Source organism: Centruroides sculpturatus, unplaced genomic scaffold, assembly GCF_000671375.1.
Source record: "Centruroides sculpturatus isolate CEXI.00-Female unplaced genomic scaffold, Cexi_2.0 scaffold1233, whole genome shotgun sequence".
Lineage (NCBI taxonomy): Eukaryota > Metazoa > Arthropoda > Arachnida > Scorpiones > Buthidae > Centruroides > Centruroides sculpturatus.
The window spans coordinates 50,673-122,761 of record NW_019385603.1 but is presented as its reverse complement, the minus strand read 5'-3'; the positions used below and the strand labels follow the sequence as shown (position 1 = coordinate 122,761).

Sequence of the window (72,089 nt, the reverse complement as noted above, 5' to 3'; positions counted from 1 at the left end):
ACTGGAAAAACTATAATCAAATGACAGTTATTAGGCTATTTAGGTTCATTTCTCGAGAATATTTAGAAATTGCATTTTCAATCAGAAAGATGCAGATGCTCTAACAAAACCAGACAATCTGCCGAGTTATCAGACTATAAAAGGCTAAGTTAATAATAAGATATGAAATAATTTGTCTAGAGGTAGGAAGTTAGGCTATCATGCAATATTTTTAATAATTATAATTAATTTTTAATTTATATTTTGATAATCTTTTAAAACCAGACATTCTGGTAGTGAAAGTTCAACAAATAAATCCATTCAATTTGTCTTAATCTAACAATCGTTCCTTTTGTCTAAGTAACATGTCTGGGTTTACCAGAAAGACACCTTATGGCCCGGGTTGGTGTACCTAACTGGATCACTTCGATGGATGAGTTCATAGAGTTTTACCACTACCATTTGACTGTCCCAGTAAAGAAGTATTCGTTGATGTCCAGTTGACACTTGCTGCCAAAGTTCAGATGTAAACATGAACTTGAAACTTTACAAAGGAAAACTCTAAAAACTTGTCTATAAAAACTGTAAAAACTGCCCATTTAGTCTAGTCCTCTTATCTTTTTTTAAGGGATTTGGTGGTCCAATCTGGAGCTGAGTCAGTAGCTCACATCCAAATTTGCCTCAGCCAGGATGGCTGACCATCTTGGTGACAATATGTCACGATAAGCTGACCCCCTCCAGAAAAATGGAACCTTCCAAGCAGAAGACAAAATCACTTTGTCTCTGACATACCATTAGGCCTACTTGACACTGGTTTTAATTAAAGTATCTAGTTAGTGGAGTTGTTTATTTATATGTAGATGCTCTATCAATAATTGAAAATGGGAAGAGAAAAATTGAATATAGTAAACCACTAACTCAAATTAATAGGGAATGAAAGTTTTTCAAATTTACAAAAGTCCAAGTTAGTAGGGTATTTTACTCTGAAGACACGGAAAGCAAGGTGGATATACAGTACAGTAATTTACTATAATCAGCTGTATACAGAAACTTTAAGTTTGATTACCTCAGCTTTAGTAGATTATATTGATGAATTTATTATTACAGAAAATGAGCTCAAATTTTAAAACATTTTTCCATGTTCTCAAAAATTTTAACTTACTGTACAATTTTTTCAAGAAAATTTATCTGAATCAAGCAAAGTTGGACTGATGGGATTTACTATATTTTTAAGTTCAGAATCGCTAATTTGCAGCAGCATGCTGTCCATGGAAGCTGTGGAAGGGCTGCTTTCCTTGTATTTTCTAAAATATAAATACATATTGTGTGATTATTTTCATATTTTAATGTACTTTGAATTAATTAAAATTAGTATTTTATTATAACTGCATTATGCATCTTATTACAAATTTCTATACATGTGAAAAACAATGATAAGATTGCTATTGTATATTCTAATATAAATTCATATATGGATATTCACAATGGAAGCTCTATATTGCTGAATACAGGACAGCTTCCATGGTGAAAATATTTGAATGGTGTAAAGCAGCTAGATTATATGCATTTGCACATGTGCTATAAAGAGCACCAACTTCACGCAGTTCAGCTGGTGGATACTACACACCAAACTATTCTATAACACTTCCAATGATTCTATCCAGGGCCAGCACAGCTTCCCTATTATCAAATGTCACCACATGCCACTGCTAATTTGCTTTAATATAATTCATAATAATATAATAAAGTTATTCTACTTTTATGTAATAAATTAATCTGATATGCTTGCAAGATTATACATTTTTAACTTACCAATATCTGCAATTACAGCAGTTTTAGTGTTTGCAGGTAATCTTTGAGTATGAAATGATATTAAATTCCTTCTTTCTTCACTCTAGTTAGATAAAATAATATATTCAATTCAATTCAATTCTTTATTGTATAAACCTTAGTTCATTACAAGGGGATTAAGTATTATATAAAACTGAGGTTAGTATTGTATTGTATGCTACTTGTATAATAGCATAGTGCAATACAATAAAACACTAACACTATTATATAAATCTGAAATTAGTAAAATTTAACAAATTAATGAAATATCTTAGTACAAAATAACACAGTACACATTTAAAAAATAAATTTAATTTAAATAATTATTTCTGAATACATAAATTACACTGAATTAAAACAAATACAGCACATTTTAAATCATGATAGTTTTATAATTTTTTAAAATCATTTGAGGGTTAGATTTACCTTAGGTAGCCAACATGCCCTCACTCCAGCAGTTCATGGTCCAGACAGACTCCTCCCAGAGGGGAGCCACTGGCAGGCCACTGAGTGCCAAACATCACTAGTTATTGATTCATGATAGTTCTTGAACAAAATAAATAAAAAAAAGAAAGGAAACGTCTACTAAAAATGTAGCTAATCTAATGGAAATGAAATGAACTTAACTAAAGTGCCACCATTTTGGCTACTTAAGGTAAATTTGACCCATTTGTGAAAGGTTTTATTAAATGACTTTTGTAGAATAATTCTTTAAATTTTACTTTTATAAAATTAAAAGTAACATTAAATTAACATAAAATAACTAGCATTAATATAACTAAATAACATTCATAAACTCTTTCCAAAGTTTATTTTTTATTGTGATTGAATATTCAGAAGACTTCAAAAGGTTTTTTGTATTTAGTCTTCAATATTGTATATTTTAATATTTATTTTATAAAGAAACATTTAATGTCACAGGAACTTTTAACCAATTTGCATAAGTATAGTAATAGAAAATCCCATAAAGAAAGGCTAACTACTACTGTTAATTGTGTTCTGGTGATTGTGAATTGTGAGACTTCAAACAGGGTTTTTGTATTTAGTCTTTAAAATTGTATTTTTTTTAATGTATCTTATTTTAATTGTATCTTATCCTGGATTTTTTAATGTTTATTTTATAGATGTGAGAATTTGGACTTCAACATAAACAATTTAACGTCGTAACATCAACTTTGTCAAGTAGCTGTCAACTTTCACACCTAGGAGTATATCCTCTTTTAACTTGGGTGTCTGAGTACTTTACTTGCGTCAGGCTGTCTCTCTGTCTCCATCCAGAACCCGATCACTTACTCAAGCGGCCATTTGCATGACCTACTTTTTAACCCAAACTAAACTTGCCGTTGCGGCTTCTGTGTCAACGAAGACATGGTGGTGTCAGTCATGACAAGGCATCAAAGAGATGCCAACCCTCCAGTCACATAAAGATTATTATTTATTTATTATTATTTTTTAAATTTCTATTTTCTATTCCAAAAAATGTAAGCAATGTGTTTGTGCCATATGATTCTTTTCCATGTAAAATACAAAGATTTTATGAAGAAACTTACAATGATAAAACCTTAACCAAATTTCTGAAACATAAATTAGAATATAAACTACTGCATTTTATAGAATATAAGATGAATCCCCATTTCAGCACAGGATATTTAAGGAAAGTATTGTCTATTTAATTTAAACCATCTCACGGCTTTGGCATTTTGGTCCCAAATGTTTTTACTGTATTCTGGTTAAAAAAAACAATAAAAATATGAATAGAAAGCACACTTTTATTAATCAGAGAAAAAGGAATTTAAAAGAAGTCATTTATAATTAAAATATTCTACACAAATGCATGAAAAAGCTGCTTAGATATAACAAATAATAATAATACAGTGTGGAACCTGGTTAACTTGAATCAACCAGGGGAAAAAATTTAGACTTTGAGTTTAAAAGTTTCAAGGAATTTGTTAACCAGTTTGATTTAACATGTTTGGGGATGACTGGAGAAAGAAAATGACTGAGTAAATGCAACTTCAAGTTTAACTTTTTAGCCATCTTGGTGTATAAAACTTCCAACTCACTTATAAAGCATTTCCTACAATATACAGATTACTTACAAATGATAAAGTTGCCTTAAACAAATTATGAGCCCTTGGGATATACATCATTCCTTTAGTGGATTCAAGATTTAACAGACCTTCAATGTATGTAGGAACCTACAGATACCTGGATACAAGAATTAAAGAACATAAGTACGATACATCCACACATAATTACGTAACAGCATTGGCCCAATATACGTCTGAGTCCAGGGAGTTCCCATTTGAATAAAGCAAGGCTAGTGAGTCTAATATTTGATAGAGAAAAATTACAAATAATTGGGGCCATAAAAATATATAAAACCTAAACTAAATGGAAGTAGCATCAACTAATGATTACATCTCCTTAACCCTAAGCAAGTAAGGTGTTATTGTGTGCTTACAAGTATTAAAAAGTTCCAGTTTATTTCTTAACTTTATAATTTCCATATAAGACAGAAATTTTTTCAGCCTTTTTTCTTATATGCTAAAAAATACAGTAAACAAAGTGTGAGAATTTATGCAAATGAATGCTATTCAGTTTCTGTTGTTTAAATTTTAATTATTTGAAAAACAATTTTTTATCTTAAAAAAAGTGGAGTCTTAAAAATAGAAAACCTCATTTATTGACATTTTTTATGTTTTGGAATATTAAATTAAATATCTTTGATATTGATTTAATAAGTTAGTGAAATTTTTGGTTATTTTTTTCCCATCTTGGGTTTACATGTTTTGAAAATGAGTAAAAAGGTACAACTTTATTTTATAAAAAATTTATTCAAACTGGAACTTCTCAGCAACTCTAGAGATATAAATTTTGGAGAGTTTGAAAAGTCACAATTAAATTTACAACATATTAAATTGAATTTAAGATTTTGGATTATGTTGTTAAAAGCTCCTAGTGGTGACTTACAGAGGCAAATTTATAATTTTCAAATATTACAAGTAAGAAATAAAAATTGTGATTATAACTAGGCAGTAGACATTAAAAGATTGTAAGATAATTTAAGGTTGACTTATGTATTTGATGCTCAGCAGTATGATTTAGTTAAAGAATTTATGCCTAGGATTATACAAACTTATAATGCTTTCTTTTAATGATATGAAACCGTGCTTTGCAATTTGTTTCTTGTTATTATAATGCATTACTTCAAGAGGATGATAATGTCATCTCTCAACTGGAATATAAGAGATTACATCATCATCCTCTCCTTTGTCTCCATCAGTATATTTAGCATATGAAATTAATCATCATATAAAATCCCTGTTCTTCAGTTAAAAACACTTTAAGAATATGATACAACATGAACTCTGAAGCATGTACAAAAATGATGATATATGTAATACAAATTAGTATACACCTGTATTATGCCATTAAAGCTGATAAACTAATTTGGGGTTTTAAGCTTATTCCCAACATAAATGATAACCTTAGCTAGAACATTTTAGAAAATGCATAATGTTAATCAATTTGATTGATTCACCCAATAATATTGTTAAAACATGCAATTGATATGCATGTTCATATGGTACCATTGTGATATGCCTGGCATGTACTGTACACTGGCTAGTGGCAATCCTAGTTAATGCTTTATGCTATAAAGAATGTTTTTGTTTATGAATGTATATTTAAGTTTAAATTTTCATATTTAAATTAATGCCATAATATTATAGATTTATATTAACTTTTACAATTGTTTTTAAAATTCTTTTAAACTAAAAGAAAAGTAGTTTCTTACCATAGTCATATCCTTCTTCACATCAAAAATATGACACCATCCTTCATTACTTATTGTGACTAAGAAATTCTTAAAATAAATATTTCATACAATTAGTTAATTAATGTAAAGTAATTAATTAGATTATATTTAAATACAAAATATGAAGTTAGTCATCATCTTTTGATTCTTTTCCATTCATTGAAAGCTATAACTAATACTTTAGTTATAATTTTCAATTAATTATATTCAATATCAGAAAAATGTTTGTTCAGTATTGAACATTTAATATATAGAAACATTTATTTAGTATTGAATATAAGTTATCTTTAGCTAAGTAGTTAGTTATAACATTTGATTAATAAAATTTGAATTACTTTCACTGTTAGTATAAAAATATAACTGAATATAGGTTTAAGTAATCAGTTTAATTATTGAAAACTACTATTATTAGCATTATTTCATTGTGTGACTCCATAAATTTGGTCAATTATTTATTTACTAGAGTTATACAATCACTATATACCAAGAAACCCAGCAGAGAATGAACAGTATGTAAGCATGTACATAGAAACAAACATTTCCTGTGGTCTTAACCTTTCAGCAGTGGGTTAGTCAGGTATAGTGCTATCCCTATGTAATGGAGAATAAACATGGGAAATTTTTAAAATATTTTTCCATGCATTTTTTCTCATTACTGTTTCAGAAAAAGATTTTGTAAACAGTTATGTCTAGTAAAGAAAAGTCTTTTTTATTGTTACATAATTCCTTTTTTATGTGAATTTTTTTCTGTGGTAATTTTTGGCTAGTTATTGGTTCTATCTTCAAAATACAGTAGACCCCCCTATAACACGGGTTCATATAACACGGCAAAAAAATTATATTTATATTTATATTTGTGATGTCTCCATAGTTATATTTATATTTATGATGTCTCCAAAGTTCAGCAAATTTTTCGCAGAAAAATAACTTGTCAGGAAACATGCTCCCTCCATTCGATGAACCACTCCGCGACAAAAACAAGCTTAAGCAATGGCGTCGTTGAACAGCGCGCACTTGATAAATAATCCTACAATTTTTTGTTTATAGCATAGTTTATATGGATTATTCCCAAAAAATTATATGCGTTTTGGAAATGTTGAGTCAAATTAGTCTAGAATCGATTAATTTTATGGAAGAAAACCTTTCAAACAGCTGTAGCCGCTAAACTGCACATGTGCTGGGCTGTAATTGACTCATGTATTTAAGTGACTCATACAACACAAAATTCATATAACACGGAACATATCTACCGTGTTATAGGGGAGGTCTACTGTACTATTCTAACCTGAAGATGGTCAATCAGCAGTGACCATCTTCAGGTTAGAATAGTATTTTGAATATAGAACCAATAACCAATTGGAATAAAATGTCTTAACATCAAAATAATTTTTCTATCACATTCTACTTTCAACACTGAAACATTTCATTTAAAGTTTGTTCTATGTTAACAGGACTATTCTAACCTCAAGCTGGTGGCAACTGCTTGATGTTTTGGTATGTAGTGAGTGTATTTGTATCATCTAGTTTTAGTGGCTATTTTTAAACTTATTCACTAGAATTACTTTATATGATTTAATCATAAAATAACTATAGTAGAACATTTGGTATTCTTTAACGATAGTATACCTGACATGAGAAAATAATGTTAATCAGAAGTTCTTTGTGAATAATATCAATCACTGAAACATTAAAATCAAACTGTGGTAATATTTATGCCATAAAATAAATCTAATATTGCAATATATCCTAATTGCTTTCAGCTGTAATTGCTGAATATATAAGTATGTCATCTCTTAATTTTGGGCAAATAATCTGTAAATGAACTTTGATCTTTGGAATAATAATTCAATGATTTAAAATCTATATATATAAAAATGAATGTGTGTGTGTGTGTGTGTGTCCTTCATGCATTACCACACCATTTATCCGATTGCCGTGAAACTTTGGGAAGTTGTTTATTATACTCTGGCGAAGGTTTGTGGCATAGTACGATTGCCATAAAACTTTGGAAAGTTTTTTTAATTTTTTAATACACTCCCGCGAAGTACATTTATCCTACGATAGATGGTGTGCATTTACACAAGCATTTGCGCACAGTGTGTTCGATCGATTTCAAATTGTGAAGACCATTTCCCCCCTTCAAAAAATATCTCTATATATGCATTTGTGAACTGTTATTTACGATATTTATAATAATTTTTGTTTAATCATTTTATTTCGACTTTTTTTGCTAATTATGTATTCGCTCGAACTTCGTTAAAACCTTAACTGTACCCCGAACAACAACCGAAGTTGTAGGAAGAAATTCGCGTATTTTACCGATCTAGGTATCCCCCCTTTTCCAAATTTTAATATCGACTCAAAATAATTTAAAAAGACAAATTACAATAAAACGGTTTATTATCCAACTATCAGAAATTTCACAACATGCCAAGGAAGAGAGGAAGGAGCAATTAAATAATTAAAATTATAAAGGATTAAAAAATATATATAAAAATGGGGAATATCGCACTTCTGACAATCGCAGCGAGTGTGTGGGCTAAATTTGGAGAATCCGTGCTTCTCGCATGGACAACTGTATGTGGCCGGCTCACGCGTCGAAAAACCTTCCGATTTATTCGTGTACACACCAGAGGGAAAAACAAAAAATATCGTGTATCCACAAACACTCCAATAAATAAATAGAATTGAAACGACACTTTGAAATGTTTTCCCGATGAAAATGAATAATAATAATAAGTTTCAATAAAAATAATAAAATGTAAATTGAATTTTATCATAACGAGTTTGCTTGAATTTCCTTTCTTCTGAGATCGCAGCAATGCGCGACGGGTAAGCAAGTATTCTATATAATGAAGTAAAAAGTTGATAATGTCCTAGAGAATAACTCTGTCATAATTAAACATTTTAGAGATTGTTTATAAATACATGAAATTAAAGAATGTCTTTCTCTACTAATGAAAACTGGATATGTATAACTGTAAAATAACTACTTACTGTTTTATTTTAAGTTTTGTTGTTTTGATAATCACATACCTAAAGACTTTATAAATGTTAATAAATACATAAAACAATAGACCTTACATTGCTTTTTACTCAGGATGACTTATGCAAATTTTATCAAGTAACTGAATGAAAAGTTGTAATGTTCAATATCACAAACAAGTCACACCATTAAATTCTACAGGCACTTTCTAACCAAGACTATTGAAATAATGAAATGGAGACATCATCATCAAAGAGCAACATTTATTTAAAAAAATTCCATGTTTAAAATTGTTCACAATATGCATTTCAGTAGGTATTAGGTCCAAACCCTCTTCAGCTATTATTAGTTAAATACATATATTGTTTAATACATATTGAAGTATTAACACCTTTAAAAACATGTTGGTATAACAATTTACATTATTTTCTTTCATTATTTAGATAGTCCTGGTTAGAAAGTGGCTGTAAAACTGTGGCTTGATGTATTAGTCATATTGGGCATTACAACTTTTCGTTTAGTTTCTTGATAAAACATTATAAATGTAAATTAAAATAAATAAATAAATTTTTCAACATTTATTTAATTTAGTATTATAAAAATATAGTATAAGAAACTTAATTAGAAAAAATTTCTGCTCACTTTTCCTTCATTAAGAATATCACCGACAACAGTTGTTGTAATCTGTAAACATTGAAAATAAATATACTTATATTATTGCTATTATTTATTTATAAATTAATTTAAACAAAAATTAAATTCCTATATATTTTTTCCTTTCTCATAAACTATAATATAAGTATGAAATTCTTAGTTAAAAACGTTTTATTTTACAGGATTTGTAAGAAAAACATTTACAAAATTTTAAAATTCTTTTGAAGCTTTATTTTGATTTTTCTGCATCTCTTTCATTATTTGCAGTTGGAGAACAAGATTATTTCAGGACATCAATGTTCTCCCTAGAAAAAATTCAGATGGTCAATCTACATTGATGTTAGCTGACTGCTACTGCAAAGTTTCTTACAAACCTCAGTTAATATAATACTCAATTGCATAACAGTCTACAGTACAGTACAGTTATCTTTAAAAAATAATAATTGTAAATAAAATAAAAAATATTTTCAGCACATTATAAAAAATACTTAGTTGACTGATCAACCAGCTAAAATTGGTTTGGCACTGAGACATTTACTTTAGGTTTGGTGAGATATGGCATGGATGATTGAAATGATGCCTCCCCACAAGGACTTTTATAAGAAACTGACCCCTATTTAGGTTATAGATACACAAACAGAACCAGAAAAACTCCATATGGCCAGTCTATTGATGAGGGAAAAACCTGTGACCACCTACCAATGTTCAGTACAGTAGAGCATCGATTATCTGAATCAATTGGGGACTGGGGTTGTTCGGAAAATCGATTTTTCGGATAACTGATTATGTACAAAAAAATATATTAAACTATCCCATGTTGAAATTCATTCCAATTCTGGCATGTCCATAAGTATTCTCTCATGGTTGTGCCAGTGCTGCCAGCTAAAACACACACAACAACAAAAATAATATTGGAGTAGCCCAAGACATAGCCAAAGATTGCAGCGCCACAGCACTAGCGGAAATTTAAATTTGCTGACTGGAAAGCTTTTGGTTAATTGACATTTTGGTTGATCAATATTCAAATAATCAATGTTCTACTGTAGTTTTATCCACTCATTCACTGGTGGACCTGACACTGAGACATGAAACTTCACTTTTCTAAAATGCATTTTGACCTTATCAAGCTGTTCTTCAGATAGTTTTTGGTAGTAACTTTTTCTTTACAATTTTATATTTCTACATAAAGAGTAATTTTAAAAAATCTATATGACTGAAGTTTCAATTTTAAAGTCCTCAAAAACCTTTTATTCTGATTGTTAAAAATTTGTAATAACTGAAAATTTTTATTAAAGTAACAAAAATCTCAAAACTAGAAGAAATTACAATAGAAAATAGTATTATAAGAACAAAAGTATATTACAAAAGAATGCATAAAATAAACTTCAAGTAATCAATGTCAAACATTTTATCATTGGAATAATGTTTTCTTTCAACCAATTAATCAGATATCAGTTTTCTCTTTTACTACAGAAAATTATTAATAAAGTGATTATTTACTACAAGATGACACTGATTGCAGCATCCCTGGAAGTAAATTTGGAAGTTAACACTTTTATCTTAAAAATAAGCAACATATCGAAAATAAAAAATCAATTAAAAAATTGTAGAGCATGACTGATTTAGTAAAAAAGGATACCCTGCACTTCAATAGTGTGAATAGAAAGCTTGAAATGCTAATGTGAACGTTAAGCATAGAAAATAAAATGTGTATTTCTTATATATTCATTCATGTGTTCTCACTCATTTCTCTTGTGTTTATTTATAACAGGTGTATCTATTTTCTTGTGTACTGTATTTTGTATGTTGCACGTTACTCACACATGTCAAGCTTTACTATGCACCATGCATGTAAAATATACATTACAAAATTCTAAAATCATATGATAAATAATCAATACATTTGTGAATCAAATAATCAAGTATAAGAAGGGTAGTATTGCAAAGTAAATACTTCTAACTATATTTTATGTATGACATATCTGAAATTATTTAAAATTATTAATTCATATTTAAACTTACCATGCCCAAGTCATGACTTGTAGCCCAAGGTGTAGGTTGTTGATACCGAAATACTGCAAGTTCACCATTTATATTACCAACTACTAATTCATTGTTCTAATAAAACAAAATAATTTTATTTTTATACTATAAATATCATATTATTCTATTTTCACACAAAATTTTCATTTAAAAAGAAAATTATCAAATTTAACCAGAACTTTTCAAGAAAAGAATAATAAATTATGTGACATGATTTTTAAAGCTTTTTTATTTATTAACACATCTTCATTCTGTGCAAATGCATTGGATTCATTATTTCATTTTATGCCTTCATCACAAAAAGATCTATCCGTCTTTCAGATTAATTCTAGATTTCGATAACATTCTAAACTTCAGTACTACATCTGTTATAAAGTGTTAAGAACACAGAAATCAAACAGATAGAAATTATCAGAAGCTTGTTTAGACTATAATCATAACATGGAATAATTTGCTATTCGAAATCATACTGTTTTTTTATAGAACTGATAACAGCTAATGTTTTAATCAGGTTAACTGGTTGTCTTCAGATGAGGAGAGTGAAATGGAATCTGGAAAGTAATTCCACTTTCCAGTGGACAGTGTTCTTTAAACTTCATCCAGTGTTAAAGGCACATTGATTAATTCAGCCAAGTAACTACGATGGCTAGTTCACCCTTATGAAAATTTTGTCATTCCACTAAAGGATTGTTTGAGTAATTTATTTAAATACATATCCATTTATTACAATAAAAAAGAAAAATTGTTTCAGCATCCAATGCAAAGATATTAGTATATCAAACATTGTAAAGCCATATAAATATATAGAAATATAACTAAACATTCATCTTAAATAAAGATATTATCCAAAAAGAAAAATATTTGTGAATAATAGAGTCAATATTGCAACACTTAATCCTGACCACTTAGAAAATTTATGAAAAGAGGCACATCTATCAACAAGAATCAGTTGTTTTACTTGCTCTGTATTGCTTCAATCAAAACTGAAAGAATCCATAAAAAAGAATCAAACCTTAATCTTCACTTGATATTTTAAAAATTTCAAAATGTTTTCAGCCTTTACAAGCCATCTTTAGTATATATGTGTTAAACATTTAGTGTTGAATATTAGCACATAAGATGCTAGAATGAATTTTTGAAAACAATCATTCACCTGATGAACGCAAATCTTCAAATTAAATTTCAAAAGACCATTCGTCTCTTGCTTTGGTTTATTTATATATGTTACTGTGAATGACCAATATCTGGTGAATGTCAGCATTCACACAGTCATTTCATGTATGTACGAAATATTTGCTAAATATCATTATTTCTCACTTACACAGGCAAATGCTGACATTCAGTATGCACTGATGGTGAATGTTGAATAAAAATATTTTTATTACGTTAAGACAAAAATGCAACTTTTTAATATGTCAAAATAGGAGAAAGCTTAAGTAACAGCACATGTAAATAAACTGTTGAACCTAAAACAAACAGTACATTCTTAATCATTAAAGAAAATAATACAATAATAAACTTATACATAAATTATGTGATTATCGTTATACAATCTTATTTATTGCAACAATTTAAACTGTTATGGCACTTTGAATTGCACAAGAGTCCCTTGCTTTTACAACTGCATTTATTTGTGGAACACTTCTTTTTGCAATGACAGAATGTATAGCCTTGCCCTTCACTTTTTGAATTAGCTACAGCTGCTTCTCTCAGCAATATTTCTTGAGAAGAAATCTCATCTATGGAAAGTAACTTTTCTTTACAAATTACAAACTGATTATGTGTATATAGCTACTTGAGGGTACCATTTTTGTTTACTAATTTATAGAAGTCGGAGTCTTCTATTCCAACAACAACCACCAACACATTTTGGGCATCTATACGGCCACGATCGACATCAGAGACTTGTATTTGTATGGTATCACCAATTTGAGCAGAAGGAAACAGCAAAGAATTTGGTAACAGATTGTCGCCTCTCTGTTGACATCGGCTTCTCAGGTGTCGTTTCGACTTCCACCAAAGCTTATTTGGGCTTGTCGACATACATCGGTGATTGTTTGAATGTATAATAATATATCCAAAGGTATTCGGTCCTTCACCGACATATTTTGTGTGTGTCGACATTCACTGGAGAATATCGAAATTCTCTAATTTCGGTCTTTCACAGTAACATATATATAATATTAACATATTTATATATATTATCATGGATAATATAATTGACAATCTTCTCAGGAAAAAAAACCTAATTTATTAACTAAGAAAACTGGCCAAATAAAATTAATTAACATTAAAAAGTATAAACACTAAACAATAAATAAAACAAAGAACATTCTTTTAAGTTTTGAAACAGAATGGTTCCCACAAACATTTTTTTCCAATGCTATGTCCCAATCTGTTTGTTGATGGTCATAATGGCAGAAGTGCATTTCATTACATATATATTTCTATACAAAAAAAAGTTTTATATTATTAAAACATATATAATAGAAAGTTTCTTACATCATCATTATCAACATCTCCAAGAACAATGGCATTTTTACAAATATTTCCAGGAAAATTAAATTCAACTTTTTCCACAAAAGACACAGCTCTCATTATTTCTTTTATAATTCTAAAATATTAAAAAATAAAATGTAAATATTTTAAATAAAACTGTAAATAATAAAATAAAAAAACTATCCACAAAGAATAATCCAAAAATTTCTTATCATAAATTTCTTAATCTATTTTATTTAATATATATTTTGCACCATTTCATTACCATTAAAAATTTGTCTGAAACTTCCAATTTGTTTTAATCTAGATTCTGTACAGTATTTGTTTAATATTACAGATAGTGCAAGTTCACACCTCAAATGCCAGATTTTGTCAGGTGTTTCTGTTATCTGTCTCCCATTTAGCCTCTCATTAAATGATTATTTGGAAGTTATTAACTTTCTTTTACATATCATGGATGATTTGGACGATTAAATGCAATTGGAACAAATGGATGATTAACAGATTTCTACATATTTATTACTACTAGAAGATATTACCACTAATATCTTCTAGTATCAACAAATATTTAGGAATCTGTTAATGTATATCATCAGTTTAAGACAATTATAGTCAGAAAGAGAGCACAAAGGATTGTGTGCAAGACAATTTTTTGTTTTACTTTTGAAAATTGATTTATAAACAAACTTGTTTAATAAAATATATGTAATATTTATATGTAGGTCTGCATTTTAAAGTTTAATTAAAACTTACTATTTATTCTTTAATTAAAAAAATATAGCATAAATTTAATTTATACTGTGCTAACACTTTCTTTTATTTTATAAACAAATGTATTTCTTGTCTTAAAAGTTCTCATTAAATATACAAGAACTTTTTAAATTTTAATAATTTTACTTTTTTATCTTTAAATAAATTTTTTAATACCTTTCAATGACCAATCATATTCCTTACATTCTTGACTTGCTACTATTTTCCATCATGTTCCAAATACATTTTGAGATGAGAAATTGAATTAAAAATTTCATTATAATAGTTATGGGAAAAAACTTAAAAAATCTTAATAAAAAGCCAATTTTTCCACTGGACAGTAAAAAATAGTTCCTTGAATAAAGAATTTTTTTTTCAAATTCACTTACATAAATAAAGTTGAAACTTTTTGATATTTATATATCACATAAGAAAACTTGAGATCATTTTTCAAAATTACTTATTTATATTTGAATGCACTATTAACACAAAAAATGTAAATTTGATCTATGATCATTTTAAGATCATAGATCAAATTTATATCTTGATCTTGTATCTTGATCTTGTAGGATTTAAAATCTCTTTTAAATCCTACAAGATCCATAAAATTCTCTACTGTGTTCTTTGACAATCTCTAAGAGGTTATATGTCCTCTTGAATTGTCAAAATATCTTAAAGATAAAATTTCAAAATATTTTGCAGACTCAATTCATAGATATGCATTTACTTATCATCATCATCATATGAAACTGTTAATTTTTAGAATGGACAGTGTTTAGTACTGTGAAATAAGCTGTTTTGAAAATGACTGAACTTACATTGTATTTAAACATTGAACTGGCATCATTTAATTCATATTTAATGTTTAGCCCTAGAATACTTAATGGGGTTCAGCATTACTCCAGTAGTTTTTAAAATTATTAGTAGAAGCACTGTGTGTAATTGGCTACATTCAGCAGAGTCAACAGTTGTAACTGAGAAAAGATGTTTCAATTGTTAGTTGTTACAGTTACATCTGCTGAATAAGTGATATATGCATTGGAACAAAAAGCAGCCATCATTGGTCAGTTTCAGGTAGCAATAGGTAGGGCGTGTCTTTTTATGCAGCGCTCAAGAAACACTTTACAGCGAACACTCTGAAACCCATTTCTAAATGGCCAACGCTGCTCGTGGCATCATTTCGCTACACTCTTGCTGCATTAACAAACACGGCCATAGCATAAATGAAAGATGTTACCAAATGTGACAACAAAATGCCTCACATGTTCCAAAACATCGCTACAGTAAAGGGCATTCAGCAGAAAAGTACTCAACAGCTCTGGAACTGTTAAGTCTGCTGAACACAGCCTATTTCATAACACTTTTGTGTATTTTCTGTTGACAAAGTAATGTTTAAATCTGTAAATGTGTAGTTTTAATTAGTTGCTATTTATGTTTTTATACTTTTATATATATTTTATTTTATTTTATTTCTTCATTTGGGGTTCTTTAGCAACCCCACCTATGTATTTACGTCCATTGTTTTTGTCTGTGTATTCCACGTGTAAAGATTACACTGCACGTATTCACCAATTATATCCACGTATAGTTAAAGATGTGATTTATATCATTTGGATTCTATTTCTCTTTTATTATTCCCTATAGCAAATATTCTCTTTTAGAAATAATTAGCATAGCATGTAAGAATCACTCAAAATGTTTAGACTACAACTAACGGGTAAGATAAAAAAATAAAATAATACACGAATTACAATTATACAAACCTAACGAGCAATGTTGCCACTCGATCTTCGCCTCAAAATCCGGTTTGAGGCTAGCATATTCTCCCCTCTATTCTCGTGCTACGCCTCGAAAGAAATCTACCAAAATCCATGTACTGTAAATCCTGAAATATCTACATTATTCCATCATAAATCAAATTGAGTGAATTTTTACAATTTTATATGAAGTATTTCCTCTGATTTTATTTAAAATGAAAAAAACAGGATTTTTTTTATTTCATAAATTATCTGCAAATTCCCTTCTGTACTTGTAGGGAAAAGTGTGGATATTAACCCATACTTTTCCCCACGGGGAGCTAAATTTTCCGCTATATGGAATCCTGCTAATAAGCTTACTTTACGGCGACCGAACAGCTAGGGTCGAACCGAACAGCTAAGCATCCTACTGCTCTGGGGGATCCGAGATCGAATCTGGACGGGTCGAAAATCCCCAGGAATTTTTCGGAAGGTGGCCTGGACCAACCACCCGGCCGCCCTATTGTGGACCTGGCCGAATTCATAATGGGCTTCCTGAAAAAATGCCATCTTAGTGCCCACGGGATGGAAAGAATTGAAAAGGGAGAAAAGAAAACGTACTTTACGATATTTTAATGTTCATTTAACTTAGGAAATAAAAAAAAATCCTAAACAATTTTCCTAAATAAAAATTTTGTTATGTAACTTCATTTTTACAAAAAGATATATTTTTCTCTAAAATTATAAATCGATTTTATAGTCAAACAAAAAGAAAAGCTTTATTTCGGGGGTCGGGAATGGTTTAATCAATTTTATATTGCTTCTTACGGAAAAATTTGTTTCGGTTTTCGAACAACTTTTACGAACGAATTAAGTTCGAAACCCAAAGTTTGACTGTTAATCCATATTTATTTTCATTTAGTAAAGTAATATACAGCATATATACAAGGGAGATACAAGGGGAGGACTACAGGAACCTAAGCCCTTCCCATTGACTCACAAAAAAAAAAAAAAATTTTAATTTATTCGTTCGAACTTCAAAATGCTGTTTTTAAAAACATTATGATGGCAAATATGGTTTATCATACCGCAATACAGTCGTGGCGCAAGTGTTACTAATTCAAATATTTTTTCGGCTGCCTCTCCTTTGAGTACTTCTGGATCCGCCACTGAGCATTACGAATTTTTGTTTCCAAATATCTGGTAGATTACGCATGATAAAATACCGGCCCATCGTCATTTCCCATTTTCTAACGTCTAGCGACTATCAAAAGCCGAATAGATAAAACCACTGAACACTGGTCGTGGGTTCATGCATTACCAACGGGCTGGTGACGTGAAATTTCCGGGTTTGTTTGTTTGTTTATTAATTAAGTTACGGCAACGCAACACTTGGGCGATCTGTCTATGGGGATGCCTTCCAAGAGGTCTTTTTAAGGGTAACTGGCCCCTATTCAGGCGTTACAGACTTGGAGAAAACCCGGAAAACTCCACGAGGCGCAAACCCACGACCGAATTCCAAGTGTTCAAGGAACGGAATCGTTTGGTCACTGGTGAGCCTCCGGGTTTGTAACATCTAAATAGCAGCTTGTTTCTCATTTAAAAAATCCTCCCGGAAGGCATTGCCTATCGGTAGATCGCCCATGTTTGCGTTGCCATATACAAATAAACTAGTCTAATGTCTAGCAATCCCTGCTGCACATGGAAATCCTTTCAATTTCTAAAAAACCTTTCCTACAACTAATCATATCTGATTATCTCTTGTTATCTATCAATGTTATCATATTTTACAGTCCAATTTTTCTATTGACCTCTGCGAATTCTGTTATATTTAATCAGATACTGTGCCACAGAATATCCTACGATAGAAGCCTGAATTTTTCGTGTTTGTTTTCTTGCATAAACATTTTTTTAAGTTTCCTTACACGATTAAAAAAAATCATTAAAAACACAGTAGCTAAAATATACAGTGGAATCCCCCGATTCAAACTCCATAGAAACCCACAAAATTTTTCAGTTGTGCAAACAAATTTATTTATTTATGTAATAACTTTCAGTTTAACGTTCCTTTTCTGTCAATCCAGAGGCAATAGAATTTATGTAATTTTCATATTACTATAATAACTTCATTACAACTTCTATCCCTCCTCTGTTATTATCTTCTAACTGGTAAACAAGTGTATCTAAAGGAAAGGAGTGAGCTCGGAACCAACTAACGAGTTCAGGTGTACTAATCTCAACAAGAGCCACAAGTTGTCATAAACTTAAGGAGTTTGAATTCGCACCAGACCTCTATTACTTAAAGTGAATAACTTCATACCAAAGATGTTTCTATCTTGTCGAGTGGATAAAACGACTAAACATTGCTCGCGGGTTTGCACTTTGCCGACAGATTAGTCACGTGGAGCTTCCGAATTTTCTTCATGTATTTCTTAACGCATAAATAAGAGCCAGTTTCTCATAGAAAATCATCCTGTCCAAAGCAATACTTGGGCAATTTGCCAAGGAGGTGTCATCTCGAGAAGGATCACTCCTTTGCGAATCGCCCAAGTGTCGCGTTGCCTTTTTCCATCAATCCAATCTAATCTTTTCTACCGGAAAATTAATAATTGTTTTATTTAAATTTTTCTGCCCTGGGAAAACAGAGTGCCTTATTTTTATGTCCATTTAGGCATTCGATCAAGTCTTCAACGGTCGCGCCTCGCCAACGGGATGGCTATGCAGAATTTTCCGGGTTTTCTTCGCGTTAGAAACACCTAAATAGGGGTCAGTTTCCATAAAATACCTGGAAAGCAGATCGTCCATGTGGCATTACTGTATAAGGTGAAAAACCAAACTAAAATTTAAAAACTTCCATAATTAAATGCAAAATTTAATTCATACCTACTACTCATATGGGTAATAATGTATAGAATGTCCCATAAGTCTGGAACCATAGAAATTATGTTGATCTTTATTTAAGCTTTTACAGATAAATCATGGCGCCGGGTAAGCAAGAACCAATTCTAGTTATATTGACAGTGGAGATCCGCAGTCAGCGAAGAGTTTAACAGACTTCCTACCAATTACATACAACGGTATATTTCAAGTATTAAATTAATTTGTAATCTGTAATCCGATTTTAAATTAATTAAATTATATACAGCGCTTACAGAGTTGTAAGAGGTACAGTAGAGGAGGTGACAGACAGTTTAGAAGTGCAGTAAGCAAGATTGAGGTCATATCATGAGGAGGGAAAAGAAAAAACCATGTGGAAAGGGATGCTGTGACAATGCAAACTGACGGAAAACAGTGAAGACCTGAGAAAGGGTGGATAGAGGAAAATATCAGAGAAAAAAAAGTGAAAGAATAATGGATGAAAGATCAAACACGTAGACGAGAAGTATCATCAAAAGCAACGATCCTGCATAAAAATTTGATAAGGGAAGAAGTTGAAACAGAAAAGGTAGCAATAAATTTTATTCTTTCAATTTAGTCTACTTTTAAACGTGAGAGATTTGCCAAAAAGAGCGCCTCCCAGAAGACTTTATGGGAAACTGAACCCCATTTAGGTGTTACAAAAAGGAAGAAAACCCGAAACTCAGTGGCCAGTCCGTTTGCCAGGTGGAGTTTTAGTGTTTAGTGATGTTATCCACTCGGTCACTGATAAAGTCTTATTCTTTCAGTCTTATAAAAAAAGCAATGTATTAATTTTAAATATAAAAGTATCGTATTACTTTATATTTTTCTATTATATTTATGATTGGCATGTAATTAAATTAAAATTCAGTCAACTACATATTTTTACATCAACTTATATAAATCTTTTTTTGGAAATTTATCTGAATATAAATAATTATAATATCAATTTCTAATTTAAAAAAATTTTTAATATGTAAAATACAAAATATTTTTAAAAAGTGTAAAAAAATAGTAGTACATAAAATGATACTTAGAAAAAAATAATCATAAAAGAATAATTCTTTCATAAATGTCGAATATGCAGACCAGATGAAAGGATTGAGTGAGTTCCTTCTAAAAGGATATAGGGATAGAGACAGGTCTAAGAGATAAACTGCCAATGAGGGATGCCTCCCGAGAGAAGTTTATGGGAAAATGCCCTCTTTTCAGATGTAACAAACGTCATGAAACCCTGGAAAACACGGACAACCCGGTGACGAGGCGCAAATCAGCGTCCAAGAAGATGCATATCTTATTAAATAACAGAAAAGACAGGTCAATATTTTTCTTTTAAAACGTATACAATGAAAATGAAAGGGCTCCATCCCTCATCACCTGGTCGCCCCATTGTGGGCTTGGTCGAACCCATAATGGGCTTGCTAAAAAAAGAGTCCTATTAGTGTCCACAGGGCGTAAAAATGAAAAAGAAATGAAAATCATAAGCCTGAAAATTACAGAAAAGATTTCAAAATTGTCACAGATTTAAAAAATAAAAGATAAAAAGGCGACTGGCTTATTAAATTTTCAAAAAAATTTTTCATGTTTAAAACCATTCCATAATATTCAAATTCCTGTATTTGCAAATACATGTATGTATTTCGATAATTTTCAAAATTAACAAGAAATCAGTTTAACAGAAATTTTAAATGAGCCTGTGAAATAAAAAGATATTTTACATGGACATGCAAAAAAACTTTTTATAGAAGAATCTCAACATTATAATTGAATAACTTTTTTATTTAGTAAATTTAAAATTTATTGTGAAGTATTTTATTATTAAAATTGTTTATACGAAGAGGAAACGTAATGATTCTCCCGAATTGATTCATTATGAAGTGCCACCAGTGGCCGAGTGAAACCACTGAACACTCATAGTTCGGGGTTCTCGCCTCGCTAATGTGCTGGCAACGTTGAGTTTTCCAGGTTTTCTTCACATTTGTAACACCCAAACAGGGAAGAAAGTCTTCACAGGATGCATCCCCCCACGGCAGATCGCCCACGTTTCGCATTATCCATACAAACATAAAGTACAATTGGCATTCATCGCAGAAAATGTCAAGCTATATGAAGAAGAAAAAAAAAACTTACGTAATAAAACAATGATATATCTTACTTTTAAAATTTGAAGTAAAATAAAATATTCTGAATGTTTCACAGAAGATGATATTTTTGAGATAAATTAGTTAATAAAAATAAGAATTAAAATCATCCATTAAAAACAGTAAATATGGCGATTATAGTGTATTATAAAATAAATACAACGATGTAAATTTTTATTATACAGACGTTGAAAGCAGAAAATACGACGATGATCAACAGGAAAATGATAAGATAAATTCTTATTTTGAGGTAAAAATAGACAATTCGATATAGTAGAAAGACCAGGAGGTGAATCAGAATGATATTTAAAAATCCAAACAAAGTTTAACGTTTATTTTAAACAATTATTACAAAAACAAAAATAAAAAATTTGGTAAAATAATATTGTCATTTACATTCAAAAAGTTCCTCATTAAATTTTGTCTATTCATAGAATTCTCAGACGATATATCAGTTTGAGAATTCCGTTTAGAGATAAAGAATTCCTAAAACTTGAATGTAAAGAATGACGTAAACAGGCATTATAATGCCAAATTTTAGGAATTTCTTATTTTTGATCTATTTGATTCAACAACATTAAAGATAACAGTCAATTATAATACATCCTTACATAATATGGTAAATAACAATCATAAAAAATATTTATGAGAAACTCTATTATTACAGATTATTTTAAAAAGTTTTAAATAATAAATTAATTCTCTTGACGTAAATGTGAAAATAATTAATTTTTTCGCATGTCTATGTGAAAAAATATTTTATAAAATATATTGACATTAAAATTAATATTAAGCCATTTTAAATAGGTATTTCTTACATTACAATTAACGTTAAAAGAGTTTTATTTATTCTAATTTGCCTAATTTAAACTTTAAAACTTTAAAGAAATAATTAAATCGTATTGACAGGATGATTCATAATGAATAAACAGGATTTTGGGTGCTTATTCTATGGTATATTTAGAGGGGGAAAAATCCATATGAACATGGGGGAGTTTTATATTCAACAGTATTTGGATTTAAATGTAAATATTCAGAACGAGTTGCATAGCTTTCTTACAAGTTAGACATAAAAACACTTATGTCTAAGAAACACTAAGACATATTAACACAAAGTTAAAAAAAATTCATAACTTGGAAGCTTTTTGATATACGGTCCCTATCCTCTTAATATCTCCCAAACCAATGGTCCGATTTTCCCGAAAATTTTAGAAACAATATCCCCTAATACGCAAACCTCCATGCAAAATTTCAGAAATTTTTGACATAAGGAACAAGCACTATTAAGCTTTAAAGTGGGTAAAAAACCATGCCGCTCACGTTCATACACACACTAACATCCATACATACAGAAAAAACCCAACTTTTCTTGTCTTTCTCGACATTTCAAGGTCCCTGAGTCCAAAAATATAAAATGTTGAGGGGAAATCGTTTCTTAACGGATTGCCATTGGCCTACTTTCTCTCTGTTATATAACAGAACGTAGACCATCCTTAATAGAGGTATGGTATCTAATTGTTAATTAAAACATTTTGAAAAGAGCCCATTTCATTCGTTGATAGTTTATTACTTTTTAAATGCACCTGTGGTGTATAGTACGTTATGAATACTAGCTGACGTCACATCTCCCTCCTTCCCACTACACACGCAGTACGCATCCAAGTTGCATCGAGGATGGGGAGGACGTTTTGAACAGTTTCTATGAAACATGTTTTGAAAAATATGTTGCTTTTCACTTCTTATTTGTTGTATTTACTGTTTTCAAAACATGTACTGTTTAATTTCTTCAAATACAGACAATAGGAGTTCATTACCCTTGTTCATGAGATAAACAAGAAGATCCAATTTATTATTTTATACATTTAATAATGTTTTAAAGTTGGGATAAAAATTAAAATAGATTTAGCTAATTCTTTTTTATTAAAGTAAAACCTGTCCAAAACGGAATCTGAATAAAACAGAAAACATTATTTGGAACGGAGCGGTTTTGTGAGTTAAAAAAAAACCTGTTCGAAACGGAAATCTGCCAAACAGGAAAAGATATTCGTACCGCATGATTCCGGTTTACAAAGGTTTTACTGTATAAAAATATATTTATCTGTTAATATTTGGAGTCGATTAATTAACTAAACAGTAAAATCTGTGTAAACGGGAATCGCATTGTACCGAATATTTTTCCGGTTTGGCAGGTTTCCATTTTGAACAGGTTTTTTTTTTTTTAACATATAAAATCGCTCTGATCCGAAGAAATTTTTCCGTTTTATTCAGGTTCCGTCTTGGATAGGTTTTTTACTGTATCTATTATTTATAGTAATTAATATTTAATATAATTTTCTGAACTTTATTTAAAGAAAATTGCTTATTTAACGTTTTAAAGAGATGGAGTAAAACTCGTGTAAACCGGAATCGCAAGTGCCGAAGATTATCCGTTCAGGCACATTTCCGTTTTACTCATGTTCCGTTCTAGACGGGCTTTACTGTATTTTCAATATAAATGACACAAAACCACTTGCGTTTTTAGTTAATTAGATTAGATTATTTTATAAATAACAATTTTAACTTATTTATTTTTTAAATGTATTTTTTATTATTTAAAAATCACGTGACTTTCGGTCCAGACTTTCGGTTCGTACAGCCTGCAATTAATCGGAGTCTCCAACCCTAAACTTTCCACATCCGATCTCGATTTTCATCTATCCAACTCCATTCTCGAGATTAACGAAGGACTGACGGACGGACGACATTGGTAATGTCTATGTCTACAATTAAAAGAAAAATTCTCCTGAAAAAAATATGTATTAATTATATAATTTATAACCAAATAAAATTAAATTTACTTTAAAAATATTCCTTAAAATAAATATATTATAAACGTTAAAAAAATCTCAATTAAAACTAAATTTTCTCCCATTATAACTTAAACTAAACACACGAATACAATTAATTAAATTATAAATCAATAGAGCAAAAACCCGTTTAAAACGAAAATCTGCCAAAGCGGTAAAAACATATTCGGTACAGAGCGAGTCCGGTTTACACAGGTTTTATCGCATTTCGTAAACATTTAAACTACTTCCTAATGGCTACACTAGATGGCAGTAATGGGGGTATCCCGCGTGACGTCACAGCCAGCAAGGTTTTGAAATGAAAGCGAATATCGGCGTCTCTCCAGCACTCCTACATTTGGATCTTTCCGTTCATCTTGTAGTGTCTTAAGAATATTCAACAGACTGATCCCCTTTGGCTTTCATTAGAAAATTTTTCCACCCTCCAGTTTCATTATTTAATAAACAAGTAAGTCGTACGCCTTTTAAATTTCTCCTATTGTTTTTATATTCTGTTTATGGATAAATGAGACAAAGACTTCGATGAAGAGAAGACTCCATGCATCCTAATCCCAATGGTTTCGTGGTATCACTTAGTTAAAAATATAAATATAACGCTTATAAATATTTATCCATATATAAAATTATTATATGATAATTTTTTTATTTGTAAATTTATTTAGAATATTTTAATGTAGTATATATAATATACGAGCTGTAAACTGAATTTATATTATACTTAAAATAATTAAAGGGGTTTTAAATTATAATTATTTAGACTTTTTTTTCTAATTATTTTCTTGGAGAATCGAATATTTTTCTTCGGTTGTTAGTATTATATTTTAATAGATTTTCGACGATTTCGTACTTGAAAAGCGCTAGTGTGCGCTTTTTTTCCGTCATTCAGATATGTGGAGAATGCTTTTTTCTGTCCCATTTCACTCCCTCTTTCACAGCTTTGTCAATTTTCTTCCCCGGATTACGTATACTACCGATTATTCAAAAGAAAAAAGTGATATTTATAACCATTGGTGATCCTCAGAGCAGAGGAATTTGCATAAATCCCTCAAGAATCATACCGCGCGAATTTCTTTCAAAATTAATTTTAAAAATACGCGAGAATAATTGATGGAAACTAATTTATATCATGGTTAAGATTTGGAAATATTGGCATTTTTTCTGGGAAATAAAAAAAGCGCGTGTAGTTTTCCCTGCGAACAATAGTCTTCTAATACAATATTTTTCCTCGTTATCATTTTGTAGCCCGCTTTCTTCCCCGCTGACAGTTATAATTACGGTATTAGAAGCCATTCACCAGAATTTCTTCAATGCGATTGGTTGTCTCATATTTGGTCCACTTGCCCCGTAGGCATCGATGAGTCACCACCAACGTAGGGGGAACAACACCAGACTGGTTCTGGGGAGAACGTCCGAATGGAAATGGATTTTTTTTCTTCTTCTCTTCCCCTCTTTTTAAAATCACTAAAACTGATTTACACCTTTATTATCCCATACTTTCATGGATTTAGTATCCGCCATTGACTACTAAATGCATAACTTACCTTATGGTTAATTGCCATTAAGCATGAAAGTCATACTTTGTCGATTTTTTTTCATGTGGAAGAGAGGCGAGTTTTGTTACAAAATTATTGATTTTTACGTTGTTTAATTAAGCGTTTTTGTTATTTTTTTAATTAAATGTTTAATTGTAATTAGAGTTTAAGGTTATTTTTAATATTTGAGAGTTTTAGATGATGTAGAAAGATGTTGTCCATTTTCACCAGGCAGTAATGCGTTATGTCTCGCGAATTCAATAGAATTTTTTCAAAATAAATTTTATATTATAAGTAATTAATATATAAATAATGGAAATGATTATTTTGGAATCGATTCTTTCACATTTTAAATTAAATATTTTGTAACTTGTGGCTTGAGGGTGAGGAGGAACCATTCACAAATATGGCTTTAGTTCTCGAAAACATTATAAAAATACACACATAAAATCAGAATCGTCATCATTTATCAAAAGAAATAATAATTTATATATTATTTTGGCATTTTTAAAGGTAATTTTAAAGGCCCATTTTTGTCCGCGGCCCGAATCAAATGGCTCTAAAATTATAAAAATCCCATTTAAAAATTAAAAAAAAAATAAATAAATAAAATAAAATAAATTCTGTAAAAGAAATGAGAATCTGCTCTTCGATAAATTTAATATTGAGAATATAAAGGGTAGCCTCAAAAGCAGTAGGTTTCTGGAGGGCCTAATGATTTTGGAGCCCCTCTTGCAGTAGCCAGGAGCCCTCTTACTTTCGTAAATAAATAAATTAAGAAAAAATTAATAATAAGTAGAGTAAAATTTGAATACATACAGTAAAGCCTATCCAAAACAGAACCTGAATAAAACGGAAAAATTCGGGACGGAGCGATTTTGTGCGTTAAAAAACCTGCTTAAAACGGAAACTTGCTAAACTGGAAAAGACTCAGTACTGCGCGATTCCGGCTTGCACAGGTTTTACTGTATATACAAAATATATCTAAGAATTCATTTTTTATTCACAGCTCTAGAGACTCATCCACAGTTGTACAGGGGTAAAAAAAAAGGTTTGCACGTTCTAATTAGGACCCCCTAATATCGTTTTTAGTTACGATACAGCCCAAAAGTCGCGTAACCATGTTTTTTGCCGGCAATTCAGTAATGCGCGAGTGTGCTAAAGGAGCGCAATTTGTTTTTTTTTCAGTGTTTGTAAAGTAATAAAGTATATAAACGAGGGCAAGTTAAAGTGTGCAATAGTTAACTGACTTTTGGCCTATGTATATAGGTTGGCCCAAAAGTTATTTAACTGCTAAATAACGAAATTCTTTTGACAGATATAATAATAATAATTAAAACATAAGATAATTATCATTACGAAATAGTAAAATATGATTACTTGTTTAAATTAATCTGCATATTTTTCGGTTGATAAAGTTTACCTTTTCATCTTTTATTCTTTCAGAAATTTAATGTTATCTTGCTGAATATTTCGAATAAAATTAAAATTCGTAAATAATAATAAATTTTTACTGTATTTTTTTAAATCCCTCCCCTTTTAATCTCTAATTAATAGTATAATATATAATAGTTAATTATAATTAGTATTCTTTATTATGAATTCCATACGCTATACACGATACATTATTCATTATTATTCTTAAATATCACGATGATAAACAGCATTTTATTGAATAGACAGCATTGTATTACTTAAAATACACCGTAGACTCGATATAACGCGTGTCAATGCAATGCAAACTCGTTTATAAGGCTGGTTCCTATGCTGTATACAGCATAGCCTAGCAATTTTTAATGCTTTACGGTAGGTGTCTTTTTGACTACCCCGTATAGACTCGATATAGTGTGAAAAGGAACGAATTTCTGGCACTATCGTCCACGTTGTACCGGGGTGTATAGTGTAGCCATGCAGAATGTAGTTATTTGATAGAGCTTCTAATATAAGTGTAGTGTTTTGTAATGAGTAAGCTCTCAAATTTAATACTTATTTAATCTCTTATCCTTTGATTTAAAGAAAAAAAAAGGAAATAAAGAAAAATCTAAGATTTCCTGTAGGAAAATATAATTTCGAAGATATTTTTAAAATAAATATTCAAAGATTCCTCCACTTCTTCAAAATAAGACAACGTTATATACGGATCGTGGTCTTTCCAAAAATTTTTAATTTATAAATTCAGAGTTATTAATTATTCAATAAGCTATTTTGGACCGTTTTCATCTTAAAAGATTACGTGTTATTCATTATTTATTTATATAAAAACAGAAAGTTTCGAGACAGTATCGATGAATTCGTTTCTAAAAATAGCATCTATCATTTTTCCATTTTGAGTGAGCAGTAGACCGAGTGAGGTGAGATCAAATGGAAAATCAATTGAAAAAAATATAAAAAATAATCTCATTATTTCTTCATTTTCGAAATTCCAAAGTTTTTCTTAAATATACTTAACTAATAAAATGCTTATTAAATACAGTATAATCGAAACTTTATAATTATAATCTGAAAGTTTTCAGGAGTATTTTCTTACTTAAATATAAATATTCCTATCAAATTTACTTAATTATTCGATATTCAATGAATATTTTATGCTAATTAGCTATAGTAATAACGAATTTATTAGGCATTAATGTTTAATTAATAGTCTACATTTTCTTAACTTTTTTCATTTATTTCTATAATTATAACTTATATTTTCTTTACGAAAATACCATTTTACGTCTTAAAAATGTATATTTTTAAGTGTTTTAAATGAATAATTATAATGAAATATAATATAATTAATTAATTATATTCAGGGTGACCAAAAACTCAGTTAACCAGTGAATTGTCGCCTAATTCAAATGCAAAAATTGCTATAGTTGTTTAAAATGAGATCCTTCTTATTCAACATTCGAATTATAAATTAAGTAGTTAACTGATTTTTGGGCCTCCTCTGCATCGCGCTAGTAAACAAATTAAAATTAACTTCGAAATATTATTATTATTATTAAACAATTAAGAAAAACCTTGCTTATTTTCTTCATAAAAACTTCAAATTTATTCACAGAAATGTTTAAATTTTGCTTTACTCCAAAAGAAAAAAACACCCAGAAAATCCAAAAGAATTAAATATTTTTACTTTATTAATTATTTTTGTACATAATAAACTTAAAAATCTCATTAAAAATAATTGCTTTCTGTTGAAATTCGCATTATCTTAATTGCTATTGGATATCATCCTTTGCAATTGCACGAAATATCAATATAAGACGAATCAGATGTTTTAAGAGTAACGTTATCTATAGAAGAAATAAAGTACAAGTCATTTTACACAATGGATTTTATTCTTCTTGGAAAATATATATATATATATATCATGCAATAGCAATATCTTGATCTGCATTAGTTACGACGTAACAGGTCACGAAATAGATCAACAATCATGTCAAGAAGGGATGGACTCTCTATTAGGGTGGTACAACGTCATCCCACGCGCCTCCCTCGTCAAAGCTTAACGGATTCTGTTTAGTCTTGAAGATTCTTCGAGTTAAAAACTCCTCTCGTGTCCCCCACAACGTTGATAGAAAAGCCCATTCTGTCCCACCAACTGAGGTCATGTTACACAATCTTAGAAAAGATCCTCGCCGTTTCACAGCCGTCTTATCTAATTCCCTAAACATTTTCGAAAATTGTTTAGAGAAATTCAAATTTTACAATTTGCTTGACGAATTTCTTCTCCAATTTAAACAGTGTTTACGCGAAATTATCCGGAAGAATAATCTGTAAAGTTTGATGACGTTGGCTACAATTTTTCCGAATTTTTTTTCCTCTCTTCTTGTGGTAAAGAGGAAAAATTGCTTTAATAAATAAAGAATTAACTTGGGAATTTTTTTTCTTCGTTTTTTCCCCTCTTCAGTTAGACACCAGCGGGGAATCTTTTTTACTGTCTGCCAAATGCCAAAAAGAATATTCCGACTCTTCTAAAAATAAGTAGGGACGTATCTCGAGAGGAACAAACCCTCTTTCTTCTTCGTTTAACTTTAACATCCGTTGAAAGAAAACTAATAAGAATTTGAAAATAGAAACTGTTTTATCTGAATTCCTATTTGAAAAGTACGAGTGTGGAGTCTATTGTGGAAAAATCCATCAGGATTGTTGGTGAATTCGCTTGTTTCTTTAAACAGAAACAAAATAAACGAACAGTTAAAAATCCGTTTCCATTCTTTCTTCTCCAATAAATGAAAATGTAAGTGAAAATTTATTAGGCTGTTTACTTCCAAATTTTTATTTAAAAAATAAATAAAAAGGAGACAGAAATATGCAGCTGAAATACAGAGCTTCGTTTCCGTCCGTGATCATTTCCTGGAACTGATTGGTCACGAGATATGACGTCACTTACAGCTGCCCCAAGTTGTACTGTAACGACTATTGTGATGTAAAATAAAAATACACTACAAAAATTATACGTATATACGTTAATTTCTTATTAAAAGTGTAAGCATTAGCGCGAAGTTCAGGGGCATTTTCTCACACTATAACAACAATACACAAAAAAATTCGATTATGTAAAATTTTATTAAATTAACTCAAAAATGATGGATTTAATTCATTTTATAATTAACTTTTATATTATATTTATATGTCAATTTAATTGCGAATTAAGAAAGCAATGGGTTTATATAGATTTATTCCAGGTGGATATTATACTGTTAATGTGTTGCGTCAGTGCTGCGATACATAGTTTATGCAAGAAAGCACCTGATGTCTTCATCAGAAACTCGTAAGAAAAATGATGTTTTGTCCAATAGCCTGGAAGGAACTTAGCAGGTGTTTGAAAATAAGAAAATTATCATTATTTTCCAGAGGTCAAATTGGAATCCCTAATGCAATCAACCTTTGCTGAATGATAAGCGGGAAACCATTATTTACGAAATAGTTAAACAAACAGTTACACTTAAATTAACATTGTTTTTTTATATTGTTTAAGACGAATTTTCATGCTGTTTTTTATCTGTTGAAAAGCTTTTGTTTATCGCACGTAGGATGGGAGTGGAGGCTGAAGATCAAGATGTCTCTTCTCAACCGGAGGAAGAAACTCGAGAAAGTAAAAGTCCAGATAAAGAACAGATACTTAGCGAAGAATTGGAGAAACAAGAATCGACGAAGGACGAAGTGGACGGTGAGAAATTTCAAGATTCAGTCACAGAAGACAAGGAGGAGGAACCCGAAGAAGAAGAGACTGAAAACTGCACCCAAAAAAGTCCTAAATTAAAATTATGGAATAGGTAAGATTTAACGTGCATAAAAATCATAATTTAACGTATTTCCCACCCCCGTTTTACGCGCAAGTTTAATTTTTGTGTCGAAAATTGTTTCCGATTACGCTCGACAGATGGCGCGATATTGATGTTTTAAAATTCATATATTCGCCATTATTTAGCAGACACGTTATTTTTTGAAAGTAATAGCAATTTAATTTGCATGTCATGCAAGTACTTGTAAAAATGTTTTATTGTCGAAATAATAATTTATGAATATGTAGAATATATAAATAGCTAAATGATTAATGAAGCATATATTATAGAAAAACAATTCTCCATCCCGCATCCGACCTTACTACCTTTTAAGTAGGATGCCGGAGCATCGAAATAAGTCAATTAAACTGCGATCAATTCATTGAAAAATTAATTCTAATTAAGTTGATTTTAATTATTTTCTTCTTTAAATTTAAAAACTTCATAAATTGCGATTTATAGAGAAACTAATTCTAATTAAGATAATTTTAATTATTTCATCTTTTAATTTCTGTTAAAAGATGAAATTTCTTTTATTCAATTAAAAACTGTTTTTAATAAGTTTAGGCATAATTTAGTTCTATAAGTTTGTAAATATTTATAATTAAATTCTTAAAATAATTTACTTAAAATTTTTTNTAATATCAAATTTAATATTAAAAGTATTTATTATAAGGTATTATTAAAATTATTATTAAAAGTATTATTAAAATTAACCTTATAATTTTAAGAATCTTATTAAATGATTACAATTTAGTAAATGATGATAAAATTTAGGCCTAAATGTCATTAAATTTACCTTGAAAATAAATGCTTTTAAATTGATCATATTATACAATAAATCCTTATAGAAATGTTATATTAAATTATAGAAGAAATTATTAATTATAATATTAAAATTGGTATCATAATATACAGTAAAACCTGTTCAAAACGGAACCCGAATAAGAGGAAACCTTCCGATTTTCTGTGTTTAAACAAACTTGTTCAAAAAGAAAATCTGCTAAACCGGAAAAAATATTCGGTTTTCAAGTCCGGCTTACACAGGTCTTACTGTATAATATAATATTGAAATTATTAAATTACTTATGAACTATTGTATAAGAAATATTATATTATAAAAGAAATTTTATAGAAGACGTTTTATACACTGAAATATTATTATAGAAATGTAGAAAATTATAGAATAAATTCTGATTATTCTCAGAATAAATTTAGAGTTTAGAGTAGAGCGGAGAACCTTTTGTTAATGGTAAGGCCCATATCTCATTGAAGAATGATCTCATAAGGGTATACTTTCAACATAAATACACCAAAAATATATACAGTAAAACCTGTCCAAAGCGGAAACCTGCCTAAACGAGAATAATTCTTCGGAATGGAGTGACTTTTTATATTAAAATAAACCCTGCTCAAAACGTAAACCTGCCAAACCTGAAAAAATATACGTTACTGTGCGATTCCGGTTTACACAGGTTTTAAGGTGTATGTTTATATTTAGATAGGAATTTTTTTTAATTGGAAAAAGAAAATGAAACATATTTTTGTAACTCAAAATTTCTGATATTACGTTAAATTAAACTTGTAACCATTTTATACAATAAAACCTGTATAAGCCGGAATCACGAGGTATCGCATATCTTTTCCGGTTTAGCAGTGTTTCGTTTTAAACAGGTTTTTTTAAACACAAAATCGCTCCGTCCCGAAAAATTGTTCCGTTTAGGCAGGTTTCCGTTTTATTTCGGTTTCTTTTTGAACAGGTTTTACTGTATTATTATAAAACGCACTAGAAGCTACGAAATTAGTGAATCGTCATGAAATTAGAAAAATGAAGTAATTTATTATCGATTATTTCCTGATATTTGATTAATTGCAATTATTCATATTGTAAGAACCGTGATTGTGAATACAATTCAATTTCATACACGGTCAAACCTCTGAACAACTGCCGCTAAAATGGAAACATAAAAATGGCCGTTGTTTGGAGGTTATTTCTGTGCATTTCACAAAAACGTTCCCGAAAACGTGGCCGCTGTTTACAGGTGATCGTTATTGGAGGTTTGACTGATATTTTGATAAATTAAATAAATATTTGTAAACTTTCAAGTGTATGCAATTCTTTAAGAAAACTTGGTAATAAATTTGAATTTATTACAGTATTTACCATCCAATAAATCCTAAATTAAGAGTAATCTCACGACTTTCAGAGGACGTTGAAACGGGGTTACGATCTATCAAGTACAGTACACTGAGATAAAAATTTCAAACAATGTCTAGATAAACAAGATACAGTAAAACCTGTACAAACCGGAATCGCACGCTACTAATTTTTTCCGGTTTGGCAAGGTTTCCATTTTAAACAGGTTCTTTTTTATCACTCGGCCGTTTACATAGGTTTTCGTTTTGAACAGTTTTTTTTATAACCCAAAAAATCTCTCGATTCTGAAAAATTTTTTCCGTTTTAGGCAGGTTTCCTTTTCGTTCGAGTTCTGTTTACGGCAGATTTTACATATATATACTATACATATAACCATTTCATTAATGTTAATTGCTATCGGCCTAATTATTAATTGAATTTTAAATATTTTCTGCAAATTGTAATAAGAATGAATGCAATTTAAAACGGAGGATATTTGAAGAATGTTTTTACCTCATCAGTTATGATTCTATTGCGTAAACCTTTCCGATTTCACTAGGAAACATACTTGTGTTTATGAGGATCTCTCACGAGATCAATTGTCGTTGGTGTAGTTGATCCCGTGACAATCCTTCATCAATATGGACATATTCTCCTCGTAGGCCTCTACATATATCGTGTGATAAATAGATAAATATTATACTAAGCTGTTAATCGTTTCAAAATCAAAATTTCAAAGAAAAAACGCTACTAAATTACTACAATCTATTTAAATTTACTGTATTGTTTATTGAAGATTAATGATATCAAGCTAATTGCCATGGATATTTGCTTCAGCATTAACTACATACAATAAAACCTTCGTAAAGCGGAATATCATGGTACCGAATATTCTTTCCCAGTGGCGTACCGTAGTGGGGGCGGCAAAATTTTACAATAAATAACAATAATATCTTGTAAAAATTTGAAACATCCTAATCTATACTTGCATCGCGCCTACGATAGTGCTATCGTCCGAACAGTCCAGGAATCGGCTCGCCAGGTGAACTAGTAACTTTTTCATCCGAGGAGTTCCTGTAAAACCTGTTAACTTTTTTTTTTGCTTGTACGATTCATTCGCGTTCATATACACCACTAATATCCAATAGAACTATTTTAAACAGGTCGCTGCACTACCACCGAATTTTTCATTGCTTGTTCTGTGACAAAACTGAATTTTGGTCTTTTAAATTGAAATACCTAAATAAGGGGGCCGAAATTTTCCTCCGCCCCGGACGGCTGACACCCACGGTACGCCACTGTTCTTTCCTGTTTGGCAGGTTTCCGTTTTGAACGGTTTTTTCTTAAACAGAAAATCGCTCCGTTCCGAAGAATTTTTCCCGTTTAGGCAGGTTTCCGTCTTGGACAGGTTTTACTGTAATGCAATTATGGTTGCTAACAACAATCTAATTCTGTTTTATCATCATCGGTTATATTGAAATAATTTAATGTAAAATGTAGCCTGGGCGGATTTGGACATAAATTAAAAAAGTTGCAGCTAAGACCTCATGTTTTTATATGTATCAATATTTAGTGGAGAATAAGGGTTTGTTATGTTATAATTTAGGGTCACAAGTTTAAGTTCAACCCTATATAGCTAGGCTATAGATAAGGTTTTGCTTCATGTAACTCAATGATATTATTATTTTTGAAAAATATTATTATAATTAATTAATTTTTAAAATTTGTTCATAATTTTTAATAGCTTCCAACTAGTAACTAGACAAGCCAAATGCTAAAGTATTATTGTTATAAAGCTTATCATCCGTTAATACTATTTTTATAATGATTTTATCCTTTAAAATTTATAATTTCCATTATAATATAGATCTTTATATACAGTTAGATTTACAATTAGATTGATTCTATCCATTCACATCTTATTTTGCCTCAAGCAGTTTTGTTTGATTTCAATGCCTATTATTTGTACAAGTTTTTAAAAAATTATTTTTATGATAACATTGTATTGTATATAAATTTAAAACAGTTAAAACAATGGATAGATAATATTTAAACAAATAATTTTAATATAAAATAAAGCTTTATATGAAAACTGCAATTGTTTGACCTGTAGAAAATTATATTATTTATCAAATTCTTCCTTTTATTTATGCATAAACTGTATTTTCATAATAAAAAATATTAGTGATATTTATTATGAAACATTATAAAATTTCTGTAAAAACAAACTACAGATCAATAAAATCAGAAAGAGTCACTCTGCACTAAAATCTCTCCTGGATGTGGTTAGAACATTTGTTCTCATGTTACTACAGTTTCAAGTAACATAATAAAAGTTACCTTACAAATAATTATATATATATATGTTACTTTACATTAGTAGTAGTTAATATGAGCATTTATGTTACTTTATTATTAAGAAAACATATATATGTATATGTTTTCTTAATAATAAAGTAACATAATTGTTCATATTAGCTACTACTAATATACGTTTAATGTGCTAATTCTTAATAGTTTAAAAAAAAATTAATTAATATAGCAAATTTTAAAACATTATATTGCATGCTTTAAATGCTATTTTAAACTACAAAGTTTGTTTAGAATTCAGAAATTAATTGTCTAAAGAATTATAGAATCTGAAATATTTCAGTGAAGTGATAATATTGAATTATTTTAGTATTTTAATTTATATAATGTTTCTGTAAGGACATCTGTCAATAAAAATAATTCAAAATGATCCAAAAAAACTAAAAAAATTGGCTTAATTTTGATAAGTGAGAGATATTTCTTTAAAAAGAATTGATAGCAAATCATTTAAAGGGCTCCAGAGTTTAATTCATAGTAATTCTAGCTTGTTAACAGAATTAACATCTGGTTAATTAATTCTGTTATTTAAATTTTAGTCATATTATTCATTATTATAAACATTTGATGCCTAAAGATTCATTTTCAAAAATAAATAACAGTAATAATTAAAAGCAAATTAGACAATTCTAAAAAATCAATACAACTTCATTAAAGTATTTACCATTTATGAACAGGTCATGAACAGAAAAAAGGAAAGGTTAATGGCAATTTTACACCCAATTAATTTAAGCAGGATTTAAATAACTCTTGTAATTATTATTGAAGTGATAAAACAAATATTTTTTGCTACTTACAGCAATTATTTGTCATTTTAATAGTATTATATATCAAAAATTCATTTTAAATGTTAATTTCTTATAAGTATAGATAATAAATGTTATCAAATTAATGTATTTTCTTCCTAAAATTTGATAATGTACTTTGCTATTAATAATTAGAATGTTCACAATCTTGAATTAAAACAGAATTCAAATGAATAATTTTTAAAATTAATTAATTATTGCTTTAAAAAGTTTAAAAATCTAGAAAATTTGATCTTTTGTCTCCTTCTTCACTCCGTCTTTCTACCTCTTCTGTTAATATTTTATTAATTAGAATATTCACTTTAATTTCCATTTTATAATGAAAAACTTCAATTGATAACCATACTTCATTATATTTTAATCTTTCTACTCCTTTAAAGAACATTATCCTGGATAAAATAATGATTTTTTTTTTTCTTCAAAGAACAATTAGTATTATAGATCTACATTCATAAAATAATTAAGAAAATTTTTAAGAATTTTTCTAATTTTTACCCTGAAAATTCCTATATAATTTTCAATATAGAAATTAAGTTTTGTTACTATTTTTCTATAGAATTAAATTATATGAAAGTGGATTTTTCTATAATTATATAAAATTACAGAAGCATTTTTTATGAATATTTTCAGAATATTCGATATACATTTATTAAGATCTATAATATTTAGTCACGCGTTTTTTAAAACATTCCTGCATTGTAATGATTTCGTTATATTCTATACAAAATTTTGCAGGTGTTGACTCAAGGTTAACATTCACAATTTTTTTTCTTCTTTAAGCAGTAAATCGATGAGATTTTCGCATCAGACTATGGAAAAGATTGATTTTTCTTCTTTTTTATACGTTTAATTTTCAAATTTCTCGTCTCTAAAACTAGAAAATTTCAAAAATAAATTATTTTTATTATTCAATTTGAAAATAAAACATCAGAAACGTAAATTGGAATTATTAAAATATGCGAAAATTGAAGTTGCGACAAGAAAGATCGTACAGGGAAACCATTATGACTGTTGGAAGTCTTCACAGTTGGAAGGACTTCAAAACTATTTGTTAGGAGTTCATTCCGTTATAATTCTTGTATTTTCTTAGTTAAAAAATATACAATGGTTTCAAATGCCATTTCCTTTTTTTTGATGTATTGAAGATCCTCCAGACTGAGTAGATGGGTCTTTCTCGACTCTTGAGATGCCCTGATTTAAACAGAATATTCTATGTATATATAATAAGTGTTAGTTTAATTAAATATACACAGAGATCTCTCTCTATATTGTATTTCTCTTTAACCAGAGTCTATCAGAAGTGGACAAGCTGTTCAGCTTCTTGAGGTTCTTCAATGTATTGAAAACAATAAACTGGCATTCAATAACGAATCATCATCTTTAAAAATGCCAATTTAAGCTAAACGAGGTCTTATAAAAGAAGTTTTGTACATTTAAACACGAGAATTAATTATTGAAGCACCTCTGTAGATAATAGAATTAACTCATATTGAATATTCATGTATAACCAAGGACTCTCTGAGGTCGAGAGAGACTTTGCCCACTTGTTTGGTCCTCCAGTATATTAAAAGCTATAACGTAGAGTTAAGAGTTGTATTATACTTTTAAATAATAAAATTTGGCCAAAAAACACAAGAAATTTTTCTTAATACGCAAGAAATTCATTGGTTAACGAATGGTTTTAAGGCACGAGATAATTTGCTGACCTCCCTGTGATAGGGATTCTATCACAAATTTCAAAACAATATTTCTTAGATTAAAAATGATTATAAATTGTTATTTTTTAATAAAAAAAAATATATTAAATCTCAATCATTTGAATTGAAAAAATGTTGTATTAATGCTACATACAAAAATTAGACCATGGAGCATTTCAACATCAACTGGATTTAAAACAAATATTTAAGTTTTACCTAAAAATAATTATAATTTTACTCGAAATCAGTTCTTTTCATGCTTTTTTTCTTCTTAGATATTTTGATAAGAGAATCGAGAATGTATTGTTTGTAAATTTGTTCCAAATAAAGAGAGGTTTTGACATACTTTAAGAGTAGGTTGACACGTATGAATTAATAATGGCATTTGATATGGTAATTAATTATTTTAATGATCTATTAACGAGAATTCTATTTAATTTTCGTAAAAAAGTACTTTAATAAAGCTTAATTAATTATTTTAAATTAAAACAATTATCGTTGCAATTCGTTCATCAAGGTCTTTCAAGACAAAGAATTGATTTTTCTTTAAAGTAACGTCTTTAAAGTTCTTGTAAGGAATATTATTAAAATTAAACTTAAAAATTATTATATTTAGTTATATAAAAATAAAATTGCGATGATTTAGCTTTGAATTTTTCATTAATTCAAGCTAATTGTGTTGCAATTTTTAAATTTCAGACCGCCTTTCTGTCTGTCCTTCCTTAATCTCGAGATTGAAGTTAGATAGATGAAACTCGAGACCAGATATAGAAAGACTAAAGGCAGGAGGTCCCGATTATCTGTTTGAACTTTTCTTTACTACAACACAGTTTTTTTCCGTACGAATCATTGTTTCGACTTCTACGAATTGTTTCATCACGAGCAATTATTTCCACCTCGTCATACTATTTGATTTTAAGAGAAAACGGCCAGACAAACAGCCGGAAAATAGAAGATAAGTAGGGATATTGAACTATATATATCGATCTGTACTTAGATCAATACATATCGATACAAATCGATCGTGATCCAAGAGCGATTCTAGAAAAATTTTCAAAAGGATTGTAATAAAAGCTGAAGGTTACTTTCATATACTGTATTTATAATTTTAGCGAAATAACAAGCTGAATAATATTTTAAATTATAATTTTATATGAATATATATGATTTCCTATATTGAATTTTGACGTAACGCCATGATTTAAATTCAAATTTTTAAGTACTCGTAATGATTTTTAAATGTTTAATGCCGTTCATATGTAGATAAAGTAATTTTCTATAAATAAATATCTTGAATATTCTAGAATATTTTTGTAGAAACGAATATTTTATGTCATAATAATTATAAGCACGTTGCAATATATATTTATCTGGAAAATCTTTTGAAAAGATCAACAAATTAATTCACTTTATACAGTGTTAATTTAAATTTTAAATTGGATTTTCAGCGAAAAAATTTATTCTAAATGTATTATTGTATTATCTCTATTAAACTCCTAATTATTTACAAAATTAATCTAACATAAATTAATTTTATTGAGTTATATATCAAACTTTTCCCTTTGCAAAGTCAGAAAAGATTAAGGAATTTCGAAAAATTTCGTGCAATTAAAGTGAAATTTCTACCATTTTTCTTTTTATCTGTCTTATTTAAATCAATTGTGATGTATATTGAAGCAAAATATTGTAAATTTTTAATTCATAAATCTTATAGGCTATATTTGATTCTTAATAACCAATAAAGTGTGTGTATTTGAAGCTGCTGATAATATCAGGCCCTAAATTGCCTATGGCCATACCTGTAATAAGTTTTTAAAAAGTTAGTTTATTAAATTATTTTCTAAAAATATATTATAGTGAATATTCGGTAAGAAATTTATATTACTGCTGAACTAACAAACGGTAACACAGGAATTCAACGTGTCGATTTTGCTCTACTGTTGATGCCTATTGTTAAGTGATGCCCAAAAAAACAATAAGGATTCAACAAATTAGATTTAACTGACAATATTATATCTAGAAATCTTAATATATCTTATATATTCGAAGAATATATCTCGAGATAACCGAATAATTACGCTTACAGAAATCATGAGTCTAAGATAAGAGCCGTTTAAATAATTTATCCAATATAAGTTATAGAATGGAGATTGTTGATGAGATAAATTGATAAACAGGCACTTCTTAAGCAATAAAATAGGTTATCATATTAAGAGAATAAATGAATCCTTAATTATTCTTCCATTATTTGACTCAGCTTTTAAAAGATATCATCAAAGATGCTAAGTATCATGAAAGATTAATCAAGTAATTTTTTTTATTTCCTTATAAATAATTATTATGTACAGCATTAATTCAATCATTTTATGATAAACATCTCATTAAAACTAAATTATTATGGATAAAGATCGCAAGTTAATTTAAATTGCAAAAATAAAAAAAAATTCAGTTAAATGGTATGAAGTTTGTAAATTTTTTCCTGTATTTTATTATATATATATATAATAAAATGTCTTTTACCGATCTGGACCGAGTTATTCTCTAAAACTCTGCGGGAAATATAGACTACCATGACACTTGAACATCCCACTCCTCTCCTGATTTCATCCCTCTTATTAACCGATTCTTTGATTGTTCGCACCAAAATTTTTCGAGTTACTCTCTAGAACAGAATTCTGCAGAAAACATAAGCAAACATAACACCTGGCCACTTCTGATTTCATCCCCCTCTCAACTCCTAAACTCTTTAACCAATCTGCACTAAATTTTTCACAGTTACTCTCTAGGACCCTGCGGGAAATGTAGGCTACCATGAACCTGTTTACCTCACTCCTCCTCTTGACACTTCGTGATAATCGTAACAATGGTAGGCTAAAATAACCAAACTTTTAATGTCCTAACTAATTTTAATGCCTGTCCTTATTACTTTTCGCCCCGACATATCTACTAGTAAAAAATATATTAGAATTTATAACATTGTTATATCTTGTATAAAACAGCACAGAAATATATATAAAAATAAAAATTAATTTAAAAAAATTCTAATTTGGTCAAAGAAACCGCCGAAGAAGTGAGGTAAACTATGGACGAGGAGGAAATCCTTATTACAACTTTTGAAATACGTTTTTAGAGAAATAATTAAAATGTAAAACTACAGTCAAATTTCTGAACAACTGACACTGACGGGAGCATTAAAAAAACCGCTGTATAGAGATTCTGTTTGCGTTTTTGTTCAAAAACAAAATTTCCTGAAAAAATGGCCGCTGTTTAGAAGTGTTCATTATTGTTTAAAGTTTTCTTTAATGAAATAAATCTATGGAATACTTAATTTATAAGTAGTTAAGATAATAAATATTTCCATATATATTTTAAAATTAAGATCAAATTAAGGTAGTAATTATACACCGTTCTTTTTATTAGAATGGTGTATATTTACTACCTTACTTTGACGTAATTTTAAACCACCCCATTACAGAAGTATAGGAATGACGTCAAACTTACGTTAACGCGTACACAATTCTGACAAAATAAATGCATCTTTATCGATCATACAACTCAAAACGAACTTAAAATGCGTTATTAAGTAACATATAACTTATATTAATTATGATAGGGTCTAAATGCAAAGAAGAGTTTAAAGTGATTACCTTGAACCCAACAAACTCTGACCACGCCATAATTTGCATTTAGTTTCACCGTTTTCATTTAATTTTTATTCAAATTATTAAGGTTAACAGGAAATGACATTTTTATTCAAATTATTGAAGTAAACAGGAAATGACACCTTTTGGATAAGTGATAATCACGTGAGAAACTAAGAAATTGTGCCATTCCTTTCAGAATTATTTCACTTTTCATAATCATTTATCATTATTTGTATAAAAAAGAGGTCTTAGAATTATATTTTTGATATAAAAAACTAAATTTTGATGTCCCAAGTAGAGGGACCATCAGGATCATTTGATCTTGCTGGTCCACCTGAGTATATCATTATATACAAAATCAGATAGATAGGGCTACTTGGACTTGCTGACTCTATCTGAATCTGCACGTAATGATGCTAAATAACATCTTTGGATGGATGAAATTTGCATAAAGATCGAGTAAACTGCCCTGGGGAACCGGAATCGAACCCGAGAGTCGAACAACCCTAAAAATTCTTCGGGGGATTGTCAATGAAAAGTCGGGCCATGTCCCTCACCATCCGGCTACTCATATTGTTGATCTGATGAGTATGTTTAAAAGGCGTTCTTAATGCCCACAAGACGGGAAAGCAACACCCATAGGTCCACAGGCCAATGTTAAAGCAAATTAGAATCTTAAATACAAAAGTTTGGTTAAGGTTTCTTAATTGTGAATTATATATCCAATGAAATAATAGATAAAAGTAGATTACAATTAAAAATTTGAGTTGTAAACTTGAAATTCTTTATTCCAAGAAGAAGATTGCCCACTAATGGTCCAGTGGATAAAAGCAATGAACACTGGTAGTTGGTCATGGGTTTGCGCCTGGCCAACCGGTCGGCCATGTTGTCTTTTCCGGGTTTTCCTCACGTTAGTAACAACTAAATAGGGGTCATTTTCCAGTAGAAAGTCCTCCCGGGAGGCATCTCCCGTTGGCAGTGTCGCGTTGCCGTAAAGAAAAAACCAAACCAAATCCAAGAAATAAAGGAAATACAAAACTATAGAATTTCATTTATTATATAATTGTGTTCTGCATAAGAAATTAATTCTACATTCTTTATTCTTCTTATTATATTTAATGCTACGACACGTTATCCTCCTCAAAATATAAGAAAGGTTTAATTAAAAAAAAAAAAACTGTTCTTAGTAATCAATAAAAGAGAAATTAGAAATTTATAAAGTTAAATGTGACAAGATATTTTCTTTAAAAAATCCCAATTTTTTAAATCTTAATAATAGTACAAAATGCAGAAATCAATTCGAAAAATGCTTCAAATATCCATAATGAAGCATAGAAATTATTTTATAAATTCAAATTTACAGGATCGATTAGTATTTTTCTACACAATTCCAAAGTTTTAGAGTAAAAAAAAAAGCCAAATCCAAAACTACTTTATTATTATTAACTGTCTCCCCTCACAGTTCTATTTTAGTCTATTTGCCCTGTCAGGAATGCCATCATCAAACTTCGCCATCTAACATATAACAGATTTCTTTTCCTAAATTAGAAAGGCATTCAAAATATATTTTATTTAGAATATAATTACTATATATTATAGTCTATAATATATTACACCAATATATTATACTATAAGCCATACGGCAGGACACATTGCATCCATTATCGTGGGTTTATCCGCTACGAGGTCTATTAAAATGATTGAAAAATGGGAGACGATACCTTGATTATGGCTACCCATAATAAAGTATGCTGTTTGAACGGTGTTCGAACCCGGAGTCATGATCGCATCTTACCGTGCGCCGGCCACGCATTCTTTTATAAACACAATATTCAATGTTAGTATTATGCATATTGTACTGTATAATGAGCATAGTTTAAGAAAATGTAATGTTATGAGCATAACTTATAGTTATTACGAGCATTAGTTGGGTGTTCGATCGAATAACCAACCAATCACACAGCACAAGAACTATCTGCAACACAAGGGCGATCTGCCAAGGGGTATGCCTCCCGGATGGATTTTCTATGGGAAACTGACTCTTATTTAGGTGTTAGTCACGTAAAGAAAATCCGGGAAACTCCAGGTGGCCAGCTCGCTGGTGAAGCGCGAGCCCGTGACCAAATTGGAATGGATCGTTTTTAGTTTGGCGTGGTTTTCAGTGTGGGTTACATTTCCCTTTTCAATTCGATATTATGGATACGTGACTTGGGGTAACTTAGATTGATTGGAGGATGGTTAAGGGAAAACGGAGTTTCCGTCTGTATTCAAGTAAACATAAAAATCCAGATCGATTCATAGCAGCAAAGAACTTCTAATAAAGTTAGAATTTAAACGATTTAATTCAGTTTGAATGAATGTGTGTGACATTTATATCATTAATTTTTAATTAACTTATATCATTAGAAGAATTCTGATGTTTAAATGAAGACAAATGTTCTCAGATAAAAATCTCTGAAGGAGAGATTAATGGTTAAAATTTCTTCTCCAGTATTCTATTCGCCATTATTATAATTTATTTTACTTGACATTATAATTAAATACAGTATAACCACATTAATCTTTGAGCATTGGCATTCACAATTTACCCATAAGTGCTATAATAAATGCAAATTTATGTAATGTATAAGATCTATAAAATGTGAAATTTGTTTGTAAATTTAGTGTAAAATTTTCTAAAATAATAATTAAAATTTTACTTTTACAGATTATTTAAACGCGGAAAAAAGTTGAAAATTCAAGAAGCCGATCTTCAAGATACGGAAGCAGGTACCGAGCTTCTGGTTCACACCAAAGAAAATGAAATACAGAATTCATCAAATAACAAAGACGAAGATGAAATGAAGAAGAACAGAAGTGGAACTGACGTCACACTTACTGTTACGGATGATCAAGAGGGAGCACCAGAAGATGACAACAAAGACAGAAAAACAACTGATCAGTCACGAGCAGTACGAAGACAAGTTATTTTCGGGAGTATTTTCGTGTTATTTGTAATAGTGGCCATAACCCTGGCTAGCATTTTAGGAAATAAATCCAGTTCCGAACCGGAAGTCAGGCTAGCACCCGTCACTCACGTGGACTGTGGAGCTGTACAGGGAGTCATTGAACACGGTGTTTATGTTTTCAGAGGTATACCCTACGCTTTACCACCAGTTGGAGATTTACGTTGGAAGCCATCAGAAATGGTATCAGATATAAGAGATTGTTGGTCCGATACTTACAACGCCATGTATCCAGAAAATTTATGTTATCAAGCCCCAATAAAGGGCCGTGAACTTAATTTTAGCGAAGATTGCCTTTATTTAGATGTAATTACACCGGAACCATCGAGAGCCAAACAGAAACCCGTTGTTGTATATATTCCTGGGAGTTCATTGCTAGGTTACACAGAAGAGGATATAGATTGGAGGCCACATCCGAGACTGGCAAAAGAAAAGGATGTTGTTTTTGTAATTTTAAATTATAGAACCAATATATTTGGTTTCTTAACACTCGATTTGCTGTCTGCACAAGAAAGATCGCCCATATCCGGTAATTACGGTTTGCACGATCAATTAGCTGCTCTTAAATGGGTTCAAAGAAATATCGATGCGTTTGGTGGAAATCCTGAAAAGGTGAATAGGAAATCCTGTGAAATATTCAATGTAAATTATTAAAAATTAAATTTATTATTTTTTTTGTGTATTTTAGGTGACAATTTTTGCTCATAATTCAGCTGCAATAGCACTTTTGTCATCGAGAAAGAGTCATGGTCTGTTTCATCGTGTGTGGCTAACTGGCTTCCCTGCCAAATTTACAAACAAGACGTTAAATCAAACAAATGAAGAAAATTCTGAATTTTTAAAGTAAGTTTTCTTTGTTTATACAAATCTTCACAATTCTCAAATATATTATTTAAATTTATTTATTACGACTTTAATAATTTTCCTTTTACAAGCTCTTCTCTGTTCTTACATAAATATTGATTAAATAATTAATATTTTAAAAAATAACTTTTAGCTTTGAATCCGTGTTAATTTATTGTTCAGTATTTAAAATATAAAGTGACGCTTCCCCCTGCTAATTCCTTAGAAGGCCTAAAGGAAAGAAGCGTTGTAGAGTGGGAGAGAGCGTGTATACTGCAAGAAATTAAAGGAAAAGAGAACATAGATGATGCAGAGAAGGTTTGGATTTTTAAAGGTCTAGTTAAAGACAAGGATTCTTTCCTAATACATAGAAATGGTATCTAAGACATAAAAGTGTAAGCACATAAAGACTACAAAGTGAACAGAGGAACGTATTGCTGAAGTTATAACGAGACTTCTCCTTTTGTTTGCTTGTTGTATTTTAATATGTTATAGTATTTTGCTTATTTATAGGTGAGTTTCATCATGGAACCCTATAAAGCCGGCTACGGTTATACCCTTAATGGTATAAGAGGCTGTCCATAAATTACATCTGCAATTTTTTTTTTTGAAATTTTTACTCCCCCCTCCCACCAGTTTGTCCATGTTTCCATAACCCCCTCCCCCTCTCTTTGGATATCCAACAAAACTTAATCCCCTCAGAATCTTTATCATTTTTGAATAATAAAATGCATAAACTGTATAAAAACTTTAATGAAATAAAACGGACGTCCATTGAAGTTTTATCTCCCCCTCCTCCTTGTCTGATCCGTCATAACCTCCTCCTCCCCCCTTCCAGTGTGGACTAATTTGTTGTGTTTAGCTTTAATAAATGTATGCAGAATAAGTAATAGAGCAGTTAGACGTTTTAACATAACGATTTTATTAACAGCATATAATAATATGCCAATGTACAATATTTAAAATCAAGAAACAAAAATTAGGACAATTTTTCAAAGTGCTGTCCATTTACATCAAAGCATTTATCGATTCTTGTCATAATAAGGAGACTTGAGTATGAAGAAAAGCAATTATCGACGTTACACAGCCGAAACAATATCTATAATTACGATTCTCCATACTTTTAACCATTCAAAACAAAATAATTCCCGTATATGCTGACGAATAAGAGGATCCACCGGCATATAATACACACCCTATTTTCAGATATCCGACAAATATAATACACGTAATTACATAAAAGTAAATTCAATTTAATAATATACTGTATGGATCCATTATTAGTTTATTAAAAGTATTCACTTACTCTACATCGTACATTATATCAAAGAAATTTGTATAGGTTATAGTATACAGTGGGTGATCGGATAACGAACATAATCCGTTCCAAGAATTTGTTCGTTAACCGATTATCGATTTACCATAGGTTTTAATGGGAATTTAATTAATTCGTTCTGGAGACTTCCAAAAATAAAAAAATATATAAATTTTCTTACTACGTTTATTTATATGTAACAATAAAAATACATACATACACAGTCTTGCATTTTTATTAGTCATGTTTTTTCCGTTTGAAATGGGTTAAAGAATCTGTCTAATGTCGATTGCTTTTCTCTCTTCTTCAGGATTTTTCGTAAGTAATTAATAGAATTGCAATTGTAGAAATCCCCAAGCCTCAACCTGGTTCGAATGCCATTCTAAGACCATTGTTCTGACATCCTCTCACTTCAAAGGATCTTTAATAACAGATATCAGCATTAATCCTCTTTTTCAGAAGAAGAAAACATATCTCGCCAAGTTTCCTGGTGTTCTTCAATCAAGAGTTCTTGGCGTTCTTCTGTCATCAGATCCGTTTCAGGTTCCATTATGAACTCTTTGATGTTCTTTATTTCTCAGATGTGATTTTTGTTACTCCTTTAGCCACTTGAGTCTTCTTGATTATATAGTATTTTTCTTAAATAAGATTGAACTGTGTAGACCTGTTCACACCATACTACCCAGAAACATGGAACATCTGTCCACTCTCTAACTTTGCTATTATACTCACACCTTTCGAAAATAAAAACAGATGCAATACTTAACGAGTGCCTACCCGACAGTCTCGCAAATACATAAAAAAATTGTTTTGTCAGAAAAATAAAAGGCTGGAATTTCAAGGGAGAGTTTCAAAGTTTGGAGTAATACTACCCGATCAGTATATACCAGCTTGAGCATCGATGTCGACGTCTCCCACACTCCGAAAAGTTTTGAATTGTTTCCCGAAGACAAGGGAAGACAATTGGTATTCATTATTTTACATCGCTTCTTCTTGTGTTCGTTATCCGATCATGTGTTCATTGTCCGAACATAAAAATCTTTCGCAAAAGTGTTTGTTATCCGATTTGTTCGTTAACCGATCACCACTGTATTTCAAATCAAACATAAATTCACATTTGAAAAAATAATTTAAAATAAATTTTAAAAAATTTTCTTAAACAGAGATGATGAATCTTTATAAGATACCAATACTGTGTGAATATTTACTAAAAAAATTTATTATAGATATTTTAATATTTACACTAAATTTATAAGGGAAAATTAATACAGTGTATAGTATATGTCCTTATTAAGTTACTGTAGTAAGAGTACTTTGTATAACTAAATAATATATATTAAGTATATTAATATTTTATTACTACAATTATTTTTGAAAATACTTAAATTATTGATAACTATTATGTTTAATACAGAAAAAAATTTATAACTGTATTTCATGGATACCAATAACAAGCTTTAAGATCATATGGATAACTATGTAAAATTTAAATATGCTTATGAAAACATAAGTATTTAAATATATGATATAATCAATCTTTATAAGAAACTATTAAAAATGATGTAATAACATTATGTGATTCAATGAAATCACATTCATATTGGTCAAAATCTAATTTATAAATAATAAAGACTATGCATATATATTAAAATTTTGATTCACGAGACTAAGAGTAATAGATAATTACTTTAGTCTCGTATTGCATTACAATGAATCTGCATAATTGTCAAATGATTGTAAACTATAATTTGTGTAAATGTTGAGTTTAAAACAAAAGTATAGGTAACCTTCAATATATGCAATTAATTGGATTCCAAAAATATACAGCATATATCAAAAATACAATTGAAATTGCACATACAGTATTGAAGTTAACAATCAACGAGAAGAGAATTAATTTGTGAATTAGGTCTTTAAGAATATATCTGAAATTATTTCTACATTTATATTCACTTGAGTAGAGTAAAAATATGGGAATGAAGAAATGTTTATTGAAGAATTATTAATTAATTAATTAAAGATTTTAGACAGAGTACAGTATAGTTACATATAAAAATTAAAACAAATTATGGAAAATAACATTAAAAATTGATTAGTGTATGTTTAGACCAACAATTACAGTAGCCAATAAATAAATAAATAAATAAAACATGAAATAAAAAATTTTAAAAACCAAACAAAATATTTATCAAGTGTTGCCTGCACAGTTGATACATTTTTTTTTCTTTTTGTAGTGTTTCCTGAAAAAGCTAAAGAATTAAAACAGAAATTACACTATCCAAATAAGATCACTGCACTAGGAAAATTAAGTTTCACTTTTTCCAACTAACTAATAGTGAGCAGGAGTGATGAGAAGGGATTGGTTCAGCATTACAAGCTCTTAGCTCNGCTTTTCTCTCTTCTTCAGGATTTTTCGTAAGTAATTAATAGGATTGCAATTGTAGAAATCCCCAAGCCTCAACCTGGTTTGGATGCCATTCTAAGACCGTTGTTCTGACATCCTCCCACTTCTTCAAAGGATCTTTAATAACAGATATCGGCATTAATCCTCTTTTTCAAAAGAAAACATATCTTGCCGAGTTTCTTGGTGTTCTTCATTCAAGAGTTCTTGGCGTTCTTCTGTCGTCAGATCTGTTTCGGGTTCCATTATGAACTTTTCGATGTTCTTTATTTCTTAGACGTGATTTTTGTTACCCCTTTAGCTGTTTGAGTCTTTTTGAATATACAGTATTTTTCTTAAATAAGATTGAACTGCGGTCTACTGTAGACCTGTTCATACCATATTGCCCAACATCATCTTCCTACTCTCTACCTTTGCTATTATACTTTCACCTTTCGAAAAGAAAAACAGACGCAAAACTTAACGAGTGCCTACCCGACAGTCTCGCGAATACATATAAGAATTGTTTTGTCAGAAAAATAAAAGGCTGGAATTACAAGGGAGAGTTTCAAAGTTCGGAGGAATACTATCCGATCGGTATATACCGGCTTGAGCGTCGACGTCGACGTCGACGTCTCCTGCACTCCGAAAAGTTTCGAATTGTTGCCCGAAGATAAGGGAAAACCAATCGGTATTCATTATTTTACGTCGCTTCTTCTTGTGTTTGTTCTGTGGGGTGTTCTTTATCCGATCATGTGTTCGTTGTCCAAACATAAAAATCTTTCGCGAAAGTGTTCTTTATCCGATTTGTTCGTTAACCGATCATCCACTGTATTCTTGATTAATATGAACAATATAATACATATTTAACATTAATTAAATTTATGAAATAAAAGAAAATAACAAGTATTCTATAGCCAAAATTTTTACTTTTTTGGACTCTGAGACCTCGAAACGTCGAGAAATGCAAAAAAGTGGGGGGTCTTTTTATGTATTGATATGTAAGAATGTTAGTGTGTGGGGGGCACGATTTTGTTTACTCACTTTCAAGCTTAATAACTCCTGTGTCTTTTGTCAAAAATTGTTGAAATTTTGCAGGATGGTTTGGGTATAAGGGAGAAATAGTTATAGAAATTTTCAAGAAAATCGGACTTTTAGTTCGGGAGGTATGGCCTCCGCTTTCTTAATATCTCCCGAACAAATCTGAAGACTTAAAGGTAATGATAGCAATTATCAGGGATGAAAACAAAGAATGTTAAGAAAGTCCATTAACAATGTTGCCAGCTTTTTTCTAGACTTTTTTTAAACATTCCGATATTAAAAATAAAGATAACAGCTTAATAAATTATTATTATTATTAATTTTTTTACTGTAAAGCATTTCACATCTTCATTTAATAATCCTTTATAATTAAATTTAAGAGGAATGCAATAAAACAACTCTTTTAAATAATTTACTCGACAATTAATGCTTTTGTTTATTGTTCATTTAAACTAATGAAAGTGTAACAAACGAGTAAAAACAATAAAAATAAAATATACTACAGTATAATTTAATTTTTTACTCTTTTGTTTTAACTTTATTTTCCTTTAAAAATTCTACAGTTTATTATTATTCCTTTCTCTTTATTTTTCATTGTATAAATTTTAAAAAATTAATTAGTATTTTTTAATGACTTGTAGAATTTTATTTTATTATTCTTATTTTCATTTTTAACTGCCTAGATTAATTTTAATTTAAAAATTACGAATTAACTAAGATAACCTAATTACTATTCCTCTTGGAATCCGTCGAACCTCTGATAACAGCCACTCCCAAAAACGGCTAATTTTCAAGAACTTTTTTTAAAATTTTGAACAAAATAAAGGCCACTATTTTATTGGTCGTTGTTTACAGGTTCGACTCTATTTGCGTTAAAATTATATAAATCAGGAAGAAGGCGTGATTATAAAGATATGTAAAGTTAAATTTATCAAATATTCAAAATAATTATGAATATTCTGTTTTCGTATAATTAATTATTCGGGTTTTTTTAATTGTTAATAAGCAAAAAGACGTGATAAAAATTGCTAAAGAAACATTAAACGAGCGGTTCGTGTTATTCTTTAAAAGATTTTCCAAGAAAATAAATTTATATTAAGTGGACAAGATGCGTAATAAATAATAGTAACGTAGGAGACCGTTCCATTTTATTTATAGTTTATTATAGTGTTCAGTTGATGTAGGTTGACCATTGCAAAAATCTACTCCTACTGATAGTTAGTAGGAGTAATTTTGCAACCGCCAACCTAAAAATAATTAGCTCATGACTTTATATAGTAATTTTAAATTTATTATACAAGTAAACAAAACAATATTGTATAGGGCCCTAATACCTTTGTATGGGAACCATAGCAGTTTGTTCCTTTTGCCTCTCTTCTGGGCATCTCTGATGCCCATTACGGATTAGATTATGCAATTATTTAGAGAAAACAGAACTTTCTTTCAAAAATACATAATTAAATACTATAAAAATACTGAAGAATATTGAGGGAATGGAAGAAAACTGGCAAGAATTTGAGGTAAACAAAGTTTGGAATGCAGAAGGGAATGGAGGGAACTGACTCATCTAAACCAACAATATGTTAGAGCAGGAAATAGAAAATGACGTTGATTCTTAAAAATGAAATATTATAGAAATTGAAGTAGTGTTTAATGAATTATTATAAACTCAAATGTATTTACAGAATCTAATTTTTAAAGAGTAACTTTCTAGAATTTGATTTCTCAGGAGTAACGTTCCTAGACTGGGATCTTTTTCTTTCTATAAACTCTAAATAATTGAGATACTATTGTAGGGTCTAACATCTAAGTAAGGACCAGTTTTCCATAGAAAATTTTTCCGGAAGACATCCCCTTTGGCAGTTCGGTTGCGTGTTGCGTTGCCATATCCCACCAAAGCAATTGCAATATCTATGAGGCTTGACACCCCTTTTTTCAATCGTTTCCATAATTAATTAATTTGTAACAATTGATATTCTAGTTTATAACAGTTTACTTAGGTTTCATATTGTGAAAGAGCATCAATTTATTAACTTTGTTTTCTGGTATAAACAGGTTATTGTACGTTAACCTTGTAAGAATGAAGGTTCTTACACAACATTTACGAGGAAAAACTATATAAAAATAATTATTTTAAGTGGCAAAACTGTCAAAATTTTCTGTATAAACAGGTGATTTTATAAATGTCAGTTAAATTATTTTATATTTAAACTCTTCTGACCTAAACTATAGCTATTTTTGGAAAACTTGTTTATCTACTCATCGTTCATTTAGTCATTCCTCACGATATCTTCAAGAAAATTTGCATAAGGTTAACAAAGACAGGTTCTTTATTTATATTTAGATGCAGTCCTATGACATTTTTGAGTCAATATATTAAATTAAATCGTATAAAATAGATCAAATTTACGTCCTAGATTAATTATTTCCATTAATTTTTATAGGAATATCAAATGCGAGACACTCAGTTGTATGATGAACAAGACAGAAGAAGAAGTATTTACAGCAATCCCAAAATTTTGGCTTAAAGAAAGAGTTGCAGATCTTCCTGAAGAAAATGAAGAACCTAATCCAACATTAATAGTTCATGATGGTTAATTATAATAATTTATTTGCATTATTTAAAATATAAAGTGACGCTTCCCCCTGCTAATTCCTTAGAAGGCCTAAAGGAAAGAAGCGTTGTAGAGTGGGAGAGAGCGTGTATACTGCAAGAAATTAAAGGAAAAGAGAACATAGATGATGCAGAGAAGGTTTGGATTTTTAAAGGTCTAGTTAAAGACAAGGATTCTTTCCTAATACATAGAAATGGTATCTAAGACATAAAAGTGTAAGCACATAAAGACTACAAAGTGAACAGAGGAACGTATTGCTGAAGTTATAACGAGACTTCTCCTTTTGTTTGCTTGTTGTATTTTAATATGTTATAGTATTTTGCTTATTTATAGGTGAGTTTCATCATGGAACCCTATAAAGCCGGCTACGGTTATACCCTTAATGGTATAAGAGGCTGTCCATAAATTACATCTGCAATTTTTTTTTTTGAAATTTTTACTCCCCCCTCCCACCAGTTTGTCCATGTTTCCATAACCCCCTCCCCCTCTCTTTGGATATCCAACAAAACTTAATCCCCTCAGAATCTTTATCATTTTTGAATAATAAAATGCATAAACTGTATAAAAACTTTAATGAAATAAAACGGACGTCCATTGAAGTTTTATCTCCCCCTCCTCCTTGTCTGATCCGTCATAACCTCCTCCTCCCCCCTTCCAGTGTGGACTAATTTGTTGTGTTTAGCTTTAATAAATGTATGCAGAATAAGTAATAGAGCAGTTAGACGTTTTAACATAACGATTTTATTAACAGCATATAATAATATGCCAATGTACAATATTTAAAATCAAGAAACAAAAATTAGGACAATTTTTCAAAGTGCTGTCCATTTACATCAAAGCATTTATCGATTCTTGTCATAATAAGGAGACTTGAGTATGAAGAAAAGCAATTATCGACGTTACACAGCCGAAACAATATCTATAATTACGATTCTCCATACTTTTAACCATTCAAAACAAAATAATTCCCGTATATGCTGACGAATAAGAGGATCCACCGGCATATAATACACACCCTATTTTCAGATATCCGACAAATATAATACACGTAATTACATAAAAGTAAATTCAATTTAATAATATACTGTATGGATCCATTATTAGTTTATTAAAAGTATTCACTTACTCTACATCGTACATTATATCAAAGAAATTTGTATAGGTTATAGTATACAGTGGGTGATCGGATAACGAACATAATCCGTTCCAAGAATTTGTTCGTTAACCGATTATCGATTTACCATAGGTTTTAATGGGAATTTAATTAATTCGTTCTGGAGACTTCCAAAAATAAAAAAATATATAAATTTTCTTACTACGTTTATTTATATGTAACAATAAAAATACATACATACACAGTCTTGCATTTTTATTAGTCATGTTTTTTCCGTTTGAAATGGGTTAAAGAATCTGTCTAATGTCGATTGCTTTTCTCTCTTCTTCAGGATTTTTCGTANAACATACGTGCATCACATTTTCCTTGCTTATAACATTGATTTATGAAATAAGAAAAAAAAACGTGCGGAGAATTGATGTAATGCAAAGGAATTACAGCAGAACACCCTGCAATTTTTATTTTAAACATAATAATAATTTATTCCTAAATATTTAAAAAATAATATAAATGATAATTTTCAGGAATCATTTTGTATGATTCAATATTCAACATGTGGAAAGAAGGAGATCTTAATCAAGTTCCTATAGTCTTAGGTAACGATTTAGTTAATTACAAGGATTAATTTTCATAAAATCTGACTTAATTAAGAAATTTCATTCAATTTTTTAAGGTTCCACAGCTCAAGAATTAGCTCCAAAAATCGAAATTCCGGATAAAAATACATGGAATTGGACCCAATTTTCTGATTACGTTACTAAACATTTAGATAATTTTGGTACGAATCTGACTGAAACCACATTGAATTTTTATAAGAAAGAAGGTTCAAATCCTGAAATCGAATTTGCTACAATGGTAAGTGAAGTTTATAAAGATCGTCTTGATTGGTTCAATGGTAAAGAGCTCCAATCACAGTGGCGCGTTATAGCTTCATGGAGCGCGGGCAAATTTGAATTCGAGGGCTCCATGTACAGTATTGACTTCAGATATTTTTTGAGGAGGAATTTTTCTGGCTTTCTGGTTTTCTCGATCTCTGGAGAGTTAAGTTCTGCACTGCGCCTATGCCACGGTGATAGTTTAGGGTCCCCAGATATGACACTAAGTTTAAATTTCGATATTCCTACTATAGTAATAAAAGATTGGTTTGGGAGCCCAGGCAATTGCTCTTTTTGCTCATAGGATAACGTGCCATTGACAATAAAGCGCTTTTTACCATTGCACCAATCATACCACACAAATAATTTTTTTTTTTTTTTTTAGGTATCGGATATTAGGATTACTTGCCCCATTCACAGTCTTTCAGAGATGCTTTCAGAATTTAACAACAGTGGCATATATACTTATGTTGTTGATTATGTACCCAGTGCACCATTAAAGTGGAGCGACGAAGCTGAAGAACTACAAATGGCAATACACGGAATCGACGTCGTCGCAATTTTTGGTTTACTTAGTGACTACATTCAGTTAAACGAAAAAGATAAGGCATACCAATCAGTAATTCAAGACATTTTTTATAATTTTGTACGTAATGGCGAACCTTACGCTAATGGTTCCCCATTGAAATCAACAGGTTACGTTAACACAATTAAGCAAAGTATGACAAGTTATCCAGCACCCTATAAGAACTGCTATATTTGGAAGCCTGAAGATTTGGATTATAAATATGGATACGCGAACTAAATTTAATAATTGTTTTAGTTCTTTTTTGGCAGGTGGAAGCACCATAAATTTGCTTTGGATGCCATCCTAATTTAGGCTTTGGCGGATGTTACAGCTGCTAGTCAAGTGCGGATGGTCAGTGCTCAATATATTATTAATTTTCTCATCAACGCACAAAATATTGGTACTTATCGGAAATTTTTAAGAATTAACCAACAGAAATTTAATAAAATTTGAAGACGTTTTTCAGGATTTTTCAACAGAGAATACCTTAATTGAAACTAATGAAATTTCATCCAATCTGTGCTACCATCTGCCAAATCTTTTCTAAAACATTAAAATTAAGATAAAATTTTTTAAAAAATTTAAATAAATTAATTAAAATTCTTATAATATTTATAAAAGAAACACGACATTTTTAAAAGGGTATTTTTAATGAAAATTATTATTTAAGTTTCAGATGAAAATCTGGAAATTTCAGATGAAGAAGGCATCTGAAAAAAAATTTTTTAATAGATTTTTTTTAATTGAATTTTATTTCAATTTTATATTGAAATAAAATGTTTTTTTATACTTAAAAAAAGAACATGAATGTAATTTGTAGGATATGTGCATAAATCTATGTTATTTGATAATTTGTCCAGTGCCGTCCAATTCATCAGGTCAGTTAAATAGATGCAATTTTTTCCTCGATTGCATGGCAATATTTTCAATTAAAATATTAAAAATTAAATTTTTTAAAAAATTATTTATATTAAAATAACATCCTCTACACAAAAAAATAAATAAATTTCTTCCTTTATACATTAAAAATAATTGTAAACATTCTTTTATAAACAAAAGGGCATTCTTAAGATAAGAAATTTATATATATATATATATATATACATACATATTATTTTTTAAATTAAATTTTTCGATATTTATTCTTATGTCTTTGCATTAAAAGGGGCCATAAGCGCTTATTATTGATTTTTTTAGCATTTATATTGTTATACAAGTTTTTAAATGAAATTTTTGTACTTAATAATATAATCGAACAATGTATATAGTCAATTTATATTGTGTTTTTGTGAATGTGAATTTGTAGATTGATATGGTTTGTTCCGAAATTTATATATATATAAATATATATATATATAACTTAAAATATGTGTGTATTTTGTACGAATTTTCAATAAAGTATGTTTTTACTGTAAGAACTTCAATGATTGCTTAGTTTTCGTGTTTAATTATGGCATAATTTAATGAATTGGGACGCATTTAGACTTGTCCCACTAGTAGATAAAACCACTGAACACTTGTGGTGATCGTGGGTTCGCACCTGAGCAACTGGATTTTTCTGTTCTTCACTTAATTAAGAGCCATAAAAGTTCTCTCAGGTGGCATTCCCTTGGCAGATCGCTTTATTTCATCAATTCTATCAATTTGTCGTGGCTTCAAGTTATAATATACTGTATAAGAGGCACTTTTCTTCTACCAAATATCAGTAAATTGAAAACGTGAGGCCCAAGTTGCAGCTTATTTAAATTAAGGACATTCAGGATAGTATAGTTTTATTACGCCAATTTGATGTCATTGCTACATATTTTTAACGGAAAGTACAAAATTGACGTAAAGTGCACACTATTCTGACAAAGGAATGCATCTTTTACGTATAAATCAGGCCATCGATTAATTTACACATTTATACCGTTTATCTAAAGAAAAAGTTAATTATAAACAATATATTTTTTGAATTTACGGTATAATATATGATGAATTAAACATACAGATATATGCATACGATTTTGTCAGTAATTTTTAAATTAAAAATGTAAATTCTATTAAAATTCATTACTTGGATACAAAATGATGGCAAACTGACCCCGATTTAGGTGTTACAAACCTGAAGAAAACCCGGTAGCTAATCCTTTGCCCAGGCCGAACCCACGACCAATGTTCGGTAGTTTCATCCACTCGGTGAATAGTGGGCCAAACAATTAGCTACACTTAGTTGATACACATCTTTTCTGATAGAGCTTTCAGCTATTTCAAAGTCAATTGTCCTAAAATACCGCGTGATCGTAATTAAAGCATCCCTTATTTAATCGGAGAGTAAATCAAGATTATAATCCTGAGGGGGCGACTATAAAACACCATAAAACAAAGTCAAAGAAAAACTGAATTAACTGCAGAGGCATATTGGAGAGACTTTATAATGCGTTCCCAGAAATCCGAAAAAATTATCATGTTTGGTTAACACATAAATCGTTTAGAAGATTCTTACTTACCAAATTTGAACATTATTGATTAAGTATGAAGATATTTAAAATTCAGGACGGTGCCATAATTAGGCATCGTCCTGTAGAGCACCGGGTGTAGAGGGCACAGGACAAAAGGGGAATCAGAAACGGACTATCAAAAATTTTTCTGTATTACATTTTCATTTACAAATTTTAAATTTTGTCGCTTATTCCTTAAGGTTTTCGGTTAATATTAAAAATTAACCGATCATTTCTATCATATTTGTATTTTTTTAAACATTTTTTCAAAAAAAACCGTGTAGCCAAAAATAAAATCTTACACAGGGCGCACGAAGAGATAATTACGGCACTGATAAAGGATTAGTGACTCTGCGTTTTATTTTATTTGAGATTATTTTATTTAGGATTAGAAGTGATTATAGTCTGCCCAGCGAAAGAGTAGACACGAGATAGCCTGAGCCGGAAGAGTCTACGTCAGATGAAAGGGATGGAAGAAGATACATAAATGTTAATATTATTATTATTATTATTATTATTTTTAGTTTTACTCTTTTTACAAATTTTATTAACGTGATCCGTGTGCCAACTCCCACATTCCCTTCTACCCTTTTTATCTGATATAGACGCTTCCCATTGAAACTGACTCGTGTCTGCTCTTTCGCTGGGCAGACTATAGTGCATTAATCTCGACAAATATGTCTATTCTGTTTTTAAACTCCATTGAAGCATTCAGAGAAAATGAGATCTTTGCAATTTCTCCCACAAAGATTGCACTTTGTCTTAGATTTATTGAAAAGTTTAATTTATGAAATCCATAGCATCTATTTTACATAATGTCGCGTGTTTCGTGAAAAGTTTTTAGTAAATCTTCTTTCCTTATTGCAAATGGTTGGCCAATTCCTAAACTTTTTAATCGTCAATGATGTAATCTGTGAGTATCAGTTCGTGTAATCTTTGCGGAAATACAGTAGAGCGTCGTTTATTCGAATCAATTAGGGACTGGGGTTGTTCGGTAAATCGATATTTCGGATAACCGATTATGTACGAAAAAACATATTAACCTATCCCATGTTGAAATTTTTCTCCGTTGCGTGTCGCTTTGCGTTGAATTTTCGTCGATGTTAAGCCTAACAAAGACTATTGTAACGTTAAAAATTATTTTTTTATTTTGTACAAACAAAATAAATATATTGAAAAATATAAAAACAATAAAAAAAATATACTTCAGAAGTTAATTTAGTATCAAAAACGTAAAATATTTGAGTAGCTCAAGACATAGCCAAAGATTGCAGCCCCACAGCACTGGCGAAAATTTAAATTTGCCGACTGGAATTCTTTTGGATAATTGACTTTCGGATAAACGACGCTCTACTGTAATTGAAAAGATCATCATAATTTTGGAACGTAAAATGTAAAATGATATAAAATACTTCTAAATAGTAGCGAGTTTTTTTTTTCTGCTGGATCGTGTCACTAAACATTTTTAAGTGGAAAGTCGAGTCGAATCAATATTAAAGCGAATCCACCAACGGAGTTGATTCGAAGTCGATCAATCAGCATTCATTTTACTTTAAGTACACGAGTTCTGATTGGTTAACTTCAACTTCGACTGTTTGTTAGTGAATACAGTCATTAATGCGTTCGAGTCGAGCCTCAAAAGGTATTAATAAAAAAAGTTTAAATATAAAATTTCATGTTAAGCCATTTAATAAAACTTTAAGATATATGTGCGTACATTTACACAGATATCATCGCGAAAAAAGTAAAAACGTATTATAGAGACCACAATTTGTGCCTACATCAAAATCTGAAGATCTAAAATTCGATACGATTACAATATCTACCTTACATGAATGCTGATTAAGATTTAAAAAAAGAATTAATATGATCTAAGCAGAGGTTATACCATAGTTTAAACATCAGTTCTCATTAAAATAGCGATTAATACCCGATGGATTATGTCTAGGGAAAGTTTGGAGACTGCTGACAATTAAGCAGGATTATAACCAATTAGTGGTTGATACCCATTATACAAATTTTAAAAAAATGTCTGTGAAGCGATTTACCACTCCCGAAATCCGTCCCTGTATTTGATGCTATATACAGAGATGTCATATTTATTCTAATAAACAGCGCCCTCTATTTGTAATGTGTATGCGTGTGTTGTGTGTGTGTGCTGCGCCGTTGATCGACTAATAAAGTGAAAAAAGTTAACGAGATTTATTCATCATTTCGTTGTATGTTTATAATTGGGTACGATCATTATAAACGAATAGAAACAACATACGCCCTCTATAAAACAGCGCAAGCTGAAAAAAAAACTCATACAGTACAACTCGTTTAAGAAGTGTCCGCCTAAGAAGTTTTCTCGAATAAGAAGTCCAATTTCTCCGGAGGTCCTGGCATTTACACCATAAGCATGGGCGTAGCCAGAGTTTTGTTATGGGGGCCTAGTGGAGGCCAACCTGACACAAAATTGAATTATTTCAAATTATTGTTCATTATTGGGCACCGAACAAGCCGTTCACCTTTTTTTTAGTATTCAAAACTTTTATTTTAGCTTTAGGTGTTTACAAATCGACTCAACACTTTTTCGGCTGCGATTTCCTGGGGGGGGGGCACCAGGTTCCCTGGGAGGAGCCGTGCCCACCCAGGCTCCCCCTCGCTACGCCCATGACCATAAGATGTGTTAAAATTTCCCGCATCCACTTAACAAGTTTTCTCGTGTAAGAAATTTCAAAATATCGATCACATCGACTATATTTTACCCACTTTCTGCTAGAGACAAATCGTAATACAGTAGAGTTTCGAAAACTCGGCCTAATGTGGACCGAAGGGTGGCCGAGTTTGTGAAAATGCCGGGTTATCGGAAATGGGGTTAAAAAAAATAAGTATGAGTGTTTCCTCAGAAAATACTGTACTGTACTTGTATGTATTGTTTACTTGAGAATACAACAGAGAATAAACTGCCCAAATACCCTTAAACAAAGGAAAAGTACGTCCTTTATGAAGGCATAGAGCCTTTACTACATGAAAATGAAAATTAATGAATACACTGCGTACAGTAATTTACCTGAAAAGACAGACCTCAAAAAAATACTTTATGAGGCATAAAGCTGTCTATAATGAAAATTAATTAAGTAAGGATTTTTTGCCATGCCAGGGTGTGACCGAGTTATCCGGACTGCCGGGTTATCGAGTGCCGAGTTTTCGAGACTCTACTGTATTTTTTCTTTACCATAAGTTTATTACTTATAAAAATAGTAATGTTTTGGTAAAGTAACTCCAGATGTTCGCCATATTGTACTCGTATATCAAACATCTGCACACCTGAGGTGGTTGCTAAATTAGCTGGCGTCTTATTGTTTTGACCATACTCCCTGTTCATTAACTATTGACATGTCATATTGACACCAGTCACTTCGTCACCTGCTGTAATCAATGCTTCTTACTATTCTACTGTTACACCATGCTATGTTATAATACCTTAATATAGAAATAAAATTGATTATACATATAAAAAATGATTTGTTTTATAATTCCTGCATAAGAGGTTTTCTGACTAAGAAGTTTTTTCAGAGTGGTCTCTACAAAAACCTCTTAACAGGGTTCTACTGTAGATGGCGCCTGCCTATTAGAGGGTATCTGTTGTTTATTGAGGGCAGAATAAATACGGTATTTAGAAGTTCAAATCTACTATGATGGCATTTCAGGATACCCAAAAGACACTTCCTTAAGGAAAATAAATAGTATCAAAACTCACCATTACGGCAATTTTGGCGCTTTTGATCGGGGTGATTTTTGGAAATAAGGACACTTAAAAGGCATGGTTTATCGAGGACATCTGCGTGCTCGACAGCTTCGAAAGACAGTATAGCATGCGAGAAGGAAGCATCACAGAGTATCTATTACAATAGGCCGTTGAACAAACTGTTTATCGCCTTTGGGTTTTATACCTTAAGAATGGGTACCAAACGAGCAATATTGCCTACATCACTAAAGTCTCCGTACAGTACAATTGTCTTGTACAAATAAAATGTTTATTGCTTGCGGTACTAAAAGTGCCATAGTGGCAAACTGTGGTGCTAAGTTTTGTTACGGAAATGTCTTAAGAATACCCTAAAATGTCACTATACCCGATTTGGTTGCATTTGGAATGATAAATATCTGTCTAGATAGCGTTGAATAGGGATACTTCAATTACAATAACCCATTATTTATGGAGAAGATCCGTTGACGATTATTCACTAGTGCTTTGCGAGGATAGCGCTACTTAAGAAGCGCGATATAATGATTAAAATTATGAATTAAATTCATAATTTTAATTTTTATATGGCGCTTCCTAAGGCCCAGATAGAGAGGTAGTAGGACCATTTGATCCTACTGTCTCTCTATCTGGGCCTTTGTAAAATTAGAATAAAATCATATTTTTGTCACGATTATAAATTTAAATTATGTATTAATTATTATTCACTGGAAGTAATAATTAATGAATTATAAAATGTAGGTCAATACACATTTGTCTCACTAGTTTTATTGGGTTTATTCATCCATTCATCCATAAATTTGTTGACATTATTCATGCGTTTATTTGATCGTTACGTCACAAAATTTGTTCATAAAAAAATTGCATAAATTTATTATAAAATATCATATGATATAGCAAACTTAATATATTTTATAAGTTATTTAATTCACCACTAATTTTAAAAATGTATAGGCCTACATCTTAATGCAGCTGCTAGATTTCTTCATTCTTGAATGAAGGAACATAGCAGCTGGCCCTATGGAATTATTCAATAACGATATTATTTTTTGTATTATTTTTAATGTTTTACATATTTTTATAATAACATTAATTTAATGAAAATATAAATAATATAAGGACACTAAATCAGTAGAATTTCGTACCCATTTTATGCATTCTATAGACAGAGTCCAATTTATAAAAGTAATTTTTAAGAAAAGTAATTTTATATAATCAAGTTTTAAATTACTATTTAAATAATTTTTTTTAAAGCATTAGCACATCGTTTGCACGATGGATCTGTAATTAAGGCCTCTCAGACATCGAGAAAGGTCCGAGCTACTTAGTGTACTAAGAACTACAAAACGTTAAAAATTACCTAAAATTTGCATTTAAAAAATGCAATAAAATAATGAATAATATGTAATAAATGTTTTTCAGGTGCTCGTAAACACGAGGCCTCATACTAAGTGATTCTGTTTGTCTCTTGTAAAAGGCCTTAATTTCCACATCTTTACATTTACGAAGATTTAAGTTTGGCTTTTTTTTTTTTTTTTTAATGGACCGAGCCCTCAAAAAAGGCCCTTGACTTTTGTAATTGTTGCAATTTTAAATTAGAATAATAGTGATTATGAGTATCGTTTTCACATTAGTTTTTATTTATTTTTTATCATGTACATTAAAAATAAAGTGTATAACATCTCATACAGTTATAAAAAACCCAACAAAACCTTTAATTCCAAGCTCTCTGGATATTTGGTATGAATTCAATTTACATAGGTTTAAATTTCCTTCGAAAAATTCATGTTTATTTTATAATATGCTGAAATTTTCTACTATTTTCAGTAGTATTATATACAATATTTCTTTCCACGTCAACGTAAATGGCTCTACAAACATACGTGCATCACATTTTCCTTGCTTATAACATTGATTTATGAAATAAGAAAAAAAAACGTGCGGAGAATTGATGTAATGCAAAGGAATTACAGCAGAACACCCTGCAATTTTTATTTTAAACATAATAATAATTTATTCCTAAATATTTAAAAAATTTTCTTCTAAACTGAAAATGTTTCGGAGCACGCTATGATAAAAAAAATATTCCACAAATTTTTCTTTGAATAGAAATTTTTGCGATGGAATCTGACTTACGCATTAATTAAATTATTTTTTCTTTACTGCTTTAAAGTAATATAATATCAAAAAATGATTATGATGTATATTTTTTAATTGTTTACCACTAAGATTCGTTTAAAATTTCGCTATTTTTTCTTTTTTGTTGTATTGTACGTAGTACATCCAAAGATCAATCTATCCATTCCTCCATTTTGCACGCTCCTAGACCTTTTCCAGGTCTTGATAACTCCCTTTTTTCTAAATCAAATCACTATTTTTAATCTCTTCCTCTTTATCCACACATTTTACCCTTCCGTTATTTTTCTCAATAAACTTTTCCTTCTCAAAATATGCCAAACAAAATTCCTCTTCCAGGAGATATCGTCCCTCAAAGCCTTCTTCATCTGTAATTCCTTTGTTCAACTTATATTCACCATTTTCTTCCATACGTTGCCATTGTTTAGCCTGTTTACATGGTGAGTACGAAGTGTTTAAGTGGTTTTAATTTCTGAGGAGCCTTCTAATAGAAATTTCATATAATTTACAACGAATCCCGTGTTCTTTCTTATAAAATTTGATTTAAAAAAATCAGCAATCTTTACAAGTTTTTATGCATCTTATACATTATTCTTTCCCACATTCACTAGATACTTGATAAATTACAGTGCTAAGTATTTAAATCTTCACAAATAATTGTTAAGTCAATCATTAGTCTAAGATTAAGGCTTATAAATATATATTTCCTTATTGTTTATAACATTATCCTCGATCTGTCATTCTAAACTGTAGTTCCTTTTTGTTTAGGATAACAAGAGGTTAACACTCTTTGCACTTTTCCCTAAAGACTCTCTAACAATAACATGTTATAATTTTATAAACTAAAAACATAAATTAATAAAGAAAACGATGAGGAAGCTGTAAATTTCATTCAAAAGTCTTAAATATTTTAAATAAAATATTAATTTAAAACAAGGCTCCACACAGGGAAGCTAGTAGAAACATTTAGCTCAGGCCTCACATCTACAGATGCTTCATGGTATTTATTTCATTGAATTTTTTGTGTACTAAGGAAGATATCTTTAAAATTTTTATTAAATTTTGTCAAATTTCATTACCTAAAAAATATAATACAATTTTTTGCTAGGACCTCATAAAAATAAATGGCCTCAGCCCTTTTAATTAAATATTATAATTAGAGCTTATGAGAAAAACTGATTATATGTAATGTAAATTGTGTATAATTTATTTTGTTGTTTATATCCAAAAAAATTTAATCATAAGAAAATTTTAAATTTTCAAGATAGAAATATATTTTTATTGAATATTTTATTCCAAAAAAAAACTATTGAAAGAAGATAAAATAAATTGAAAAATAGAATTCAATTTCTATGGAATTTATATTGTTTACGTGCTTCCATTAAATATTAATCCCCACCTAAAATTTTNAAATGTTTGCTTGGATCTGCAGGAAAATGCAAAGATTCAATAAATACTTTTTCGTAACTTTAAAAAATTTATAATAAATAGTTCTTATTAAGCAAAAATCTATTGTTAAAAAATGCTCTTGATTAAGTTACCAGACACAATTTTGCGAGGAAATTATTAAGAATATTTAATTACAAAAATTTCACACTATTTTAAATATTTGGAGTCGATTGTACTCTATTATCGAAAGCACAACCAACCTGTGAACAACGAACAGCGATGGCAACATAAAAAACGGTCGTAGTTTGGAGGTTATATTCATTAATAAAATATTCGAAAAATGTTAATAAAAATTAAACATTACATTGTTTAATTTAATTTAATTTTAAAAAATAAATTTTTTAAGCATCAGAAAAAGTGAATAAGAATTTGAAGTTTATTAAATAGAGGAAAAAAATTCTCTTTCAAGTTTCTTTGTATACCGAATGTGTAAAATATAGAGGACAAAATGGAGCCAAGGGGCAGATACAATTCGTTCAACAAACTTCATTCGCTTTTACAGAAAACGAATAGATCATATGTAACTTGTCTTCGTCCTCTTAACCTAATAATATCAATGACCTACAGATGTGACTGGCCTTTACATACTCCTCAGAACAGCAGCATGGATAGACTCAAATTAGTCACTGTTCATTTTGTCACAGCGACATGGGCTCTAATATCTCTTCCAAACTTAAATTAAATTCATATGCAGAAGAGAAATTAAGGTGAGTTTTATATGATTTTATATACAATGAGAATAAGAGAATGTATATAAAATATATTTTCTCTTAGTCTCATTTCCAAATATNTTTCTTTCTTTGTGTGTCGTTTTTGATTTTATTAGGCGGATTGGAACTCGTACATGAAACCAAGAAGATCAGCAAGAATCACACAGCATCTAATGTCAACAATTCTTCCAACTAATGTCAATAATATCTCAGCCAGAGACAGATTGTTGTTATATAAATCAAAATCCCTTAGGCTTTAGATTTTTTCAAGTTTTTCTCGTCCGCGACAATTAAGTTTAACTAGCTTAACGCTTTACTGAGCGCAGCCACAATAGAAGTACATCACCTCCCAAACCCTTGCTTTCGTCCATGCTCGGACGGTGCTGCCATCTATTAGGGTTTTTACACAAATTGAAATATTTCAAAAGATTTTATTCGTTGTACTTTTATATTTTAAAATATTTCTTATTCAGATTAATAAAAAAATATAAATACATTTTAATTCTTATTGTAATATACAGCAGTATGTTGTTGATGTTATTTTGAGAGGGGTTTAAAGACATTCTATCTTAAATAGAATTAATTATTTAAAGTTTAGTAAATATGTAAATATCTGAATATTTATAGAGGGTGGTCCAAAAATCAGTTAACTGGAGATTAGCAGTTTCTGATGGTTCAATAGCTGGATACCTAGGTGTTGCATATGTTTTTAATTACCTGTTTCACCAAATCTATAAAACTAAAGCATATTACTCTAAATTCAGCTTAGGATTCATATTCACAAGTATCTCTAGAATACACAAAACATGGTTAACTGATTTATGGGCTAACCTACGTGTATGTAAAGTATCGGTAAGCTCTCATATAATAATATTTGGCATTTTCTTTAATCATAATAGAAATTAATTTGAAATATAAAAGCACAATTTTAATATTTATCCATTAAAATCTTAAAAATCTCTTGGTTCATAAAAACAATAAGGAAAATAATTTATAAATTCTATCAAAGAATTGTTACGATATTTATTAAAATTAATTTTAAAATATAACTGATTATTATATACTATATTTATAATAAAGAATAATTAACTTTCAGTCGATTGCTTAATATGAATATTTTAAAATGAAATGTGTAATTAAAATTATATATTTTTTTAAAATACTAAAAATTTATCAGTTGATCAATTGATCAACTGATCAATAACGATTATAATTCGCTCGATCGAATTTAGGACAATTGGATAATGTCACCNAATTATTTAAAGTTTAGTAAATATGTAAATATCTGAATATTTATAGAGGGTGGTCCAAAAATCAGTTAACTGGAGATTAGCAGTTTCTGATGGTTCAATAGCTGGATACCTAGGTGTTGCATATGTTTTTAATTACCTGTTTCACCAAATCTATAAAACTAAAGCATATTACTCTAAATTCAGCTTAGGATTCATATTCACAAGTATCTCTAGAATACACAAAACATGGTTAACTGATTTATGGGCTAACCTACGTGTATGTAAAGTATCGGTAAGCTCTCATATAATAATATTTGGCATTTTCTTTAATCATAATAGAAATTAATTTGAAATATAAAAGCACAATTTTAATATTTATCCATTAAAATCTTAAAAATCTCTTGGTTCATAAAAACAATAAGGAAAATAATTTATAAATTCTATCAAAGAATTGTTACGATATTTATTAAAATTAATTTTAAAATATAACTGATTATTATATACTATATTTATAATAAAGAATAATTAACTTTCAGTCGATTGCTTAATATGAATATTTTAAAATGAAATGTGTAATTAAAATTATATATTTTTTTAAAATACTAAAAATTTATCAGTTGATCAATTGATCAACTGATCAATAACGATTATAATTCGCTCGATCGAATTTAGGACAATTGGATAATGTCACCAGATGCTCTCATTTTGAACGACAGCAGGAAGAAACAGCTCATTATTTTTTATTTATTTATTTAAATATAAATTCTCGCTTCAGGAAAATAAAAAAAAATGGGAAAAAATTACACATTTGGCACGTTTAATTTTATTTTTACACTATCCAATTTATTGTTAGGCCGAATGGCAAGTAACGTTAAGTTGTCAATCTCCGATCTCAAAAGATCTGATTCAGAGAGGGTTGTTACATCAAGGTCATACAACACAACCTTTATTTCTATTGTCTGCGTGGAGCATGCGTGTAGCTAGGTATGTACCTCACACCTATGAAAAGTCGTCAGCTTTTTTTTTATCTTTTTGTATTTTTTTCCACCCCCAATTCTTGTCTCGGTGTCAACGAACCCACTCTGCAACTTCTATAGAAACAATTAAATTGATCTGGAATTTATGCAATAGGCCTTTCGTTATTGCTTCAAATGCAAATTTAGATTTAGTTATGACAATTTACAATACTGATTTATGAAGGTATATTATCATTCGACCTTGAATGTAAAAACAATATGAGTCATATCTAAAAACAATGTTTTATAATCGGTCCTCGATGACATAAAGGTTGTTATAATGACATATATCGCCAAAATAGAACAAATTACTTATTAAAAAAATTAATTTTAAAGTGATTTTATATGAATACTTAATTATTTGTACAGATTGGACCCAGTTATAATGAGTAAAGAAGAAGTAAATTTAATTTTATCCAACAGAAACAATTGGCCAGGAACATTTATTATTTACGAGGATTTGAAAAGGGAAAGAATCGGTTTAGCTCTCAAGTAAGTGAATGAATTATAATAATTTTTAAATATTTACACTAATTAACTTTAAATTTTCTGTTAAATTATTTAATTATCTTCACAAATAAGTAGAATTTAGCTATAATACAGTTGTAAATTTCTGTTAATTTCGTTTTATTCTTCAAATTTATACATTATTTCTTTATGTTTGCGGTTTAACAAGAATTATGCAATACAAAAATTCATTGTAGATGTAGAAACGGAGACATAAAACATCATACAATTGTCATTGTCAACGATTTATATTATCTGAAGTCATTTCCATTCCCATATTTGGAGTCGATTGTACTCTATTATCGAAAGCACAAACTTAATGGAACAAAATTGACCTGTCAGGTGAGTATCGATCAGTGACATTAATCTTATTAAAAGTCTAACAATGTTTATTTTAATGTTTTCTTTCTTTGTGTGTTGTTTTTGATTTTATTAGGCGGATTGGAACTCGTACATGAAACCAAGAAGATCAGCAAGAATCACACAGCATCTAATGTCAACAATTCTTCCAACTAATGTCAATAATATCTCAGCCAGAGACAGATTGTTGTTATATAAATCAAAATCCCTTAGGCTTTAGATTTTTTCAAGTTTTTCTCGTCCGCGACAATTAAGTTTAACTAGCTTAACGCTTTACTGAGCGCAGCCACAATAGAAGTACATCACCTCCCAAACCCTTGCTTTCGTCCATGCTCGGACGGTGCTGCCATCTATTAGGGTTTTTACACAAATTGAAATATTTCAAAAGATTTTATTCGTTGTACTTTTATATTTTAAAATATTTCTTATTCAGATTAATAAAAAAATATAAATACATTTTAATTCTTATTCTAATTCTTATACAATTTAATTCTTATTTAAATAGTTTATTTTTTATATTACGTTTCTTTAAATGGTTTACACGCAATTCTGTTATAATTTATTAATTAATTGTTGATCGCGACGATTGTTTTTTCGACGTGCTTTTTTGGATTTATTTATAAATTATGAATTTTCTAGAATTTTGGTTTTCATGATCACATGACACGCAAAATCACGTGACATAAAGTAAAACATTTCTTGGTCGTCATGACAATAAGAATAGACTCCGCCTATCAAAATAACAAACCAATAAAAATGACGGATAAATAAATTAAGTGTTTTAGTAAAGAAAAAGTCAGAAAGGCAAACTTTGATTGGATTTTTTGAATATTTAAAACAAAAATAGACATTTTTAACGAATAACAGCTCTAAAATTGGAAAAGTAAAGTTTTATGAGGTATTAAAAAGCCTCTTTTTTAATTATTTTTGAAGATATTTTTAATTTAACTTATTATTAAAACAAATCATAAATAAACCAATTTTTTATTATATACTTTATAATCAAGTCTAAAAAAAATGGAAAAAGGCCCTTTCTGCGGCCTTCAGTATATTAAAAATAACAAAACGGCAATAAAAAATGTTAAAATTGGAGATTTAAAGTAATAAAATTTGAAAATAACGAGAATGTTTGTAATTAATGAATAAATTACTTTGGAAGTTTATATGTGATGCCTTCACCAATAATTTGACTTGCGCCTCACATTTAGAGGAGCTCAAAAATCAATGTTATGGGGTCCTGTAAATGTGAGGCCGGGCCTTATGACAGGAGGGCCTGCTGGCTCTTCTGTGTAAAGAAGCAATTCGGAAATTAAGAGATTACCTTCCAGGCAACTTTACCAAACAAGATAATCAATATCCATTAATAGGAGACTAAACTAATTTAAGTGAGGAATGAAAGAGCCATAAATTTAACTGAGGGCATCGAACTTAATTTATATTTGGCGTAGATTTGACATAAAAATTAAATAAATAAATAAATAAAATAAAAATTAAATAAATAAATAAATTTATTTATTTTATTTAAAATATTAATTTATAACTATATAATGGTTTATAACATATAGGTGATGTTGCTCTGACTTTTCAGGGGGTGACATTAGGTGAATGAGGGCTGGTTGTATTTTCTACAGTATTTTTAAGGAGTTGAAGAGTAGATGCGTGTGCCTGGTGTTGCTAGGGCTTAAATTAAGAGGAAGTGGGCTTTAGGGGTTATTGGGAGAGGCCCCACAGTATTTTTTCTAGTGTGTTGAAGAATATCCATGCCTCATTTGGTGCGGATACGTTAAACAATATAGATCCTTTGTCTTACATACATACATATTTTAAATTTTTTATATATGTAGATATATATTATACTATTATATACTTATTATAATAATATATGATATTTATATATAACTTTAATATAATATTTATTTCTTTAACACTTAGTTTTTTATAAAAATTAATTAATATTATGTTAGTTTTTAAGATTTATATCAAGATTTTTAGGATGAAAGCGATGCAAATCTTTATTTAGTTTATAATTTTGTAACAATATTTTAAAAAATTGATTTTAAAAATTAATAGAAATTAAAGTATAAGTGTAGCGGAGGATTAAGACCTTCAGAGGTCCCTAGAAGATTCAGGGGTGGTCCTTTTCCATAATATGGTTTACACGCAATNCTATTAGGGTTTTTACACAAATTGAAATATTTCAAAAGATTTTATTCGTTGTACTTTTATATTTTAAAATATTTCTTATTCAGATTAATAAAAAAATATAAATACATTTTAATTCTTATTCTAATTCTTATACAATTTAATTCTTATTTAAATAGTTTATTTTTTATATTACGTTTCTTTAAATGGTTTACACGCAATTCTGTTATAATTTATTAATTAATTGTTGATCGCGACGATTGTTTTTTCGACGTGCTTTTTTGGATTTATTTATAAATTATGAATTTTCTAGAATTTTGGTTTTCATGATCACATGACACGCAAAATCACGTGACATAAAGTAAAACATTTCTTGGTCGTCATGACAATAAGAATAGACTCCGCCTATCAAAATAACAAACCAATAAAAATGACGGATAAATAAATTAAGTGTTTTAGTAAAGAAAAAGTCAGAAAGGCAAACTTTGATTGGATTTTTTGAATATTTAAAACAAAAATAGACATTTTTAACGAATAACAGCTCTAAAATTGGAAAAGTAAAGTTTTATGAGGTATTAAAAAGCCTCTTTTTTAATTATTTTTGAAGATATTTTTAATTTAACTTATTATTAAAACAAATCATAAATAAACCAATTTTTTATTATATACTTTATAATCAAGTCTAAAAAAAATGGAAAAAGGCCCTTTCTGCGGCCTTCAGTATATTAAAAATAACAAAACGGCAATAAAAAATGTTAAAATTGGAGATTTAAAGTAATAAAATTTGAAAATAACGAGAATGTTTGTAATTAATGAATAAATTACTTTGGAAGTTTATATGTGATGCCTTCACCAATAATTTGACTTGCGCCTCACATTTAGAGGAGCTCAAAAATCAATGTTATGGGGTCCTGT

At 29.6% G+C, this 72,089-nt stretch overlaps 3 protein-coding genes across 4 annotated transcripts in view; 2 read left to right on the top strand and 1 right to left on the bottom strand.

Moving 5' to 3' along the window:
* LOC111640508 (KICSTOR complex protein ITFG2-like) overlaps positions 1 to 16,497 on the bottom strand; it is a 39,202-nt gene extending 22,705 nt beyond the window's left edge. The window contains exons 1-6 of one of the 2 annotated variants that reach the window (XM_023386520.1): positions 16,325 to 16,497; positions 13,815 to 13,926; positions 11,292 to 11,387; positions 9,258 to 9,299; positions 5,609 to 5,677; positions 1,792 to 1,873 (exon numbers count right to left, since the gene is read on the bottom strand). In XM_023386520.1, the coding sequence (XP_023242288.1) occupies positions 1,792 to 1,873; positions 5,609 to 5,677; positions 9,258 to 9,299; positions 11,292 to 11,387; positions 13,815 to 13,910 (385 nt within the window). In that variant the 5' untranslated portion in view covers positions 13,911 to 13,926; positions 16,325 to 16,497. Of the gene's footprint in view, positions 1 to 1,791; positions 1,874 to 5,608; positions 5,678 to 9,257; positions 9,300 to 11,291; positions 11,388 to 13,814; positions 13,927 to 16,324 lie in introns of those variants that run through there. The other variant, XM_023386521.1, reaches the window with a different exon arrangement.
* Positions 16,498 to 24,480: 7,983 nt separating this feature from the next.
* Positions 24,481 to 56,386, top strand: LOC111640511 (neurotactin-like). Its single transcript, XM_023386523.1, has 8 exons — positions 24,481 to 24,630; positions 30,736 to 30,978; positions 44,346 to 45,255; positions 45,332 to 45,486; positions 52,667 to 52,815; positions 54,476 to 54,547; positions 54,625 to 54,806; positions 55,212 to 56,386. Exons 2-8 carry the CDS (start codon positions 30,737 to 30,739, stop codon positions 55,629 to 55,631), a joined length of 2,130 nt encoding a protein of 709 aa, XP_023242291.1. The 5' UTR covers positions 24,481 to 24,630; position 30,736; the 3' UTR covers positions 55,632 to 56,386.
* A 12,149-nt stretch (positions 56,387 to 68,535) lies between these two features.
* Positions 68,536 to 69,385, top strand: LOC111640506. The gene is made up of 3 exons (XM_023386517.1): positions 68,536 to 68,657; positions 68,870 to 69,014; positions 69,109 to 69,385. Exons 1-3 carry the CDS (start codon positions 68,551 to 68,553, stop codon positions 69,250 to 69,252), a joined length of 396 nt encoding a protein of 131 aa, XP_023242285.1. The 5' UTR covers positions 68,536 to 68,550; the 3' UTR covers positions 69,253 to 69,385.
* Positions 69,386 to 72,089: the final 2,704 nt, after the last annotated feature.

Bases quoted from the DNA above. Each gene is read 5' to 3' on its own strand.
- LOC111640511 (XM_023386523.1), top strand. From the start codon at position 30,737: ATGGGAGTGGAGGCTGAAGATCAAGATGTCTCTTCTCAACCGGAGGAA. The intron at 45,256-45,331 runs GTGAATAGGAAA...TGTGTATTTTAG, and splicing joins TTGGTGGAAATCCTGAAAAG to GTGACAATTTTTGCTCATAA. The intron at 45,487-52,666 runs GTAAGTTTTCTT...TAATTTTTATAG, and splicing joins GAAAATTCTGAATTTTTAAA to GAATATCAAATGCGAGACAC.
- LOC111640506 (XM_023386517.1), top strand. From the start codon at position 68,551: ATGAGTAAAGAAGAAGTAAATTTAATTTTATCCAACAGAAACAATTGG. The intron at 68,658-68,869 runs GTAAGTGAATGA...AATTCATTGTAG, and splicing joins AGAATCGGTTTAGCTCTCAA to ATGTAGAAACGGAGACATAA. The intron at 69,015-69,108 runs GTGAGTATCGAT...TGATTTTATTAG, and splicing joins GAACAAAATTGACCTGTCAG to GCGGATTGGAACTCGTACAT.